This window comes from Somniosus microcephalus, chromosome 24 (genome assembly GCF_052327205.1).
Source record: "Somniosus microcephalus isolate GS21.2 chromosome 24, FLI_Smic_1.0, whole genome shotgun sequence".
NCBI lineage: Eukaryota > Metazoa > Chordata > Chondrichthyes > Squaliformes > Somniosidae > Somniosus > Somniosus microcephalus.
In genome coordinates, this window is record NC_141010.1 from 56639372 (window position 1) to 56711239 (window position 71868).

General features: G+C 47.9%; 1 protein-coding gene across 1 annotated transcript; it reads right to left on the minus strand.

Annotated features, from left to right (window-relative positions):
• Positions 1-4677: 4677 nt before the first annotated feature.
• Positions 4678-46307, minus strand: LOC147101487 (proline-rich protein 29-like). Its single transcript, XM_085966626.1, has 6 exons — positions 46152-46307; positions 29350-29440; positions 19468-19586; positions 16893-17113; positions 14071-14141; positions 4678-4940 (listed from the first exon to the last, which is right to left on the minus strand). Exons 1-6 carry the CDS (start codon positions 46230-46232, stop codon positions 4909-4911), a joined length of 615 nt encoding a protein of 204 aa, XP_085822752.1. The 5' UTR covers positions 46233-46307; the 3' UTR covers positions 4678-4908.
• Between the last annotated feature and the right edge of the window lie 25561 nt (positions 46308-71868).

Sequence of the window (71868 nt, forward strand, 5' to 3'; positions counted from 1 at the left end):
TGCCGGCGCGCAGTGCTCGTGTATCCCAGGGGCGCAGTTAGTTCGAAGCGTCCCCTGGGATCATGTGGGCCATGGAGAGCCAATGGTAGCAGGGAATCTCTATTCATAGATTTGACCAGAAGATCTGTCAAATCTATGAATAGAAATCGGCCCCAAAACATCACTAAAACTTTAAATAAAAAATTTTTTAAATCATATTTTTAAAATAACTATTTTAAACAATTTAAATTTTTGAAAAAATTAATTACTGTTTTTAATGGGGCTAAAAATAAACTCCTTTCTTTAAAGTATTTAAAAATAATAAACCTGTGGAAAAAATGTTTTAATTTTACTTAATTCACCATTTACCTTGTTAAAAGCAGGCCTTGCGGCTGCTTTTTAAAAGCGTAGCTGCTGGAGACTTACCCTCCCAGAGAAACCTGGAAAAAAAAACGGAAGTGCCAGGCGTACGCGCTGCCTCTCCGGCGCACGCGTTCAACCTGTGAACCCCTTCCTTTAAGGGAACGGAAGTTCCGGTTTCCCGCGCATGCGCAGTGCATGCACAAAACTGGCACTTTCGTTGAGCCTACACGAGAGTACCCCGTGCGTACTCACCCGTGAGGGCCCGAATTTCTGGCCCGTTATCTTGGATAGATTAGAAAAGCTCAAAAATTGATAGGGCTGTTTAAAGAGATGGGACAGGTGCTCTGTGATCAGAGCAAAACAGAGAGGAAGTAGCTGATGTGTGGCACCATGATCACATTGTGGTCAGTACTCTGCGTTGTGGCCTGCTAATATAACGCGGCAAAAAACTCAATCTTTACTGCAAGAAACAAACATTTTTTTGGCAGTGAAAACTAATTTACTCTTTCAAAACCCCGCGTTCTCACATGCCTGAGCTTGATGCTCCATAATTCAGCTGGCTCATGTAGTTCCTATTTTCAAAAACGGGGACAAATCCGAGCCAGGCCCATCAGTGCGACAGCGATCACAGGGGGAAGATGCTTGAAGGGATCCTTGGGAAAGAGAAGGGGCCATTAGAGATACTTGACACGGCTTCCGGAAATGAAGGCACACAATTTGCCAAATTATAACACAGAAATTCCTCCAATCATCATGGGTCCCGTTGTATAACTCAGCCCTGCTGTGTTGTCAACAGTACATTTCCTGGATGCCACATGGGACAATGGCAGCTGAGTGCATACCATGATCTCGACTCGATCCATTTAATCACGGGAACACCAATTGTATTCAGCAGCACATGCTTCATTCCCCAATGAATGTTGCGTGTCCTCCTGACGGTGCTGGCTGCTGATCGGGGCTGATGGTTCTAAAGATGTTGCTCGCTCAGGGGACCATCCCTGTGTAAGCTCAGTGGCGTTGGTCTTTGTAGGGGCCGTTGGAGCCAAGTCTGCTCCTCTTCTTACATTGCATCAGGACCAACGCACTTTCCAGCTGGGGCCACCGGACAATGACCAATGGGAACACTGGTCCTCCTTCACCCCCCCCCTCCCCCCACCGGCAACAATTAGCTTCTAATTGACCTCTGGATCTATTGGAAGCAAATAAAAAAACAAATTTACTTTTCTGTAGTGCATTTCACAACCTCAGGACGTTATGAATGGAGTAATGTTGAAGAGTAGTGACTGTTGTAATGTAGGAAACGCAGCAGCCAATTTTCGCACAGCAAGCTCCCACAAACAGCAGTGAGAAGGCAAGATAATCTGTTTGACGTAATAAAGACTCACTACGCACTTGGTTGAACATAAAGCAAGGCTTTAATCGACTTGTAACAAAACACGGAGGTCTAGTTAGTCACTAGCTTCCTGTTTCCAGATTGTCTCTGGCCAAGTTGGGCCCACGCCCGAGTATTTATACTGCTCGGACGGTGCCCTCAGCTGGCCGTCCAGTAGTACTTCCTGAGTTACTTCTTGTAGAAGTTGCGATTTATGACATTGTTTTTGGTTGCGGGATACATATTTGGCCCATGTCATCACAAGAAGCCACTTGGTTTCGCCCCTCCTGCGAAGCTAACTCAGATTTAGGATTTGAACACAAGGCCTCACTGGACTGTCCAGTTTATTGTCGCGCTGTACGGTGCCTACCCATTTCAACAGAACTGATTTTCAACTTGCATTTATATCGCCTTCCACAAATCTCAGGACATCCCAAATGGCTTTACGGCCAATGAAGTGTAGTCACTGTTATAATGTAAGAAACCTGGCAGCCAATTTGCGCACAGCAAGGTTCCACAAACCGCAGTGAGATAAATGACCAGGTAATCTATTTTAGTGACGTTGGTTGAGGGATCAATATTGGCCAGGACACCGGGGAAATCTCCCCCAGCGCCTCTTCGAATTAGTGCATTGGGATCTTTTATATCCACCTGAGAGGCTGAACATCTCATTTGAAAAATGTACCGCCTACAAATGTCGAGGCTATCGCACTCCTGACATCACACTTCGTTCAGTTGTGATTGGTTGGTGTTTTAAACAGACAGAGAGCCAGTTTGTCCTGACCTTGATATGAGGTAGCAATCTGGGGAAATGTTAACGATAATTAGCCTCTAATTGACTGCAAGATGTTTGGGCTGCCTTCCCCTGTGAAAGTGCCTGAGCAGCAGCTTTAAAGGGACAAGCCAGCTTTTCAACTAACCAGTGAAACCATGCGGCAGTCCCTCGATTTACCCATGTGTTATATATATATATGTGGGAGATTTTAAAAAATCTAACAATATCCTCAAGACGAGTGAGCAGGTGTCTGATTCTGAGTTACAAACTGAAAATATTGGGCCGCCCTAAAATAAATCTCGTCTTGTAGTGTCAGAGGACTGGCGGATAGCTAATGTTATACTGTGGCAGAACCACTGAATGACTCTGGCTAACTGTATATAATTCTCTTTAACGATGTTCTAACACCAGCCTAAACCTGTACCATTGTGTTAGGCATTACTGTGTTTTGTATATAGAGTTTGCATGTACGGGGCGTGGCCCCTTTAAGAGCGCGGGAAAACGCGGGCAAACGCGCTGACGTCACATCGCAAACCACGGGGCTGCCCAGGCAGTCCTCGTGGCATCTCCGTTGAGTAAAGACCTGTTTAATTGTTCTCGTGTGTCGATCTCCGTTATTCGTAGGAATTCGTTAATTCCTACAATACCTGTATTTAAGAAGGGGGATAGAACATGTCCAGGGAACTACAGACCAGTCAGCTTAACAGTGGTAGGAGGAAAAATAATGGAATTCCAATCAAGAAACATCTAGAAACCAAAAAATATGATAATAAATAGTCAACATGGCTTTCAAAAGGAAAAGTCTTGCTTGACCAACGTTATTGAATTTTTTTGAAGAGGTAAAAGAGAGAGTAGACAAGGGTAATTTTGTAGATGTAATTTATCTAGATTTCCAAAAGGCCTTCGATAAGGTGCCACACAATAGAGTAATGAACAAGGTCAGAGAAAGGGAGTCGGGGCAAGTAGCAGAATGGATAGCTAGCTGGCTTGAAGACAAAGCAGAGAGTATGGGTAAAGGGTAGCTATTCACAGTGGCAGGAGGTAGGAAGCGGGGTCCCACGAGGGTCAGTGCTGGGACCACTGTTAACAATTTATATTAACGATTTAGACTTTGGAAGCAAAAGCACAATTTATAAATTTGCGGACGCCGACAAATTGAGAGGGATAGTCAACACTGAGGAGGGCGGCAACAAATTACAAGAAGACATTGGTACACTTACAGAATGGGCATATAATTAGCAAATGAATTTAAACATAGATAAGTGTGAGGTATTTCATTTTGGTAAGAAAATAAGGAGGTCACAAATTACTTGGAAAATAAGAATCTATGGGTAGAGGAACAAAGGGATCTGGGAGTACAAGTACACAAATCACTACAAGTACACAAATCACTAAAAGTAGCGATACAGGTTAACAAGGCCATAAAAAAAGCAAACCAGGCAATAGGGTTTATTTCTAGAGGGATTGAATTGAGAAGTTATGCTAAACTTGTATCGAACCTTGGTTAGACCACACTTGGAGCACTGCGTACAGTTTTGGTTGCCATAATTTAAAAAGGATATAGAGGCACTGGAGAGGGTGCAGAGAAGATTTACAAGGATGATACCAGAATTGTGAGGGGATACATATCGGGAAAGGAAGAACAGGCTGGGTCTGTTCTCATGAAAAGAGAAGGCTGAGGGGTGACCTAATAGAGGTCTTTAAAATTTTGAAAGGTTTTGCTAGAGTAGACAGAGAGAGAGTGTTTCCACTTGTGGGGAAGAGCAAAACTAGAGGGCATCAATATAAGATAGTCACCAAGAAATCAAATAGGAAATTCAGAAGAAACCTCTTTACCCAGAGAGTGGTGAGAATGTGGAACTCGCTACCACAGGGAGTGGTTGAAGCGAATAGCAGTTAAGGGGAAGCTAGAAGGAAATGGAGGGTTAGATGAGGAACGATGGGAGGAGGTGCAAGTGGAGCATAAACGCTGGCATGGATGGTTGGGCCGAATGGTCTGTTTCTGTGCTGTATATTCTATGTAAATCCTCTTAAAATCCAAACAAGCAACAGTGAAATCAGGACATACCCAGCAGGTCAATCTGTTGTTCAGAAGACAGGATAATGTTCTGACTTAGGGGCTTGTTGGAAATGTTTACCATTTCCATCCTGTTCTGTTTTTTGATTTCCATCGCTAGTGCTCTTGGTGCTCTGCTGACCAACCCGATTTCCTTGTTGGTTAGACGGAAAAACCATGTACATGCCTGTGACCATCAGAGCAACTGCAAAAGTCTCGACCGGTCCAGCCAAGTGCACATTTATTACAACATTTACAGAGTCTCATTTCATTAGCTGCAGGCACCCAGGCTTTGAGGTCTCGCCAGTTAATGAGCCAGGCATGTGGTTTGAGGGAGGATCTCCACTGAGTAGATGGGGCTCATCACATCTGGCCATCAGCCATATCGTAATACTCTGCAGAATAAAAAACAGATCGTCTGTTATTGTCAAAGCAAGTAACTGTTGGAATGAAAACAGAAAATGCTGGAAACACTCAGCAGGTCAGGCAGCATCTGTGGAGAGAGAAACAGAGTTAACGTTTCAAGTCGCTGACCCTTCGTCAGAACTGGAAAAAGCTGGAGATGTAACAGATTTTAAACAAGTACAGGAAACTTTAGATTTACCGGCACCTAAATAACTGGAAATCTCAGTTAACCGGCAAAATTCAGGAGTAGGTTCAGGTAAGTTTTACTTCCGCCTTCCTCGATCTGTTGCTGTGCAAGGGTGTGGCTGCAGCTGTTGCTAAGCTACAGAGACGCTTGGAACTTGTGGCCATTGTTCTGAACCTGTTGCTAAGCAACAGGGTTTGTTCCTTTATACGGAGCTCTCCGCTCTCATCTTTTACTATAGCTTTCGGTTATCCGGAATTTTTGATGAATCGGCACCACGTCGGTCCCGGATTAAAAAAAAGATTCCTGTACAGAGGCAGGGAAAGGGGGGAGAGGAGGAAAGAACAAAAGGGAAGGTCTGTGATAGGGTGGAAGGCAGGAGAGATTAAATGACAAAAGAGATGATGGTGCAAGGCGAAAGGAGATGGTAATGGGACATGTTAAGAAACAAAAGATGATTCGAGATGAAGTGTAAATGGAATTATCAGAATGATCGACAGCTGTCGTCAGGAAAAAATGGGGGCAGAGGTTGTGATCTGTGTAGTGTATGTACCTTTAAGAGAGAACTACTTTTACAGCTCCTGTATACTGTAGTACCGGCAGTGACCACACCTGTATATAAGCCTTGAGCATGCCTCTGTACCCCAGTCTTGAGACTACCCTACTCCAGTAAATACCTGCTGATCGTTAAGTTACAGTATTCGTGTGGTTATTCAAAAACATCATACTCTCAGAATCACAGATCTAACAGTGGCGACGAGTGTCGATTCGAATCTGCCTGTAACTCTGCATTTCCCTTCGAGGATTCGCTCCGGGAGGACGGTGGAAGAAAGTCGAGGCCAGAAGCACGGGCGTCGACCACGAGCAACCGCCCAGTCGTCCGGCAGGGAGTGAACATCGCAGGGGAGGCTGTGGAGAGTCGGGCTTGGTTCCCCAGCCATGACTATCAGCAATAGACTGACGACAGGTACAGCGCAGACCCTTCCCGGACAGCGGCGGCTGGAGCCGACAGACGGCAGAGAGAAAGCCGAGCAGCGTCGACGGGGTATGACAGAGGGTGAAGCGCACAAGGCGCAGCCGGGGGTTGAAAACCGAGCAGCGTCGAGGAAAAACAAAATGGGGAGAGAGAGAGGGTAAAGCAACAGCCGGGTTCAGGACCGAGCCGCGGAGAAGAAGGAAGAGCGCGGGAGACGCCATTTTTAGAAGCCACAGCGGAGAAGAAGGGCAAGCGCGGGAAGGAAGGAAAGCGCGGGAGACGCCATTTTGTGCCAGCGGAGAAGAAGGGGAAGCGCGGGAGATGCCATTTTTGACAGTTAAATCACACCCAGGGATGCCGAAGAGTGGCAGTATCTCTACGTTCGACAATGAAGTCGAAGATTGGGCGACATATGTGGAACGTATTGAGGTGTACTGCAGGGCGAATGAAGTGCCAGATGCTAGGAAAGCACTGGTTTTGTTAAATTCCATGGGTGCAAAAACTTATGGGTTACTGCGAAACCTAATAACCCCAGAGAAGCCTGTGGACAAGAATTTTGAAAACATAGTAGAAATCCTACAGGACCACTTAAACCCCACACCGCTGCTGATAGCAGAACGATTTAAGTTCCATAAAAGGAACCAACACAAAGACGAAAGCAACGCTGAGTACTTAACGGAACTGCGCAAGCTATCGAAACACTGCCAGTTCGGAGTGGGACTAGCAGATACGTTAAGGGACAAGTTTGTGTGTGGGCTGCAAAGTGAAGGAACCCAGAAACGGCTTCTATCAGAAAAGGATCTTACGCTGGACGAGGCTTTCAGTATGGCAGTATCACACGAAGCAGCCGCAAGGGGCGCTGCAGAGATACAACGGAGACCGCAAGAATATGGCACCAATGAAATGTCCTATGGAACAGGGAAGTGCTATCGCTGCGGCAGAACAACACATGACCAGAAGGATTGTTGGTTCAAGGACCAAGTGTGCAGACAGTGTGGAAAAGCAGGACACATAGCAAGAGTCTGCAGGTCTGGGAAGAAAACCAACAGTAAGAAATCTCCACAGGAGAAGTACAAAAAGGTACACAAGGTGATGGACAGTAGTTCAGATGAACAGAAAAGTGACAGAGACTCCGGAAGCAAGGAGCTGGGTTGTCTGAAACTACATAAGGTAACCAAAATGGAGGATCACCAGACTATCTGGGTTACACTCAAGATAGATGGAGTCCAAGTGAAAATGGAATTGGACACAGGATCAGCCCTAACAGTCATAAACCAAAGGGACTACAAGCGGCTATTTTCACATATACCCTTGAAAGCTACAGAGATTGTCTTGAAGACGTACACGGGGCAAAAAGTCTACCCCAAAGGAAAAATAAGGGAGAAAGTGATCTATAACGGCCAGGAAATACCTAAAATGGACATCTATGTATTGCCAGATGGAAGACCACCACTACTAGGACGTGAATGGATCCGGACGATACAATTAGATTGGCATTCCATACAGGCACTGAAGGCTGAGGCCAAAAAGGATGACGACGTCACACCTGGACGACTGTCAAAAATGCTAACTGATGCAAAAGATGTGTTCCAGGAGGGACTCGGAACACTAAAAGGCATAACAGCAACTATTAAAATAGAGGAAAATGCAAGCCCAAAGTTTCTTAAGGCCAGACCAGTGCCTTATGCGATCAGACCAGCTGTCAAAGCAGAGCTGGAAGGGTTGGAACGTTCAGGAGTACTGTCCAAAGTAGACTGGAGCGAGTGGGCTACACCCACTCAATGAAGAGGTCATTGAGTAATACGCTTGGGGAACCAAAGAACGTCCGCATCTGTGGGGATTTTAAGGGGACAGTGAACCCAGTCCTTCACACGGTACAATATCCGCTTCCACGAATTGAGGATATTTTCGCCTCGCTATCTGGAGGTAAACGCTTCACCAAAATTGATCTAGCCCAGGCGTACTTGCAAATGGAGGTAGAAGAAGCCTCGAAACAATACCTTACGATTAACACTCATAAAGGTCTCTATCAATACAACCGGCTGGTGTTCGGGGTAGCATCGGCTCCGGCTATTTGGCAAAGGGCGATGGATCAAGTCCTGCAAGGGATTCCAGGGACCCAGTGTTATTTGGACGACATCCTGGTCACGGGCGAAAATGACAGTGATCACCTCGCCAACTTGGAGAAGGTGCTCACCAGATTAAAGGAATATGGGCTATGAGCTAATCGCCACAAGTGCGAGTTTTTCTAGAAGCAGATCTCGTATTGTGGCCATGTCATCGATGAAGAGGGGTTACTTAAGTCCCCTGAAAAGATTGAGGCAGTAGTCAAGGCTCCAGCATCGGAAAATGTGTCACAACTGAGGTCGTTCCTCGGGCTGGTAAACTACTACCATAAGTTCTTACCAAATTTGTCCACGGTGTTACACCCACTGAACACCCTACTGCAAACAGGGGTACCATGGAAGTGGAATGACGAACATAGACGAGCTTTCCAAAAGTGTAAAGAATTGATCACATCAAAAGAGGTGTTGGCCCATTTCAACCCAGCACTACCAATTCGTTTGGCATGTGATGCATCACCCTATGGTATTGGAGCGGTGCTGTGGCACAAATTCCCAGACGGGTTGGAGAGGCCAGTAGCCTTTGCGTCTCGGTCACTAACCTCAGCCAAGCACAACTACGCCCAGATTGACAGGGAGGCCCTCAGCCTAGTATGGGGAGTAAAAAAATTCAACCACTATCTGCATGGGCAGAAGTTCACCTTGCTGACTGACCACCAACCACTTGTCTCCATCTTTAATCCTAAGAAGGGCGTTCCAGTGATGACTGCACAACGGTTGCAAAGATGGTCCCTGTTTCTAGGGGCAAATCAATATGAAATAGAATATAAAGGCACGAAACAGCATGGAAACGCTGATGGGCTATCGCGCCTGCCACTGCCTACTGTGGAGGAAGCACCAGCAGTGGATCCTATCGAGATATTTTATTCGTCAATAATTGAACGATTGCCAGTAACGAACGCGGATATAGAGAAGGAGACCCGCAATGATCCGGCGCTGTCTCGGGTATATGATTTGACGGTGAGGGGATGGCCAACACATGGCGACTCACTGTTGCCAGCATTCTCATCCAGAAGAGAACAGCTGTCAGTATGCCAGGGGACAGTGATGTGTGGATCCAGAGTGGTAATTCCACCTAAGTTAAGGGAGAGAGTGCTAAATGAGCTTCATGAAGGTCATCTGGGGGGAGTGAAAATGAAAAGCCTTGCTAGGGCTTATGTGTGGTGGTCGGGAATTGATCAATAAATCGAAGACCTAACCAAGAGCTGCTCAGGATGCCAGAAGGTCCAAAATGCACCACCACATGCCCCTCTACACCCATGGGAGTGGCCCTCCTCTCCATGGCAACGGGTGCATATTGATTTCACTGGTCCATTCATGGACTCAATGTTCTTAATAGCAGTGGATGCTTATTCGAAATGGCCTGAGGTGATAAAAATGTCCTCAACCACGACAGAGAAGACGATTGTAGTCCTACGGACCATATTTGCCAGGAACGGCTTGCCAGAGCAGATTTGCTCTGATAATGGACCACAGTTTGTGTCCGAAGAGTTTCGAAAACTTATGAGAAGGAATGGGGTAAGGCATTACACATCCGCCCCATATCATCCAGCCACCAATGGATTGGCTGAGAGGTTCGTACAAACCTTTAAGAAGGCGATAAAGGCCATGTGCGACGAGGAAATTCCACTACAGCATAAGGTGGACAATTTCTTATTAGCCTACCGAAACACGACACATGCAGTTACCAACCAGACCCCAGCCATGATGTTCTTTAACCGAAGGTTGAGATCTCGTCTGGACTTGCTCAGGCCAAATGTGCGAAGAAATGTTGAAGATAAACAATTCCAGCACATCAATGAGAAGCCGACAAGGAGCTTCAACGTAGGACAACCAGTCTTGGCCCGTGACTACCGAACAGAGAAATGGCAACCCGGAACGATATGCACAAGGCAGGGGCCGTTAATGTACACAGTGGATGTCGGGGAGAACATTGTGAGATGCCACGACGATCAGATCTTAGCGACACAGGAATGAGTCAACCCCATGTCTCGCGTCCCTGGAGATGAACCCAACATACCGGTAGCATCTACCTCAGAAACAGTAGCAGTGGAAACGGATGAAATAACCGACGAAAAGAGGCCAGAATCGCCTCCGCACCAAGAACAAGAACCTCAGGAAAGGCGCTATCCCGAAAGGATCAGGAAGCCGCCCCAAGACTGAATCTATAAATGGACTATTGTTGTTAATGTACATGTTGACATGTTAATTGTTATTTGAATATTATGGGTACTACTAATCTAAAAGGGGAGGAATTGTAGTGTATGTACCTTTAAGAGAGAACTACTTTTACAGCTCCTGTATACTGTAGTACCGGCAGTGACCACACCTGTATATAAGCATTGAGCATGCCTCTGTACCCCAGTCTTGAGACTACCCTACTCCAGTAAATACCTCTTGATCGTTAAGTTACAGTATTCGTGTGGTTATTGAAAAACATCATACTCTCAGAATCACGGATCTAACAATCTGAAATTGTTGAACTCGATGTTGAGTCCGAAACTCTTGGAAATTGGGAAGTGTTGGATAAGCCTGATTGGAAAATACACTGCACTGTCTATCGCTCCTTTCACTGGAGATTTACAACAACTCGCATTTACGTAGCGCCTTTAACATAGTAAAGCATTCCAAGGTGCTTCACAGCAGCGTTAACCGACAAAAATTGACACTGAGCCAGAGAAGGAGACGTTAGGACAGGTGACCGAAAGCTTGGTCAAAGAGCGGAGTTTTCAGGAGGGTCTTAAAGGAGAAGAGGTTTAGGGAGGGAATTTCAGAGCACAGCTGCCAAGGTGTGATGAGGTGAGTGGGAGATGCACAAGAGGCCAGAGTTTGAGGAGCGTAGTTCTCGGAGGGTTGTAGAGCTGTAAGCCCCTGTGTATTGTACAGTCATATCTGTCCTATCATTTAAATATAAACTCAAATTAATGTGACTGTCCTGCATAATCGGTGTAAACAATAAGACTGAATAAAGCAGAGCGATTGAACCTGCTCTCCCTGCACCCCACCACTTCAGAGAAACGATTTCCTCTGCTGGGGAATCCAGAACAAGGGGCCACAATCTTAAAGTTAGAGCTAGGCCATTCAGGGATGATGTCAGAACATATCGTAAGAATTAGGAGCAGGATTAGGCCATATGGCTGATCTTCCACCTCAACTCCACTTTCCCGCCCGATCCCCATATCCCCTGATTCCCCTAGAGTCCAAAAATCTATCGATCTCAGCCTTGAATATACTCAACGACTCAGCATCCACAGTCCTTTGAGAGAATTCCAAAAATTCACAACCCTCAATGAAGAAATGTCTTCTCATCTCAGTCTGAGATGGCCGACCCATTATCCTGAGACTATGCCCCCTAGTTCGAGACTCTCCAGCCAGGGGGAAACAACCTCTCAACATCTACCCTGTCAATCCCTCGCAGCATCTTATGTTTCAATAAGATCACCTCTCATTCTTCTAAACTCCAGAGAGTATAGGCCCAATCTACTCAATCTCTCCTCATAGGACAGCCCTCTCATCCCAGAAATCAACCCAGTGAACTTTTGTTGCACCGTCTCTAAGGCATGTATGGCCTTTCTCAGATAAGGAGACCAAAACTGTGCCCAGTACTCCAGGTGTGGTCTCACCAAAGCCCTGTACAATTGTAGTGAGACTTCCTTATTCTTATACTCCAACCCCCTTGCAATAAAGGCCAACATGCCATTTGCCTTCCTTATTGCTTGCTGTACCTGCATGCTAGCTTTCTGTGTTTCTTGTACGAGGACACCTAAACCTCTTTGAACACCAACACATTTTTTAAATGATGAGAAACTATTTTCTGTTTTTCTATTCCTACCAAAGTGAATAACCTCACATTTCCCTACATTATACTCTATCTGCCACCTTACTGCCCACTCACTCAGTCTATCTCTATCCCTTTGCAGACTGTGTCCTCCTCACAGCTTACTGTCCCACCTAGCTTTGTATCATCAGCAAACTTGGATACATTACACTCGGTCCCTTCATCTAAGTCATTGTTATAGATTGTAAATAGCTGAGGCCCGAGCACTGATCCTTGCGGCACCCCACTAGTTACAGCCTGCCAACTGGAAAATGGCTGGTTTATCTCTACTCTCTGTTATCTGTCCATTAACCAATCCTCTATCCATGCTAATATATTACCCCCAACCCCATGGGCCCGAATCTTGCGTAGCTCCCAGTCAGGAAACACTTCACACAAAGAGTAGTGGAAATCTGGAACTCGCTTCCACCAAACAGTTGTGGATTCTTGGGGTCAATTGAAATTTTCAAGACTGAGAACTTTTTGTTGGTTATCAAGGGATTATGGATCATAGGCGAGTAAATGGAGTTGTACAGATCAGCCATGAACTAATTGAATGGCGGAGCAGACTCGAGGGGTAGAATGGCCTCCTAATCCTATGTTCACCTCCCCCCAGCCAGTCTTTCCCAATAGCTGACTGACCCCTATTCACACATTGTTGGTCAGCGGCACTCAATGTAACTCTGGGTATGCTTGCAGGCTGCCTCCTCCTTACTTCTGACCCTCAGCTCCACAAGCCTTTGTTCCTCAATCCACAGCTCATCACTGCTGTGTGGGGGCCATGCCCAGGACCCCCAGTCATACGAGGCCCCCACTAAGCATCCTGTGCAAATGTGATTCATTTGACATATGATTCGTCTTATTATTGACATAGTGTGAAATGTGCTATGGCCTGATCTCATCATGCATTTTACTACGTGATTGTACTTTAATGGATCTTGGGGCACCAGGAATTATTACCCCGGCTCTGCTCTTTGGGATGTTTGAGACAGGATTTAGGGAACGGAGAATAGGAGGGAGCAAGAGAATTAAAAAGAACAAGTTACTGCTCAGATATGTAGCCCTTGGAAAAACCAAAGGAATTTTTTTTTAATATTTGTTCCTAGGATGTGGGCGTCGCTGGCAAGACCGGCATTTATTGCCCATCCCTAATTGCCCTTGAGAAGGTGGCGGTGAGCTGCCGCCTTGAACCGCTGCAGTCCATGTGGTGAAGGTACTCCCACAGTGCTGTTCGGCAGGGAGTTCCAGGATTTTGACCCAGTGACGATGAAGGATCGGCGATATACTTCTAAGTGAGGATGGTGAGTAATTTGGAGAGGAACTTGGAGGTGGTGGTGTTCCCATGCACCTGCTGCCCTTGTCCTTCTAGGTGGAAGAGGTCGCGGATTTGGGAGGTGCTGCCGAAGAAGCCTTGGCGAGTTGCTGCAGTGCATCTTGTAGATGGTACACACTGCAGCCACGGTGCGCCGGTGGTGGAGGGAGTGAATGTTTAAGGTGGTGGATGGGGTGCCAATCAAGCGGGCTGCTTTGTCCTGGATGATGTCGAGCTTCTTGTGTGTTGTTGGAGCTGCGCTCATCCAGGCAAGTGGAGAGTATTCCATCACACTCCTTACTTGTGCCTTGTAGATGGTGGAAAGGCTTTGGGGAGTCAGGAGGTGAGACACTCGCCGCAGAATTCCCAGCCTCTGGCCTGCTCTTGTTGCCACAGTACTTATGTGGAATTGGACGTGTTATACTTAAAATCGGAACAATCAAGGTGAAGGGAAAGCCCCACAGTGCAGGAGACCCCAGAGTGAAAGAAGACGGGATAAATTATGTAGTAGTATTTAGGCAATGCCAAGCTTGGGATTTTAGAGGCCCAAAGATCTTTTAAAGACCTGTGAATGTTGGGGGAGGAAGATGGAGTTAAAGGAGGCGATAGTCTTTTTCAACACAGTGAGAGCAAGGAAGAGTACGTCGGACAAGGCGGTTAGGAGGGACTGGGCAGGAACACGAGATAATTCCTGCCGTTGCAGCTTACCTGAGGCTGGACGAACGTCGGCTCCGACTGTCCCTGTGGCGCTTGGCGGTGGGGGTGGTGGCACAGCTTTACTAGGAGGCAAAAAACCAACAGCGTCCAGTTAAAGGCGACAAGTTTTAGCGACTAAAGCACCTGACTGGAGTTTGCTGACTGCGGCCTGCTGGCCTTTTATTCATTGCCCGGTTTAACCAGCTCTATCTAATGGGGCCAGAGCCGGTTTAACCAGCTCTCTCTCAAGGGACCATGGCCCGGTTTAACCAGCTCCATCTCATGGGGCCACGGCCCGGTTTAACCAGCTCTATCTCATGGGGCCAGAGCCAGTTTAACCAGCTCTCTCTCAAGGGGCCATGGCCCGGTTTAACCAGCTCCATCTCATGGGGCCACGGCCCGGTTTAACCAGCTCTCTCAAAAGGGGCCAGAGCCAGTTTAACCAGCTCTCTCTCAAGGGGCCATGGCCCGGTTTAACCAGTTCCATCTCATGGGGCCACGGCCCGGTTTAACCAGCTCTATCTCATGGGGCCATGAAGTATATCCACTGCTGAGGGTCTAGGGAAGACGGGTTGGGTGGAATTTAAAGTACAGAGTGAGGGGGGTGGGTGGGGGTTTGCCTCGGTGTAGGTACGTTTGAACAGTTGCTATTGGCCAAGTGGGGAGCTCGAGTTTGCAGGCCCAAGACCCAGTTACTGGTTTTACTTGATGTCTTATCATTGAATTGAAATGGAAACGTTTTATATTTTAGGATCTAATTATTTTGTTTGAGGGTGAAGCAGTCTAAAGTATGTCGTTTTGGAGTGTGGAAAGATGTACAATTGATGATGGGAGCAGATTAAAATAGTGTTTTTGCCCAGTGTCCATATTTAAGACTGTTCCCATGGTTACAGAGAGAGATGTATCTGGGCTGACATTCTCCCATGGTGCTATTCAAAGAACAGGGAGCTGTACCGGTGTCCTGAGAAAATGGATCGATTAGTCGTTCCATTCGTGGCACGTTGCTGATGCAGAACGCCTGTCGTGTTTGAGGACAGAACAGGCCCTGTACATCGGAGTAGATTCCAGGATACACTCCTGGCGGGCAGGGAATGAGCGTGGCCTGAGGGAGTGGTCGCTCGGGCTGCCTGCCTCTCTTCCACGGTCTTGTCCGTGCCCGGGCGGCCCCGGAGAGGTAGCGCACGCGGTGTCTACTGGTACGGCTTGAGCCCTCCTGCGACTGGTGGGCACCGCAATGAAGAGTGTCAGATAGACACTGAACCTGCAATAATATTGTGATTTAGTTGTGTAAGGCTCCTTTGCTTTTGTCAAAATGAGACTTTATTGCTTTATTTTAAGCCTCTAGGTTTAATTGGACCAGGTTTTAGATTGTATTAATGGTGCCTTCGAAAGGGGCACGTGTGGTGCTGACTTCTGTCAGGTGATACCTGGGCAACTCAGTGCCACTGCTATTGGTCCGATTAAAATAGGCCCAACCGGGAGCACGGAGTTAGGAAACTGCCCTTCACCAGCCGACAATAGGACATGAATGATGGGATAAAGCACGGCAGGGATGAGATTGAATGCCTTGGCTGACCAGAAATTGAATGGGTTGTCACATGGTACTCAAGTGACTGGCGGGTCAAACAGAATGTGATATTCCACTGGAAGTGGCTTCACTCAGACTCGTTATAGATTCAGAGAGCAACAGCAGCTGAAAACCTGGGACACAAACGGTGAACGGGTCTGGCCGATTCTGCCTGCAGACCCCTTGCCTATGTTGGGGCGTGAGGAGGAGGGTACCCCTTGCCCATGTTGTGGTGGGGGGGGGGGGGGCGATGTCCGTGCAGGCTGTCCTTCTGAAGGCTGCGCTGCTGCACGCCTCAACCTGGAGCAGTCCCCCTGTTTGCAGCCAGAAGAGAATAGTGGCCCCGGGAGGCAGGCACCAGGGAGGGCAGCTATTTTCCCCAAGTCCCAGCAGCCTAGCTGGCAGGCCCCGGGCTGGACCTGGAAGGAGAGGTTCCGGCCGTCGTCCTCCGTTAACAATCTGGACATGTGCCGGAAACAGGAAGACCTGGCCCCTAGTTTTGTGGTGATGACCTCACGTATAAACAAAGCAATGCAATGACGTTTTCCCAAATGCAGTGACGGGTTTAGGATTGAGCAGCAGCATCTCAATATCTGACAAACCAACAGAAACAGCTCAGCAAATACATAAACACTTCAAACATCTTCCTTTTGCTTCCCTCTGCCCTCTGCATTCTCCCCTTGTCTCCTTTGTGACTCGCACTAGTGTATATTCCACACTCTTGACAGTCCTAAGGTGCCTTATCCAAGTGGCTATTCTTATCCATGTCTAGACAGTGATTGCTGATGGGCTATCTATCCACTTGCCTTGGAATTCTTCAGCAAAGAGCTGGTACAGGCATAATGGGCTGAATGGCCTCCTTCAGTGCTGTAAGCATTTATGGTTCTACAGACTGGACACCTTTCCTTCTCCCTCCCTCCCTCGTATGCTCCCCCTCACCCCCAGACACACTCCCACATCACACATGGGAGTGCTGACACATTTCTCCTTCCTATCCCACAGGTCAATGGTAGCACCCAAGCTGAGGTCAGCTAATGTAGCACAGAGCAGGGATCCAACCTGGGACCTTCCTGGCCAGGTGGCACTTGCCCACGAAGCTGCTGATGGACTGTCTTACTGAAGCCACTGATCCCAAATCCCAAAGTTATCCCTGGAACCCCCAAGCCTCCGGATTTGGGATACTCTATGATCTCCAGCTTCTCCTACTGATGGTTGGTTGCAGCAAGTGAGATCGCTATGCAGCCCCTTGTACACTCAAAGTGCTTACATCTCTCTCCGGGAACTCGGAGGGACGTCTCCATTGATGTGCCGTACCATTGGCTGCAGATTCTCTTGCAGTAGTCTCATCGTGTGATGTGTCTGAGGTTGGGGCTGGGCCTGGGGTGGCAGTGTAGGCCATGAGGGGTACGCAGGATACGGCCAAGGCTCGTAGTGATGGTGATAAACTGTATCCGGCTCACTCTCTTCCAATCTGATGGACACTGGGTTCTAAGCACAGTGAAAGACGACACACTCTCAGGCTGGTTTCTTAAACCCAAGGTCTTTTTTTTACAACACGTGTAGGTTCCAAAGCACTAGATTAAAAAAAACAATTGTAATAGTGGGAATTTTAAACCCAGGTGTTTCCAATGGCTGCTGGTGTTGGCCACAAAAATAACATGGAATGTGCCGTCATCAGACTAATTCAACAACAAAGGAAAATGTCCAAAGGCACTTCACAAGAGGGCAATAAAAACTGACACCGAGCCACATGATCTATTGGGACAGGTTATCAAATGCTTGGGTCAAAAGGGTAGGTTTTAAGGATGGTCACGAAGGAGGAGAGAGTGGTGGCGAGGTTTAGGGAGCGAATCCCATAGCTTCGGGCCTAGCTGGCTGAAGGCACGGCTGCCAATGATGGGGCGAATGTAGTGGGAGATGCACAAGCGGCCAGAATAGGAGGAATGCAGAGATCACAGAGGGTTGTAGGGCTGGAGGAGGCGAGGCCATGGATGGATTTGAACATGAGGATGAGATTTTTTAAATGGAGATGTTGGTGGACTGGGATCAATGGAGGTCAGTGGGAATTCCAGAGCTCAAGGCCCAGATGGCTGAAGCCCTTAGTCAGGGGTCACACCCTCCATTAACTCAAACAGCAGACGGCGGGGATTAGAAGATTAGATTTTTTAGATGCCTCGCCCGTGGTGAAGGACCAGCCAAAGGCACGGATTAGAAAATCGCAGGCCTGCTCGTGAACCGTGCTCTGGGGGTCAGATACCTCATCGTGGGCAAGGACTTGGTTTGAGTTGTCAAATTTGTTTTGGTGATCGTCAAAAATCACTGACCCTTTATAACTAAACGCCTCTTCACCGTGAAACCCAGGCGTGAACTAAAACCGGACCTTTTAATTTTTTTCTATTCAAACGTACTTTTTGCGTTCAGTTTATGTTTTAGAAAGTTCCAGACTCTCATTGCCAAATATCTGGGCGCTTTGCACTGGTAGTCTAAAATCCTCCATGATGAACATTTCTCCCAACAACCCACTTCATTCTCCCAAGCTTTCACCTTCCTGCGATATAAGTGAGCTCAGCTCTCCAGTCTGACTGTTCCTGCTGACTGACCCCAGCTGGCTAGACTTTCCTCTGTTGATGGGTTTTACTGCTGGACATGCACTGGCCTGCTCTCCTTCTGTGTGCCAGAGTGACCGAGCGTGACTTCGTCTCACTTGCTGGGTCAACTTTTTTTTAAAATTCTCCCTGTATGAGTGTCGCTGACAAGGCTGGCATTTATTGCCCATCCCTTGTTACGCTTAAATGGTGCTGGGCCTCCTTCTTGGACCGCTGTAGTTGCAGCGATTTTTAATACAACTGAGTGTCTTGCTGGGTCACTTCAGGGGGGCAGTTAAGAGTTCACCACGTTGGTGAGGGACGGGAGTCACCTATAGGCCAGACCGGGTAAGGACGGCAGATTTCCTTCCCCAAAGGACATGAGTGAACCAGGTGGGTTTCTATGACAATCCGACAGTTTCATGGTGACTTTCAATGATACCAGCTTTTTAGTTCCTTTATTTTTAATTGAATTCGAATTCTCAGACTGCATTGGTGGGATTTGAACTCTTGTGCTCTGGATTATTAGTCCAGTAATATTGTGGGAAGGGGGGCTCCCAGCACGCTGTGCCTGCTGTGGCTCAGTCGTAGCAGCCTCGCCTCCGAGTCAGAAGGTCGTGAGTTCAAGCCCTACTCCATAATCCAGGCTGACACTCCAGTGCAGTGCTGAGGGAGTGCTGCACTGTCAGAGGTGCTGTCTTTTGGATGAGATGCTAAACTGAGGCCCTGTCTGCTCCCTCAGGTGGACATAAAAGATCACTAAAACAGATTATCTGGTCATTATTCTATTGCAGCCATGGTGGCAGCCAGCTTGCAACAGCAAGATCCCGCAAACAGCAATGTGATAATGACCAGATAATCTGTTTTTAAGTGATGTTGGTTGAGGGATAAATATTGGTCAGGACACCGGGGAGAACTCCCCTGCTCTTCGAATTAGTGACATGGGATCTTTTACATCTGCCCAAGACGGGGCCTCGCATTAACGTCTAAGCCAAAAGACGGCACCTCCCTCAGTGCAGCACTGCAGTGTCAGCCTAGATTATGTGCTCCGGTCTGGAGTGGGACAACCTGGCTCAGAGGCGCCAGAGTGCTACCCACCGAGCCACGACTGCAGTATGGGTCACGACTGGGACACGGGACACTTGCCGCGTTTCAGACCATCTTGCTGCCCCAATACCCGTTGCAAAAAGCAATGACCCCTGACCTCCAGCGCACACTGGATTTTCAGCTTGAGCTTGAAAGTGATTGACCACTGACCTGCATGGCGGGCTTTGGCTGCGCGCTGTAACCGAAGCTCGTGAGTGCTGCCATGGTGATGTTGTTCATGATCACTTGGTGCATCTGTGCGTTCTGTATCATCATCAGCTCCACCAGGTCTGGGGGAAGAAGCACATCAACTAACTTGTTCTACTGCTCTAATGTTTTACCCACACATTTCTTATTTCTCTCTCCTGATTTAATTACTTCTCATCTTTTAGTTTTTCCTTTACCTGTAGTGTCTAAAGCACAATTATTGACGATTACTCTACTCTCTTCCCTTTCATTTGTTTTAGAACTATTATTTATACTACCATGTCCACCTGAGCCCGCCCCCCAGTTACTAGTTTAAAGTACTCGTGACCGCCCTATTTATCCTTTCCGCTAGGACCCTGGTCCCAGCCCGTCCCACACCACTCCTTCAGTCACGTCTTTACTTCTCTAATCAGCTTATCTCTACACCAATTTGCACGTGGCTCGGGTAATAATCTAGAGACTATAACCCTTGAGGTCCTGTTCTTTAATTTAGCTCCTAGCTCCTGGTACTTCCAAACAAGACCTCTTGGTGACACTTTCCTATGTTGTTGGTCCCAACTTGGACAACAATGATTGGATCCTCCCCCTCCCTCTCCAATATCCTTTCAAGCCGGACTGAGATGTCCCTCAGGGGCACCAGGGAGGCAACATACCATGTGGGACTCTCAATCCTGCTGACAAAGGATGCTAGCTGCCCCCCTAATTATTGAATCCCCTACAGCTACCATATTACGTTTCCCCTCCTCCTCCTCCCCCCTTAGGACAGCCGCCTGCTCCAAAGTGCCATGGTTCACATTCTGGCTGTCCTTCCGACAGTCTTTATTCTTATCCTCATCAGTAGCAAGTACATTGTAACTGTTGGATAGGATCAGTTTCTATGGATCCTCATTCTCTATCTCACCTGGGTTCCCCTTACTCTGTACACAATCAGTCACACCAACCCCATTCTGATCTTGCACCTCCCTACGAGGTGTGACCAAGGTCTGGAGCAAACTGTCCAGATACTCCTCCCCCTCTCGTGTCTCCAACTCGCACTCCAGCTCAATGACTCTGAGCCGGAGAGATTAGAGATGGAGATAGCTAGCTACTATGTACGTGGTCATTCGGGACAGCCTCGCTGTCCACAAACTCCAACATACTGCAGTCCAGACACACAATCGGCTCTGCCATATCCTAGTCTGTATTATTTATATCTACTTTTCATTCTGTTGTAAGCACTATGCAATAAAACACTGGACAACATTTTAAATACTTAGGGGGGAAAATTCAATACCTTTAGCACCTCCTGTTAGTGCCAGCAGATGGTGCTAATGGGGCGCTAGAGTATTATCGCCGGGGCGCGGCGAATCCCGCGCCGCATGTCAAATCCCGCGCAGCATGTCAAATCCCGCAGCGCCGCCTCTAACAGTTATCGCCGGGAGCCTCAATGCCAGGTGGAGCATGAAGTCAATGAGTGTGCAACGCTCACTGGCCGCCCGATCTGCGAAATTGATTGTCGCCACCTAACTTAGCACCTGGAGTAAACAGCGACAAGGAGGGCTGGCATGAAGCAACAGGAAGCCGGCTCCAGGGATGTTATTTAAAGGGATCATGAGTAATGAGTTGCAGCTATAAGTTAGTGAAGTTTCAGTGCTTTCTTGTCAGTTTCACATAGTGCAACAGTCTCATTCGGTAATTTCAAAATTATTTAGTATCAGGGTGTTGTGGCAACTAAAAAGTAGTTACATTTATTCTTAAAAAAATCAAACTGCTACACTTGATTACATTAATGGGCTGTGCTGGCAGTTGACCTCGCCCTCCAGGATCTACGGCAGAGGCAGCGAAAAAGATTGGAACATGTGGCGGAGGAGGGCCATCAGGGCTCTCAACAGGAGGCCTTACCTTCTGAGGGCACTTCTACCTTCAATTAAGTGAGGTGCAGCGTATTAGAAGGCTCTGCTGTACCAAGGAGGTGGTTACAGAACACTGCCATTTCCTGCAACCAGACCTCCAGCCTCAGATCCAAGGTGACCACGGCTCTCTCAGTGACAGTCAAGGTCACCGTCGCCCTCAATTTCTTCGCCAGCGGATCCTTCCAGTCTGCAACAGGAGACATAGCTAACATATCGCAGTTCTCCATCCATTGCTGCATCCGGGAGGTCAGAGGCTCTCTACAGCAGGAGAAGGGATTATATTTCCTTCCCCACTACCAGAGAGAAGCAGGAAGTGCATGCACGTGGCTTTGCCAGGATAGCAGGATTCCCCATGCTTCAGGGCACCATTGACTGCACCCATGTGGTTTTGCAGGCACCGCATAACAATCCTGATATCTTCCATAACTGCAAAGGCTACCGCTCACTTAATTTGCAGTTGGTGTGCGACCACAGACAGCGAATCCTCAATGTGAATGCCCGCTATCCTGGCAGCAGCCACGCTGCCTACATCCTACGCCAGCACTCTTCCAGCCACCACGTCAAGCTTACGGCTGGCTGGTCGGAGACAAGGGCTATCCGCTCTCCACCCTGACTCCCCTCCGCAACCCCAACACTCCTGCCCAGCACTCATATGACAGCCATGCTGCCACCAGGAACATCATTGAGCAGACCATCAGAGTGCTCAAGCAACAGTTCCGCTGCCTTGACCACTCGGGAGGAGCCCTCCAGTACTCGGCTGAGTGGGTGTCCCATTTCGTGGTGGTCTGCTGCATGCTCCACAACTTGGCCATCATGAGGGCGCAGCCCTTGCCACCAGGGATCGTGGGACCACCTGAGGAGGAGGAAGAGGGAGAGGAGGAGGAGAAACGGGAGCGAGGGAGGAGGCAGCCACTCAATCGGCCTTCCGGAGGGGCGGTCCGTGACCACCTCATCAGACTGCGGATCCAATGAATTAAACCCCAGATCCCCGTTGCTCTCCACATCCCCATCATTCCATCCCTGTCACAGACCATATCACAGCACAAAGCGGAAATGAGACACGCCACAAAAGAATCCAAACTGAATTAATAAATTTATCAAAAATCAGTGAACGCATTTGCAACAAAAATGTTAACTATAATAATAATAATTCAACTTTATTGTCATTGAACAACAAAATGTGATCTTGCAAGCTCCCATGAGTCCAGTACAAATAACATTAAACGTAAATAGCACTGTCCTGGGAGAAGCAAAGCCGCTGCGTCTGTGCACGCCGCCATTCCATTTCCACCATTCCTCCTGTCCGATAATCTTCAGCCCAACGCCCGGGCCTGCTCACCAGCTACCCCTCCTTCCGTAACCTTCTCACCAACCACCCCTTCTTCCGTGACCTTCTCACCAACCACCCCTCTTCATGACCTTCTGCACCTGGTCTTCCCTGATGGTCACCCCCTCCAGGTACTAACCAGGCCTGGCTCTGCTTAGCTTCCAAGCCTTGCCAGTGACCCTGTCCCTAATCCCAGGAACTATACACCCTTGTGCAATCCCTTAGTGCCTGGTGTTACTGTGCCTTTGCCTACTCTAGTGCTCCTACAAAGTGTTGGTCCAGTGGCTGCAGCAGGGCTGGTGGAAGGCTGCTGAGTGTCCGTGCGGGGGACTTCAGATGGCCTTGCAGGACGCCCTCGACCAGCTCTGGGCCTGGAAGGCCTGGCTGTAGACTGCACCACCTCAGCATGGGTGGCAGCAGTCTGGGCTGGTTGAATGATAGGCCGCGACAAGGGCAATGGCGGAGTGGCAGTGGTGGAGCAGGAATGCTGTCATCCTGAGAGAGGACAGCAGGTTCCTGCTCCACTGACCCACTGCCACTCCCCTGGGGCAGCAGCTCAGCATCCCTAGCAACCTGCTGGAACACAGATTGCTGGCCTGCTGCAACACCGTGAAAGCCCCGGTCGATGGTGGTAGACCCAGCTACAATGGCAGCAGTCAGAGGTTGCATGGCATCAAGCTGAGACTGCATGAGAGCAGTCTGAGATTGGATGCCACCAAGCATAGACTGTATTACAGCACTAAGTCATTGCGTCGCTTCCGCCTGTGCTACAATGGAAGCTGCCAGATCGCCCATCACACGCAGCATCAGGTCTGGGTCGCCACGGTCTCTCAGGGAGTCTATTATCCTTTGCAGACTGGAAATGATGGGCTCCATGGTGTGTGCAGAGCCTTGTGCAATGTTGGAGGCAGACTCCTCCACGCTCCTTACCATTGCCAAGAGGCTCTCGGGCACCCTTGCCATTGCACCTATCATCACCCTTCTTCTAAAGGCTTCCCCATCGAGGTCCTCATCTGAGTCCTGTGCAGCAGAACTCGCTCTCCGGGGAGCTGACCCCCCCCGAGCTACCCTTTCCCTCTGGCCTTGCTGCAGCCCGCTCGTCCCTGGTGCATCACCCTGTGTAGATCCCGCTACTATACTAGCCTCTACAGAACGCATAGTGCCAGTATCTGAGTTGGTGCCTGCGGGTGAGACATGCAGTGACGCGGTGTGTTCTTCCTCTTCCTCTTCTCCCGCTTCCCTCTCTGCGGTGCCCTCAGTGACAGGCTGAATCATAGAATCATAGAAAGTTGAGGAAACGGAAGGAGGCCATTTCAGTCCATTGTGTCTGCGCCGGCCAACAAAGAGCTATCCAGCCTAATCCCACTTCCCAGCTCTTGGTCCGTAGCCCTGCAGGTTAGAGCATCCCAAGTGCACATCCAAGTACTTTTTAAATGTGGTTAGGGTTCCTGCCTCGACCACCCTTTCAGACAGTGAGTTCCAGACCCCCACAACCCTCTGGGTGAAGAAATGTCCCCTCCAATCCCCTCTAAACCTTCCCCCAATTACTTTAAATCTGTGCCCCCTGGTTTTTGACCCCTCTGCTAAGGGAAATAGGTCCTTTCTATCCACTTTATCTATGCCCCTCATAATTTTATACACTCCCCTCAGCCTCCTCTGTTCCAAGGAAAACAGACCCAGCCTATCCAGTCTTTCCTCATAGCTAAGATTCTCTACTCCCAGCAATATCCTTGTAAATCTCCTCTGTACCCTCTCCAGTGCAATCACATCTTTCCTGTAATGTGGTGACCAGAACTGCACGCAGTACTCTAGCTGAGGCCTAACTAGTGTTTTATATAGTTGAAGCATAACCCCCCTGCTCTTGTATTCTATGCCACGGCTAATAAAGGCAAGCATTCCGTATGCCTTCTTAACCACCTTACCTACTTGGCCTGCTACCTCAGGGATCTGTGGACATGCACTCCAAGGTCCCTTTGTTCCTCTACACTACTCAGTGTCCTACCATTTACTGTGTATTCCCTTTCCTTGTTAGCCTTCCCCAAATGCATTACCTCACACTTCTCCGGATTGAATTCCATTTGCCACTGCTCTGCCCACCTGACCAATTTATTGATATCTTCCTGCAGTCTACAGCTTCCTTCTTCAGTTTCAACCGCACAGCCAATTTTAGTATCAGCTGCAAACTTCTTAATCATACCCCCTATATTCAAGTCAAGATCGTTGATATATGTAATGATATCAGCAAATAGAGATGGTATTTGCCTGTTTGATTATGATGCCTACCAGCATGTTTGCATGTATTGATTGCTTGTGCCTGACCAGCAGAGGGCATGTGACCGAGACAAGCAAGGCAGTTTAGTTTGGTTTCAGTTTCATTCTAGATGGATCACTAGCATCATGTCTCCTGTAAAGCTGTATAAAGAGTTGAAAAAGCTTTAGATTAAAACTCATTCTCTTTCATAAATGTCTCGTCATTGAACCCACAAAGAAATCAATACATGGTGTCAGAAGTGACTGAAAGAGATGAAGAGAAAAAATCTGAAGTTAAATCAGCTCTCCACAAATTAGCAAGCCAAAAGAGAACATCGTTGCTTACCATTGGAGAATAGCTAACGAAGTGAAAAAATGGAAGGTTTACACCCACCGGCGACGCTTCAGTTGGCAGGTAATGTGGCTGAAAATTGGAGGAGGTTCAAACAACGTGTGGGGTTGTATTTATCAGCAATCGGAGCTGACGAGAAAAGTAATAAAAGGAAATCGTCACTGTTCTTTCATGTCGTGGGTGATGAAGCGCTGGAGGTGTATAATAATTTCACATTCGCTGCTAATGGAGACAAAATGAAGCTAGATAAAATAATGGAACAGTTTGAGGCCTACTGCATACCTAAATGTAACGTGACGTTTGAGAGGCACAGATTTTTCACGTGTACAGAAAACGGGAGAGACTATTGATCAGTATGTGACTGAACTGAGAAACCGAAGCAAAACATGTGAATTTGGGGGACTGACAGACTCGCTGATAAAAGACAGACTGGTGTGTGGTATTCTGAATAATGGTCTAAGGGAAAGACTGCTAAGAGAGCAAGATCTAGACCTGGGAAAAGCCATAGCACTGTGTAGGGCTACAGAGACTGTGAAGTCGCAGGCCAAGGAGCTGTTCAGTGACAATAGCTACAACGTGGATGCAGTGAGAGAACGGATACAAACCGTTTAACAAAAAGAGCGCCAATGTGAAAAAAGAGGCGTGGCCAGCGAACGAAAATGAAAGGGACAATCGAAAGACATGTAGTCGATGCGGTACACAGCATCCACCAAAAAAGTGTCCAGCATATGGTAAAAAATGCAATAGTTGCAACAAAAACAACCATTGTGCCCGTTGCTGTAAGAACCAAGCGCAACAAAGCAAGGTCCATACAGTAGATGAAAGCGAGATAGAGGAGTTCTATGTAGATGTTGTGTCTGAAAACAAAAAAGAAGAAAGAGACTGGATGTTGACACTAAAAGTGAATGACATACACATTCCATTTAAATTGGATACTGGAGCACAAGTTAATGTGATATCAGAGGCTGATTTTAAGAAAATTAGACCCAGACCAAAGATACATGGAATCAAAGTGAAAGTAACAGGACACTCAGGTACTGAAATACCAGTGAAAGGAAGATGCATTGTCAAAGTAACACACAAGGACAGAGAGCACACGCTAGCATTAATCGTGGTGCCAAAAGCCTGTGAGAGACTGAACCTGGTAAAGAGAGTCCTCGTTGTGGAAAGCGAAGGAGAGACAGTCTATGATGAACTGAATGTTGCGTACACACTGGGTAAGCTGATGTATACAGCAGACACGTTGTCCAGAGCTGTTGACCCAGGAGAGCCCGCAAACACAGTGAAAAGACTGATGTACAAGGCAAAAGACAGTGGAACTGACTTCTACCAAAACATGCTTGTATACCGCACAACGCCGCTCGAGTGTGGTAAGTCACCAGCCCAACTCCTGATGGGACGTCGGCTAAGGTCAAACCTACCCATCCCGGAGAACCTCCTGAAAACAAGAGGGGGAGAAAGTGAGGAATTTCAAAGAACAACAAAGAAAAGCAAAAGTACTACTATGACAGAGGAACACAAAACCTACCTGAACTCCACACTGGTGACCAAGTAAGGTTCAAAGACAAAACAAACATATGGACTCAGAAGGGAACTGTCCTGAGTGAAGTTCAACCAAGATCATACACCATTCAGACGGATGAGGGTGCTGTTCTGAGAAGAAATCGTCGAGATCTTCTCATGGGACCAGCCACAGCAGGTCAAGAGACTGATACTGTTGAACAACCTGATCACACAGCTGAGAACCAATCATCTAAGGCAACAACTCAGATTCAAGGACAATCAATCCGAAAATCCTCAAGACACGTGAAGCCTCCTGAGAGACTCATTGAGCAAATTTAAGGACTATTGTTATAGAAGGAAGTAATGTTATCTTATTCTTTCTTCAAGTTCTAGTGTATTGACATATTTCATGTGAACACACAAAGCAAGGTTAAAAAACCTTGATCATGATAATGATAATGTAAGTTCATTAAGTGTTACAGTTAAAATGCAGATTAATACAAAGAAAACATGTTGTTAGTTAAAAGTAAAATACTTTTGTTTTAAGAAAAGGAGATGTAATGATATCAGCAAATAGAGATGGTATTTGCCTGTTTGATTATGATGCCTACCAGCATGTTTGCATGTATTGATTGCTTGTGCCTAACCAGCAGAGGGCATGTGACCGAGACAAGCAAGGCAGTTTAGTTTGGTTTCAGTTTCATTCTAGATGGATCACTAGCATCGTGTCTCCTGTAAAGCTGTATAAAGAGTTGAACAAGCTTTAGATTAAAAGTCATTCTCTTTCATAAATGTCTCGTCATTGAACCCACAAAGAAATCAATACAATATATACCACAAGAAGTAAGGGACCTAGTACTGAGCCCTGCGGAACCCCACTGGAAACAGCCTTCCAGTCACAAAAACACGCAGCAACCATTACCCTCTGCTTCCTGTCTCCGAGCCAGTTTTGAATCCAACTTGACACTTTGCCCTGGATCCCATGGGCTTTTAACTTCGTGACCAGTCTGCCATGTGGAACCTAATCAAAAGCCTTGCTAAAGTCTATATACACTGCATCAAATGCACTACCCTCATCTACCCTCCTTGTTACCTCCTCAGGTGTTTGCTCATTCTCTGAAAGCATTAAGGTGAGGGGAGGGGGGCAGGAAGGGAGAAATGCTTGCATGCAGCATGATTAGCTGGAAAGTGCGAAACACTTGTGGGGGGAGGTGGGATGTGAGAAGAAGGATTAGGGATGAACATACCGTTGTCCCCAAGGGGGTCAACGTCGCTGGTGGCCACGATGCCCACCACCTGGCGCCCAATAATCTCCACTCGATTCTCCAGCGCAGACAATGGTTGGGTGTCAGCTTGTCCCCCGCCTGTGCGCCCCTGCTCTCTCCTGTTGTGAGCCACCTTGGCCTGCAAGAGAGAGGAAAATGTCTGAGTGAGTGTGGAGCAATGTGTTTGGGTGATGTGCCTGCCATAGTTGAATAGCTGTCATTGTGTGCAAGGTGTGAGATGTGGGTGTGAGTGTTGGTAGGTAGAGATTGTTGGTGGGTGAGTGCTGGGGGTGTGGTGCTTTGGGCAGTGTGTGACGATTATAGCTCAGATGGTGCTATGCAACATTTGTTGAAGTATTCACTCAGCCTGACCACCCAGGTGAGGTCGTTAAATTTCTTCCTGCACTGTGTGAGGGTCCTGGGGATCACAGTGCTGCCCGAGATGTGCTGCGCTACCTCCCTCCACATGGAAGACTTGCGGTGAGGGCCTCCTGCCACTTGTCGGGTAGAGCACCGCCCTCTGTCTATCCACAGTGAACACCAACTCCTCCAATGCTTGATCGCTGAATCTGCGGGCTCTCTCCCTGGGTATGGATCTGCCATGAGTACAGCTGCTTCAGTCCTCCAGCTCCTTCTCCTTGTTCTGCTGCTGCTTGCTGAGTTAGCTTCACAGCCAGCAATGCTGAGAATGAGATGCTGCAGCATCAATGAACCTCCCCTTTACGAACTGGAAAAAGCCTGTGGCAATCATGACTTGCGATTAGACTGCACCTGATATTGGTCCACCCTTTGCATGTAACGCCAATGAGTTTGGGCTTAAAGACTTGAGTTAACACTCCAATCATTTCTTTGAGCAGTGAGCATGAATTTTGCATGCAGTCTAAAGCATTAGCGCCTGGCGCTAATTCTCCAACTTTTCTAATTATACCGTCCATTCCTGGGCTATAATGAATTTCTAGCCCTTACTGTCTTAAGCTTACACAAACCACTACAATATTGGAGGCAAAAGCAACACCGAATTCCCACTCTCACCAAATTCCCAACTTTACACTCTGTTTACGATGCACTTCATTTATGACAACTCTGTGCATTATTACTGCGATTGTGAGTTAGTCCCTGGTTATTACTGCGAGTGTGAGTTAGTCCCTGGTTATTACTGAGAGTGAGAGTTAGTCCCTGGTTATTACTGAGAGTGTGAGTTAGTCCCTGGTTATTACTGCGAGTGTGAGTTAGTCCCTGCAGGAAAGGGGATCTTACCTTCCTTCACGTGCCCATTCCTGATTGGTGGAACTTGAGGTTGCTGCAGTCCGGAGAATTGCTGGATTATAGTTGTCGGCTGTTGGGGAACCTGCAGGAACGGAGAAAGTTTACAATCACGTTGAGGGGGATGTGAATGAAGCCAGGGATTGCGGGAAAGGAGCCTTCAGAGTCAAGGCTTGTCGTGGACTTCCAGCTCGGTCATGCAGCGTGGCTTTGCAATTGAGGTGACACTATGTCAAACGTCTATCAGAAGCTTGTTGGCACAGGGAATGTTTATGAATTGGGAAAAGACCATTTAGCCCAAGGCACCTACTGACCTTCCCTCTCCAGCAACATACCTGACAGCTGAACCCGATTTTGCTGTCCACTACAATGACTATTCCACATCTCTTGCTGTTTCAGGCTAATGCACTTGGATTCCTGTATCTGTGGTTGGATAAACGAATGCTCTCTCGACGAACCACTGACAGATTTCTCTCCCAGGTGTCAGACTTGGCTCAGTGGATAGTAGTTCATCTCTGGGGCAGCAGGTTGTGGGTTCAGGTCCCACTCCAGCGGTTTGAGCTCATTATCCAGGCTGACATAAGAACATAAGAAATAGGAGCAGGAGTAGGCCAATCGGCCCCTCGAGCCTGCTCTGCCATTCAATAAGATCATGGCTGATCTGATCCTAACCGCCAATCCACTATCACAGAACCATCTCCTGAATCTAACAGAATTAGACACACGAAATAGGAGCAGGATCAGGCTACATGGCCCCTGGGCCCGCTCCGCTACCCACAGGGCCATGACTGATCCGAACCTAGACTCATGTCCAAATTCCTGCCCGCTCCCCGTAACCCTTAATTCCCTTTACTTCTAGGAAACTGTCTGATATACCTATCAATTCATCCAATAAAAAGCGACGAGTTAGGAACGTAACTAAAGGTTTTTATTGACTAAATAACAGAGCCCACCCTCGTGGGTGATCGGGTCCAACAAGGAGGAATACCAGCCAGTCGACTACCTTTATACCTGGGCAGGTAGGTGGAGCCATGGGCGGAGTCGGAGGTGGTCAGCCCAGGTATAACAGCGCGACAAGAGGCGACCTCGTATTGTGATACAACAGTGATAACGGTGATAACAATACAACTATAGTGTAACGATAAAAGTGGTTTACCACATTCACCCCTTGTTTAGATTTGAGTCCGGCGGGGTGAAGTGTACTACCAGTTCTGGTATGTCAGTCTGTCCGGAGGCCTCGTAAGCCTCTCCGATCGTCGCAGCAGCAGTGCTGCATTATCCGGTGTTAATGCTGGTGTCTGCGTGGTCGGCGAAGGCTCGTGGGGTTCCGGCATGCCGTCTACCTGGGCTGGAATTGGGGGAGTGGTGGGGGGGGTAAAGGTGGTGTCTCCGGAGTGCCCGAGGGTGCGAGGTCTCGTAAGGAGACAGTGTCCTCCCGCCCGTCTGGGTAAGCCACGTAGGCGTACTGGGGGTTGGCGTGCAGGAGGTTCACCCTCTCGACCAGGGGGTCTGTTTTATGGGCCCTCACGTGCTTTCGCAGCAAGACGGGCCCCGGAGAGGTCAGCCAGGTTGGTAGAGTGGTTCCCGTAGTCGACTTCCTGGGGAAAACAAACATTCGTTCATGGGGGGTGGCGTTAACGGCAGTGCAAAGTAGTGACCGGATGGAGTGCAGCGCTGTCGGGAGGACTTCCTGCCAGCGGGAGGTTGGGAGGCCCTTAGACTTTAAGGCTAAGAGGACGGCCTTCCATACCGTCGCGTTCTCTCTTTCCACCTGGCCGTTCCCTCGGGGGTTGTAGCTGGTGGTCCTACTTGCTGCAATACCTCTCGCTAGTAGGAACTGACGGAGTTCCTCGCTCATGAAAGAGGAGCCCCGGTCACTATGTATATAGTTTGGGAACCCGAACAAGGCGAAGAGGTCGTTCAGGCATTTAATGACCGTGGTACTGGTCATGTCTGGGCAGGGGAAGGCAAAGGGGAAACGGGAGTACTCATCAACAATGTTGAGGAAGTACACATTACGGTCAGAGGACGGGAGGGGCCCCTTAAAGTCGATGCTCAGGCGCTCGAAGGGGCGGGTGGCCTTGATCAGGCTTGCTCTGTCCGGCCTAAAGAAGTGCGGTTTGCACTCGGCACAGGTCTGGCAGTTCCTGGTTATGGTCCTGACCTCCTCGATGGAGTAGGGCAGGTTGCGGGCCTTAATGAAGTGGTAAAGTCTGGTGACCCCGGGGTGGCAGAGGTCGTTGTGGAGGGTCTGAAGTCTATCACTTTGCGCGCTGGCGCATGTAATTCGTGACAGAGCATCGGGGGGTTCGTTCAGCTTACCTGGCCGGTACAAGATATCATAATCGTAGGTGGAGAGCTCGATTCTCCACCTCAAGATCTTGTCATTCTTGATTTTGCCCCTCAGCTTGTTATTAAACATAAAAGCGACCGAACGTTGGTCGGTAAGGAGGGTAAATCGTTTGCCTGCCAGGTAGTGCCTCCAGCGTCGTACCGCCTCCACAATCGCCTGGGCCTCCTTCTCGACCGACGAGTGTCGGATCTCAGGGCCCTGTAGGGTCCTTGAGAAGAAGGCCACCGGTCTCCCCTCCTGGTTAAGGGTGGCGGCTAGGGCGAAGTCGGATGCATCGCTCTCGACTTGGAAGGGGATGGACTCATCCACTGCGTGCATAGTGGCCTTGGCAATGTCTCCCTTAATGAGGGAGAAGGCTGCGCACGCTTCCTCCGTAAGGGGGAAGGATGTGGACTTCATGAGGGGTCTGGCTTTGTCCGCATAATTGGGCACCCATTGGGCATAGTAGGCGAAGAGCCCCAGGGTTCTCTTAAGTGCCTTAGGGCAGTGGGGGAGGGGTAGCTCCATGAGGGGGCGCATTCTTTCGGGGTCGGGGCCGATGAGTCCGTTCTCTACTACACAGCCAAGGATGGCAAGGCGCGAGGTGTTAAACACACATTTCTCCTTATTGTAGGTGAGGTTCAGCCGTTGGGCTGTACGGAGGAATTTCTCCAGATTCACGTCGTGGTCCTGCCGGTCGCGGCCGCAGATGGTGACGTTATCTAGGTAGGGGAATGTGGCCTGCAGTCCGTTCTGGTCAACCATCCGGTCCATCTCCCTTTGGAAGACCGAGACCCCGTTGGTGACACCGAAGGGGACCCTAAGGAAGTGGTATAGGCGCCCATTCGCCTCGAAGGCGGTGTACTGGCGGTCCTCGGGGTGGATAGGGAGTTGGTGGTAGGCCGACTTAAGGTCGATGGTCGAGAATACGCGGTATTGTGCAATCTGATTGACCATGTCAGATATGCGGGGAAGGGGGTATGCGTCCAGCTGGGTGTATCTGTTTATGGTCTGGCTGTAGTCGATGACCAGGCGATTTTTATCGCCGGTCTTAACGACCACGACCTGGGCACGCCAGGGGCTGTTGCTCCCCTCGATGATGCCCTCCTTCAGGAGCCGCTGCACCTCAGAGCTAATGAAAGCTCTGTCCCCAGCGCTGTACCGCCTGCTCTTGGTAGCGACGGGTTTGCAGTCGGGGGTGAGGTTAGCGAACAGGGAAGGTGGCGGCACCTTGAGGGTGGATAGGCTGCAGGTGTTACGCGGTGGGCGGTTTAGCCTTCGCTGGTTGTCGACTGTGAGTGGGGGGAGGGGTCCACCGTATGCTAGGGTTACACTTTGGAGGTGGGATTGGAAGTCCAGCCCTAGTAGGACGGCAGCGCAGAGCTGGGGGAGGACGAGGAGTTTAAAGTTTTTATACTCTGTACCCTTAACCGACAAGGTCACAGCACAGTAGCCGCTAATGTCCGTGGCGTGGGACCTCGATGCCATCGAGATTCGGTTGCACGTTGGCAGGACAGGGAGGGAGTAGTGGCTCACCGTGTCTGGGTGGATGAAGCTCTCCGTGCTTCCGCTGTCGAACAGGCAGGTCGTGGCGTGGCCGTTTACTTTGATGTCCATCATCGACTTGGACAGGTGGTGTGGGCGGGCTTGATCCAGAGTGACAGAGGCTAGTGTGTAGGTAAGCGAGTCGTTGTCGTCTGCGGGCGAGGCGGTCGTCGGGTCCGGGGGCCCGGTGGCAGTCGGGCGTGGTGGGTAAAATGGCGTCTCCCACGAGGTAGGACAAAATGGCGGAGAAGATGGCTGCCCCCATAACTCACATGAGGCACTATTGGGGTTGGTTGCCTTGATCAAAGATGGCCGCCCCCATGACTCACATGTGGGGATACTGGCCTCAGTTGCCGTGAAAGAAGATGGCCGCCCCCACAGTTCGCATGAGGCACTGCTGGCCTCTGAAGATCCGCTCCTGCAGGCCTTAGAGAAGTGGCCTTTCTTCCTGCAGGTTGAGCAGGTAGAGTTCCTGGCTGGGCAGCGCGACCTCGGGTGCTTCTCCTGGCCGCAAAAGAAGCAGCCGGCGGCCCGATCGCGGGTGCCTGATGTCGGAGCCGGTACCGGGGGTGGCGGGCCCGGTCGGGTCCGGGACGCCGACGCTGAGGTAGGTCCCGGGGGCGGCGCTGTGAAGGGTATTGCGGTAGGGGTCGGGCCCGAGTCCCAGGGTCGCGAGCAGTACCTGGAAAACGCCTCCTGGTCCTGATGGGCCACCTCCAGGGAGAGAGCGAGGGCTTCAGCTTTGTCCAGGTCGAGGTCTTTAGCTTCAAGCAGTCTTTGCCGTGAGTAGTCGGACCGTAGGCCTTTCACAAAGGCATCGCGGATATTATCTTCCGTATTTTCAACAGCCGTCACCGCTTTAAAGTCACAGTTCCTGCCGAGTGCTCTTAGCGCCCGTAAAAATTCAGCTACAGACTCTCCTGGCTGTTGCGGGCGGGATCTTAGGAGGTGCCTGGTGTACATGTAATTTACCGGGCTGCGGTACTGCTGTTTCAGTAGGTTGATAGCGGCCTCGTATGTAGTCGTATCCTGGATGAGTGCGTATACTCTCGGGCTCGCTTGGGCGTTCAGAAGTCTTAGTTTGGATCTCTGCGGGGTGCCGGATTCTTCCAGGTAGGATTCGAAGCAGTCCAGCCAGTGTTTGAAGTTGAGGGCTGAGTTTGCTGCCTGTGGGTTTAGATCCAGGTACGGTGGTTTGAGGGCTTGCAGCCAAGCCGGCTGGTGTGGCTGGTGTAGCCCGGTGTCTGAAAGCTGCTGTGGCTGTGCTTCTGGGAGGGCTCCTGGCTGGTCAGTAGTAGACATCTTTAAAATTTAGTCAATAAAATTGATATACCTATCAATTCATCCAATAAAAAGCGACGAGTTAGGAACGTAACTAAAGGTTTTTATTGACTAAATAACAGAGCCCACCCTCGTGGGTGATCGGGTCCAACAAGGAGGAATACCAGCCAGTCGACTACCTTTATACCTGGGCAGGTAGGTGGAGCCATGGGCGGAGTCGGAGGTGGTCAGCCCAGGTATAACAGCGCGACAAGAGGCGACCTCGTATTGTGATACAACAGTGATAACGGTGATAACAATACAACAGTGATAACTATAGTGTAACGATAAAAGTGGTTTACCACACTGTCTATTTCTGTTTTAAATTTATGTAATGATGTAGCTTCTACAGCTTTTTGGGGCAGCATATTCCATGGACCTACCACCCTCTGAGTGAAGTAGTTCCTCCTCATCTCAGTTTTGAAAGAGCAGCCCCTTATTCTAAGACTATGCCCCCTAGTTCTAGTTTCACCCATCATCGGGAACATCTTCCCTGCATCCACCCGATCCAACCCCTTCACAATCTTATGTTTCAATAAGATCGCCTCTCATTCTTCTGAACTCCAATGAGTAGAGTCCCAATCTACTCAACCTCTCCTCATATGACCACCCCCTCATCCCCGGGATTAACCGAGTGAACCTTCCTTGTACTGACTCGAGAGCAAGTATGTCCTTTCTTAAGTATGGACACCAAAACTGTACGCAGTATTCCAGGTGCGGTCTCACCAATATCTTGTACAACTGAAGCAATACCTCCCTATTTTTATATTCTATCCCCCTAGCAATGAAAGCTAACATTCCAATTGCCTTCTTAATCACTTGCTGCACCTGCATACTAACCTTTTGAGTTTCGTGCACCAGGACCCCCAGATCCCTTTGTACTTCAGTACTTTCCAGTTTCTTGCCATTAAGATAATAACTTGCTCTACGATTTTTCCTGCCAAAGTGCATAACCTCACACTTTCCAGTATTGTATTCCATCTGTCAAATCTCTGCCCACTTACTTTGCCTGTCTATGTCCCCTTGCAGGTTTTTTATGTCCTCCTCACTCACTACTTTCCCTCCCATCTTAGTATCATCTGCAAACTTTGATATGTTACACTCGGTCCCCTCCTCCAAATCGTTAATATAGATTGTGAAGAGTTGGGGACCCAGCACTGACCCCTGCGGAAGACCACTAGTTACTGATTGCCAGTCTGAGAATGAACCATTTATCCCAACTCTCTGCCTTCTGTTAGATAGCCAATCCTCTATCCATGCCAGAATATTACCCCCAATCCCGTGATTTTTTATCTTGAGCAATAATCTTTTGTGTGGCACCTTATCAAATGCCTTTTGGAAGTCTAAATACACTACGTCCACTGGTTCCCCTTTATCCACCCTATATGTTACTTCCTCAAAGAACTCCAGTAAATTTGTCAAACATGACTTCCCCTTCATAAAACCATGCTGACTTTGTCCTATTAAATTATGATTATCCAAATGTCCTGTTACTGTCTCCTTAATAATGGACTCCAAAATTTTACCTACCACAGATGTTAGGCTAACCGGTCTATAGTTTCCAGCCTTCTGTCTACTGCCCTTTTTAAATAAGGGTGTTACATTAGCAGTTTTCCAGTCTGCCGGGACCTTTGCCGAGTCCAGGGAGTTTTGGAAAATTATTACCAATGCATCCACAATCCCTACCGTCACTTCCCTCAAGACCCTAGGATGTAAGCCATCAGGTCCAGGTGATTTATCCGCCTTGAGTCCCATTATTTTACCGAGTACCACTTCCTTAGTGATTTTGATCGTGTTTAGCTCCTCCCCCCCCCTTTAGCCCCCTGTTTGTCCAGTGTTGAGATATTCTTAGTGTCTTCTACTGTAAAGACTGATATAAAATATTCCTTCAGTGTTTTTGTCATCTCCATATTTCCCACCATTAATTTCCCGGTCTCATCCTCTAAGGGATCAACATTTACTTTAGCCACCCTTTTTCTTTTTATATAACTATAAAAACTCTTACTATCTGTTTTTATATTTTTTGCTAATTTACTTTCATAATCTATCTTCCCTTTCTTAATCAATCTTTTTGTTATTTTTTGCTGTCTTTTAAAGTTTTCCCAATCCTCTATCCTCCCACTAGATTTGGCTACCTTATATGCCCTTGTTTTTAGTCGAATACTATCCTTAATTTCTTTACTTAGCCACGGATGGCTGTCTTTTCTTTTACACCCTTTTCTTCTCAGTGGAATATATATTTTTTGGAAGTTGTAAAATAACTCCTTAAATGTACACCCTTTAATCTATTTTCCCAATCCACTCTACTCAATTCCGCTCTCATACCTTCATAGTCTCCTTTATTCAAGCTTAGCACGCTTGTTTGAGATCCAACCTTCTCACCCTCTAATTGAATATGGAATTCAACCATGTTATGGTCACTCATTCCAAGGGGATCCTTTACTAGGACATTTTTAATTAATCCTGTCTCGTTACACAGGACCAGATCTACGGTTGCTTGCCCCCTGGTCGGTTCAGTTACATACTGCTCAAGAAACCCATCCCTAATACACTCAATGAACTCATCCTCAAGGCAGCCCTGCCCAATTTGATTTGTCCAATTAATATGATAGTTAAAATCCCCCATAATTATAGATGTTCCCTTATTACAAGCCTCAACTATTTCCTGATTGATACTCCGTCCAACAGAGTTGCAACTGTTCAGAGGCCTATAGACTACGCCCACTAGTGTTTTTTTTCCCCTTATTATTCCTTACCTCCACCCAAACTGTTTCATTATCCTGATCTTTTGACCCAATATCATTTCTCTGTATTACAGTGATTCCTTCCTTTATTAACGTAGCCACCCCACCTCCCCTTCCTTCCTGCCTGTCCTTCCTGATCGTTAAATAACCTGGTATGTTTAATTCCCAGGCATTGTCACCCTGCAGCCATGTTTCTGTAATGGCCACAAGATCATACGCAGATGTAGTTATTTGTGCCATTAACTCATCTATTTTGTTACGAATGCTACGTGCATTCAGACAGAGAACTCCAGTGCAGTACTGAGGAAGTGCCGCACTGTCGGAGGTGCTGTCTTTTGGATAAGACGGTAAGCCGAGGTCCCGTTTGCAGGGGATCATAGAAATTTACAGCACAGAAGGAGGCCATTCAGCCCATCGTATCTGTGCTGGCCGAAAAAGAGCTATCCAGCCTAATCCCACTTTCCAGCTCTTAGTCCATAGCCCTGTAGGTTATGGTCCTTCAAGTGCATATCCAAGTACTTATTAAATGTAATGAGGGTTTCAGCCTCTACCACCCTTTCAGACAGTGAGTTCCAGACCCCCACCACCCTCTGGGTGAAATGATTTCTCCTCAGCTCCCCTCTAATCCTTCTACCAATTACTTTAAATCTAGTTATTGACCTCCCTGCTAAGGGAAATTGGTCCTTCCTATCCACTCGATCTATGCCCCTCAAAATGTTATACACCTCAGTTAAGTCTCCCCTCAGCCTCCTCTGTTCCAAAGAAAACAACCCCAGTCTTATCCAATCTTCCCTCACGCTTAAAATTCCCCAGTCCTGGCAACATCCTTGTAAATCTCCTCCTCTACCCTCTCTAGTGCAATCACATCTTTCTTGTAATGTGGTGACCAGAACTGCACGCAGTACTCTAGCTGAGGCCTAACTAGTGTTTTATGCAATTCAAGCATAACCTCCCTGCTCTTGTATTCTGTGCCTCAGCTAATAAAGGCAAGTATCCCGTATGCATTCTTAACCACCTTCTCTACCTGTCCTGCTACCTTCAGGGATCAGTGGACATGCAATCCAAGGTCCCTCTGTTCCTGTACACTTTTTAGTGTCCTACCATTTATTGTGTATTCCCTTGCCTTGTTAGCTCTCCCCAAATGCATTACCTCACACTTCTCCAGATTGAATTCCATTTGCCACGTTTCTGCCCACCTGACCAGTCCATTGATATCTTCCAGCAGTCTACAGCTTTCGTCCTCTCTATCAACCACACGGCCAATTTTTGTATCATCTACAAACTTCTTAATCATGCCCCCTACATTGAAGTCTAAATCATTGATATACGCCACAAAAATACTGTCCCTTAGACGTTTTTCCAATAATTTGCCAACCACCGAGGTTAGGCTGACTGGCCTGTAATTACTCGGTCTATCCCTTTCTCCCTTTTTAAACAATGGCACAACGTTGACAGTCCTCTGGCACCACACCTGTAGCCAGAGAGGATTGAAAAATGATGGTCAGAGCCTCCGCTATTTCCTCCCTTGCCTCTATTAGCCTGGGATACATTTCAGCCAGGCCTGGCGATTTATCTACTTTCAAAGATGCTGAACCCCTCAATATTTCCCCTCTCACTGTTTATCTCCTCCAATATTTTAGGCTCCTCCTCCTTAACTACAATATCTGCATCGTCCTCTCTTTTGTGAAGACAGATGCAAAGTATTCATTAAGGACCATACCCACGTCTTCCGCCTCCACACACAAGCTTCCTTTTTGGTCTCTAATAGGCCTTGCTCTTTCTTTAGTTATCCTCTTGCTCTTTATGTATTTATAAAACATCTTTGAGTTTTCCTTGATTTTACTTGCCAATATTTTTTCATGTCCTCTCTTTGCTTTCCTAATTTCCTTTTTAATTTCACCCCTGCACTTTCTATACTCCTGTAGGCTTTCTGCAGTATTGAGTCCTTGGTATCTGTCATAAGCTTCCCTTTTTTCCCTTATCCTACCCTGTATGTCCCTTGACATCCAGGGGGCTCTAGATTTGTTAGTCCCATCCTTTTTCTTTAAGGGAACATATTTGCTCTGAACCCTCACTATCTCCTCCTTGAATGCTTCCCACTGCTCTGATACTGATTTACCTTCAAGTAGCTGTTTCCAGTCCACTTTTGCTAAATCACATCTTGGCTTAGTAAAATCGGCCTTTCCCCAACTGAGAACCTTTACTCCCCGGTGCCCTGGCGAATCATTATCCCTCAGCCAGCATCGCTAAAAATAGATTATCTGGTCTTTATCTCATTTGTAGGATCTTGCTGTGTGCCTATTGGCTGCTGCTGCTTCCTGCATGGCAACAGTTGCCACGCTTCAGAAGTACTTCATTGGCTATAAATCACCTTGGGACATCCTGAGGTCGTGAAAGATGCTATTTAAATGCAAGTCTTCCTTTAGGTGTGACTGACACATTGTACAATATCATGTTGGGCATGAAACACGGATATGATGCCGAGTGGCATTCTAGGATTATGACCAACACAATCACAAAACGACCCGGTGCTGAAAATAATCTTGTTTATACAAATGACTGCACCGAGACCACGGCCTCCATGACCCCAGTGTGTCGCCTGTACGCAGTGTGCGTGCTGACATCACCGCCTGAGCATCACACCTCACTGCCTCTGGTCTTAGGGTGGAAAATAACAAGGAATTCGGGCAGGTTTTTTTTGTCGGGCGATGGTGTATGTTACAGAATTTTGGGTGGAAATTGGTCTTGGGCGATAGCCAATCGAGAGCCTGTGTTACACTCCGCCCGATGGGCGATAGCCAATCGAGAGCCTGTGTTACACTCTGCCCGATGGGCGATAGCCAATCGACAGCCTGTTTCACACTCTGCCCAAAGGGCGATAGCCAATCGACAGCCTGTTTCACACTCTGCCCAAAGGGCGATAGCCAATCGAGAGCCTGTGTTACACTCCGCCCGATGGGCGATAGCCAATCGAGAGCCTGTGTTACACTCTGCCCGATGGGCGATAGCCAATCGACAGCCTGTTTCACACTCTGCCCAAAGGGCGATAGCCAATCGACAGCCTGTTTCACACTCTGCCCAAAGGGCGATAGCCAATCGAGAGCCTGTGTTACACTCCGCCCGACGGGCGATAGCCAATCGAGAGCCTGTTTTACACTCTGCCCGACGGGCGATAGCCAATCGAGAGCCTGTGTTACACTCTGCCCGATGGGCGATAGCCAATCGACAGCCTGTTTCACACTCTGCCCGAAGGGCGATAGCCAATCGACAGCCTGTTTCACACTCTGCCCAAAGGGCGATAGCCAATCGAGAGCCTGTGTTACACTCCGCCCGACGGGCGATAGCCAATCGAGAGCCTGTTTTACACTCTGCCCGACGGGCGATAGCCAATCGAGAGCCTGTGTTACACTCTGCCCGACGGGCGATAGCCAATCGAGAGCCTGTGTTACACTCTGCCTGACGGGCGATAGCCAATCGAGAGCCTGTGTTACACTCCGCCCGACGGGCGATAGCCAATCGAGAGCCTGTGTTACACTCCGCCCGACGGGCGATAGCCAATCGAGAGCCTGTTTTACACTCTACCCGATGGGCGATAGCCAATCAACAGCCTGTTTCACACTCTGCCCGACGGGCGATAGCCAATCGACGGCCTGTTTCACACTCTGCCCGACGGGCGATAGCCAATCGACAGCCTGTTTTACACTCTGCCCGACGGGCGATAGCCAATCGCCAGCCTGTTTTACACTCTGCCCAAAGGGCGATAGCCAATCGACAGCCTGTGTTGCACACCGCCCGACGGGTGATAGCCAATCGACAGCCTGTTTCACACTGATTTTATTTTCTATTGAGCTCAAGGAGTGCCAATTGAGCTGCCGATTCTCTATTGTCTGCTTTGTGTTGCTGTCCAAGATGAATTCTACCTCTTTGTGTGAACGATTTGATAATTCTGCTGCCTGCAACACACAATCCATCCACTTGGTGGAGGCGATGAGCCAGTGTTGGGCCAATGTGTGATTTGACTGATTTTATAATCTCCATTCATGAAAAGGAAAGAATGTTTTTTATACTCTAAGATTAAGCAATCCAAAGCACCAATTACAGTAATTATTAAAAGTGAGCGGAAAAAAAGAACTATTTAAAATTCTAAAAAGCAGTATGAGACAGTGGGGAGCAGCGATCCATCCCATCATATCTCAAACTGCGAACTGAACAAAAAAAACGCGGTGGAAATCAGTTAAAAATGTTTTGTTTAATGAATATTTTTTCTGAAAATTGCTACCTGTGTCCACAGTCACTACTTCAGTGTCTTCTATAAATTTAAAGTTTACAATTAGCTTCCCAAGTAGGACAGAAGAAGAGACGAGTAAAGGAGAGGGGCTGGAGATGGTCAAGATGGGTGGGACACTATGGGTGGAGAGGAAGTTGATAAAATTGTCTCCCTGGGCAGTCTATACTCAGAAGATAAACAGAAAACAGCAACTGCAAAAGATAGGTTTCATCACAGAGTTTCAGGGCGATTGAAGTGGCTCTGAGCTGAAAGGCCCAGTGCTCCGTGTGAGGGTGGTGGCAGCAGGTGGACACGAAATGGCTCCTTGGAGGACAGAAGTAGGATAACTGGACATAGCTAGGTTCCAGAGCCACAGAAACATTAAGTTATCTGTGAGGCAAAATTCTACAGATTCCCCCAAACCAAGAAGAGAAGAGATTTCTGGACTGTTTAAAAGAATATTGGGCCAAAAAGGGGCTTAAAGTTAAAACCCCAGGATTTTGGTTATTTTAAAAAGGACATGTCCAGGCCTGTGGAAGGCTGCAACAAAGGAGTTGAGTATTGGCATAGGCCAGATTGTCTGGGAATGTTCTGGGCCATCTCAGTCATTCATACATAATGACAATAGGCCTACAGAAGGACAGTTCCCGCCAAAGTTACAGAGCCATCAAGAATATGAATAATACAGTACATGCCACTGATCAACAAAAGGGACCCTGACCCCAGCAGGAAAAGACAAAACTCACTAATCGGACCAAAGATTAAACAGCCATTAAAAGCCAATTTAAGTTTCGACGGACCATCCCGAAACTAGTTTACACCAACTTAAGTCAATTAAAACAGATGGGACCAGCTCGAAACTCGTTAAAGAATTTTAAAACTATTAAAGTTAACGAGCCTGCCAAAATTGACAATGGGCCAGAGGAGATTTGGCGGGCAGATAAGCAAAGCCTCAAACGGTATAACTGAGGCCTGATTTTACAGTTAAGACAGTCACAGTCTCCTCACCACCATCATCAAGACACATCAGCCTCAGGACAATCAATCGACGGAAGGACAACAGAAGGAGATCGAAAGGAATCGCGGCAACCAAGGGCCCCAAGAAACAAACAACCAACAATATTACCAACAACTCGGTAATATTGGGCCATCGCGACCAACAAGAAACCAACCTGGAAGAAACCGAAGATTCGCAAGTTTGTTTCCACTCTAGAAGCTATCCTGACTTACCCCTGGGTAAGATGTGATGAAAAAGACTCTAAACACTATACCTAACCAAAGGAAATTGGGTGCTTACCCGATAGATCCAATACGCACCCGACCACATCAGCGGACACGCGAAGACTGAAAAACCAACGCAGGTGCAGTCTTCCACCACATCTGGGGTACGGCAGGCCCCAACCGCCACAACTAAAGAGAACCCCGAAATCGCGAACCTCTACAACTGTCAAGAAAGTCATTTGGTGAGCATTTCCCTGGTCCTCTGGAATCCAACCTAGTTAGTGCAGTGGGATTGGGAGGGGTGAAGTATTTTGTCTATTGTTATTCTCCCTCGTATATTCCGAAGTGTTCCCCCTTTTAGAGTGATAAGGTTATTGTGTTGTGTATATTTTCCTGTCTCAAATAAAAATCCAAGTTCTTTTCACCAACTCAGTGTCTGTTGCAATTTCATTACAACCCCCAAATAAGTCCAAAGTCTAGAACCAAGGGAGTGGGAGCGATTCGAACCGCTCAGGGAGTCAGAGGCAAAGCTGACCACACACACCACCCCTTACAGGCACAAGGAAGGTTGTTGAGGACCTTACTCTCTGGGAACTGGCTGGAGGAGGTGATGGAATGGGCAGGGGCAAAAGCAACATCGGGGGCAGGCACACTCCACCTGCACAGAGTCCAGAAGGTATGGATAGCCCTGATGAGCAACCTCCAGAGCAGAGAAGCCGCATATAGAGGAACAAGGGTAGAAAGAAGGTGTAAGGTGTAAACTATAAAAGAAGCAGAGTCCTTACATGTGATGTGAACTTTTACTCTGTTATAGACAAAGCGAAGTAGAGATGGGAGAATTGAGGAGAAAAAAGGGGGCATAGGAAACGTGAGTTAATTCTGTCCCGAAGCTCCATCCTGTCGTCTTTATACTGGGAAAGGAGTCGGCCCTGAGCTATCCCATCTTCAGTTTCACTTTAGCTCAGTGGCGCATCATAGTGGGCTGAGGCTTTAGGAACCTTCCTATGTTGTTGGTACTTCACACAAAAGTGAAAACCTGAAACCTTTTCAGGTGTTGTTCCACAAGTGATAGAAGGGGCCAAACGAATAACATATGGCCAAGTGGAGCTGTGATTGAGCAGAACCCGTATTTAAAACGTGGAAATGCTATCAAGCTGCACTCGATACTTGGATGCGTGAATTCTAAGCTGCATCTGTCATAGAGTCATAGAGTTTTACAGCACAGAAAGAGGCCCTTCGGCCCATCGTGTCTGCGCCGTCCATCAATCCCTGTCCAGTCTAATCCCATTTTCCAGCATTTGGTCCATAGCCTTGTATGCAATGGCATTTCAAGTGCTCATCCAAATGCTTCTTGAATGTTGTGAGGGTTCCTGCCTCTACCACCCTTTCAGGCAGAGAGTTCCAGATTCCAACCACCCTCTGGGTGAAAAAGTTCCTCCTCAAATCCCCTCTAAATCTCCTGCCCCTTACCTTGAATCTATGCCCCCTTGTTATTGACCCCCCTACTAAGGGGAAAAGTTCCTCTTTATCTACCCTATCTATGCCCCTCATCATTTTGTACACCTCAATCAGGTCCCCCCTCAGCCTTCTTTGCTCCAATGAAAACAACCCCAGCCTGTTTAGTCTTTCTTCATAGCTGAGGCGCTCCATCCCAGGTAACAACCTGGTGAATCTTTTCTGCACCCTCTCTAAAGCAATCACATCCTTCCTATAGTGAGGCGACCAGAACTGCACACAGTACTCCAGCTGTGGCCTTCCCAGCGTTTTGTACAGCTCCATCATAACCTCCCTGCTCTTATATTCTATGCCTCGGCTAATGAAGGCAAGTATCCCATATGCCTTTTTAACCACCTTATCTACCTGTTCCGCTGCCTTCAGGGATCTATGTACATGTACACCAAGGTCCCTCTGTACTTCCTAGGGTCCTACCACTCATTGTGTACTCCCTTGCCTTATTTGTCCGTCCAAAATGCATCACCTCGCACTTTTCAGGGTTAAATTCCATTTGCCACTTTTCCGCCCATCTGACCAACTCGTTTATATCGTCCTGTAGCCTGAGGCTTTCCTCCTCGCAATTTACCACCCCACCAATTTTCGTGGGTGGAGGGTGCAGAATATCGCCCTGCCTCTGAGACATGCTAGGCGAAATGGAGCGACCCCTGATGGATGGCACCATGGGGAGGCAGGACACAGGCAACTCCCCTACCCCACTGCCGATTTTCCAATCTCGACCCAGGATAGAGGGAAAGTTAGCTCCGGGCCTCGGGCCCACTGTTACCCGAGCCCCAGGTTACTTTAGTGGGAGGCCATAACTGGTTTGTGGCCTGGAGAGAACAAGTTATTAAAAATAGCGACCCCACTATGATGGCTCATTGCTCAGTGTGGAGTCAAACAGAAGGTCCCGGGGTTCAATCCCAGTTCCGCGCTGACTTAGCGGAGCTCACCCAGAGTGCAGGAAGGATGCTATAACTTTCTGTAGTGGCCCTTGGCTTAGGGAGGGGGAGAAAATCGGCCAGGGTTCCGGCCCAGAGGAGTGACTGGAAACGGTTCATGTATGTGGAGATCGAGTGATGACCGGATTGTGTTCGGCTCGTGCCTTCCCTCCCCCCATGGCTGAATAGGCCGGCGACTAGCCTTACGCATGAAGAATGGCCATTTGGGAGAGGCAGCAGGCTACCTGTGGGATGGTCCCCAGCGAGAGTTGGTGTTATCAGGAGGTGGGAAATTGAAAGGCAGAAACATTTTAGAATTGTTAATAACTATAAAGAATGTGATGTATAAAATCAAAAGAAAGACTTGCGTTAATAGCGTGCCTTTCACGGCCTCATGACGTTGAAGTGTAGTCACTGTTGTAATGTAGGAAATGCGGCAGCCAATTTGCGCACAGCAAGCTCCCACAAATAGCAATGTGATAAATGGCCAGATAATCTGTTTCTGCGATGTTGGTTAAAGGGTAAATATTGGGCAGGATACCGGGGATAACTCCCCTGCTCTTCTTCAAAATAGTGCCATAGCATCTTGTATGTCAACCTGAGTGGGCAGACAGGGCCTCGCTTTAAGGTCTCGGCTGAAAAACAGCACCTCCGGCAGTGCAACACTCCCTGGGGCAAGACTTGAACCCACGACCTTCTGACTCGGAGGCGAGAGTGTGACCCACTGAGCCAGGGCTTGATCGTCTTTGCTATTGTAAAGAATTATTAACTCGCATTAAGCAAGATCGCCAGTTTAAGAGAGAAGTTGTCAAGTGCCCTGTAAGTGTAATTAGCATTGTATACATAACGTCCTTCTTCCTTGAGGTTTGCCTCAGAAGGGAAGAACGCTACAGGTACTCCTCCCAGCACAGCCTGGGGCCGTAGGCCTCACTTACCTGCTGTTGAATTATCTGCACTCTCTGAGGGTCCTGCTTCTGTGCTTGAGGAGAAAAGACATCGTTCTCCGCAAAATACATGTTCCTCCCACGCAGACTCTACACTCTGAGCCGGGGAGTGCTGCTGTAGATCAGTCAGCTAGTAAACAGCATGAGAAGCCATACAATTGGTCGCCATGTGAACCAGCTATAAACACTGACGTGCTTGAGGTGAACATGGCACTCTCTGTAAATAACCATTAACCTCAGCCTTTGTTTGGTTGTATCAAGCGAGAAACAATGCTTTGCGCTGTGAGAATGCACAACAGTTAATGTAAACACAGAAAATGCTGGAAAAACTCAGGCCAGGCAACATCCGTGGAGAGAGAAACAGAGTCAATGTTTCAGGTCGAAACCCTTCGTCTGCCCCACCTGTGACAGAGACTGTAGGTCCCACATAGGACTCATCAGTCACCTGAGAACTCGTTCCGAGGGACTGCCTAAGAAGAAAACGTAGCTCGCCCAGGGTTCACAGGTTAAACAACGGAGCCTCCTCAGCAGATCAGAGTCGGATTTGGGTCCAGGGTGAGCTGTATCACTTGGTTCTCCTGCGATGGTCGTTTTTCAATCAGTAAATAAACCAAATCACACGCCACAGACAGGACAACCGCTTATATCGTACACAGCAACTGAAATCTCCTGTCAGTGTTAAATGCGGCAGTGACTTTGAGATGTGTCTGCTTGTAATGTTGGCAGCTCAAGTAGTGACTTTAATGGCAGGCTTGTCCGTGATGTGTGAATGGGGTTTTGTTCTTCTGGTTGAAAGCAGCCATTTTGAGGGGCACAATATCCACTTTCTTGCAAGAAACTCCAGTTTATCCGCACCAGTTTAGAACATAAGAAATAGGAGCAGGAGTCGGCCATTCGGCCCCTCGAGCCTGCTCCGCCATTCAATAAGATCATGGCTGATCTTCTACCTCAACTCCACTTTCCTGCACTATCCCCATATCCCTTGATTCCCTTAATATCCAAACATCTATCGATCTCTGTCTTGAATATACTCAACGACTGAGCCTCCACAGCCCTCTGGGGGAGAGAATTCCAAAGATTCACCGCCCTCTGAGTGAAGAAATTTATCCTCATCTCAATCCTAAATAGCCGACCCCTCATTCTGAGGCTGTGACCCCTGGTTCTAGACTCTCCAGCCAGGGGAAACATCCTCCCTGCATCTACCCTGTCAAGCCCTGTAAGAATTTTGTATGTTTCAATGAGATCACCTCTCATTCTTCTAAACTCTAGTGAATACAGGCCTAGTCTACTCAATCTCTCCTCATAGGACAATCCCCCCATCCCAGGAACCAGTCTGGTGAACCTTCGTTGCACTCCCTCTACGGCAAGTATATCCTTCCTTAGGTAAGGAGACCAAAACTGTACAAAATACTCCAGGTGTGGTCTCTTCAATGCCCTATATAATGGCAGTAAGACTTTTTGGCCTAGAAATTGGCTTGAGGCGCCCAAGCGGCGCAAAGTTCGCCTGGGCGCTCGAATTTGTGCCACGATCGCCGCATTAACAATCGCCGCAAATTCAGTTGAAGTGCCCCTAGAGGGAGACGGGGCGAGGCTCGAGGCGCTCCGCGTCCCTCTTAGGGCGCTGAAAGTGAATTGCGCAGCGCTACGTGCTGCAGCGCCACACGCTGCGGCACGGCACGCTGCGGTACTGCAGGCCTTCCTCCCATTGTTAAGGGGGAGGGGCCTGCAACAGCGCGAGCCCCGATCGCGAGTGCCGGCAAAAGAGCCCAGCACTGAGGAGAAGTGCCGGGCTCTCGGGAAACAGCCGGCAATGTCGCGGGGGGGGGGGGGGACCAGGAGGCCGGGGACGGAGGTGCTGGCAGGCGGCCGCCCCGCACCTCCACCTTAACTTGCGCCTCTGCCGGTGCAGCAAGGCCCCGTGAACCGGGCGCGGGTAGCGAACGGCGCTACAGCACCGTTCGCTACCAAATATCGCGATCGGGGCGCGAATGGGGCGCTGCGCACACCGATGACGTCATCGGTGGCGGCGCAGCGCAAATGGCTAACGCCACCATTAGTACCCCTGCTGAATATCGCGGGAGGCGCAGCCAGTGGCGCTACAGCCACTGACTGCCCTCTTTAGGCGCTAACAGGTGGCGCTACTCACCCAATTTCTCCCCCTTTAACTCTTATGTTATCCTTTTTTACAAAAGGATAACAAACCATTTGCTTTCCTAATTGCTTGCTGTACCTGCATGTTCACTTTCAGTGATTCATGTACAAGGACACCCAGGTCCCTCTGAACACCAACATTTCCCAATCGCTCACCATTTTAAAAAACGCTCTGCTTTTCTATTTTTCTTACCAAAGTGGATAACTTCACTTTTCTCCACATTATATTCCATCTGCCATGTCCTTGCCCACTCAATTAACCTGTCAATATCCCTTTGCAGCCTCGTCACGACTTACTTTCCTACCTAGCTTTGTAGGTAAGCGGTAGCAACACCTGAGGAGGCGGCACCTCCGACAATTTCAGCAACAAAAACCAAGCAGTGACGTCTCAGGACAGCAGGGAGGTGATTGGTTGGTGAGTATTAACGTTTTTTCTCTAAGCTAGGGGAGTGGGAAACTATAACGTACTTTATTAAATTTATAACTTAACTAGTTAAACTAATTAATATAACTATAAATAGTAATTGAATAAAGACTTTAATTAAATAAATAAAATAAGTCTAGACTAAGACATGGCAGAGCAGATTGTGTGTCTAGACTGCAGTATGTGGGAGTTTGTGGGTAGCGAGACTATCCCGAGCGAACACGTCTGCAGGAGATGTCTCCATCTCGAATCTCTCCGGCTCAGAGTCATTGAGCTGGAGTGCGAGTTGGAGAGACTCCGATGCATAAGGGAGAGGGAGGAATATCTGGACAGTTTGCTCCAGGCTTCGGTCACGCCTCGTAGAGAGATGCAGGTTCAGAACGGGGTTGGTGTGCAGAGTAAGAAAGAGAAACTTGCATTTATATAGCGCCTCTCACGACCACCAGACATCTCAAAGCGCTTTTTCCAGGGGAACTCAGGTAAGGTAGGGAATGAGGATCCACAGAAACTGATCCTATCCAACAGGTACAATGTACTTGCTGCCTGTGAGGATAAGGATAAAGACTGTCGGAAGGACAGCCAGAATGTGAACCATGGCACTTTGGAGCAGGAGGCTGTCCTGAGGAGGAGAGGAGGCGTAATGTGGTAGTTGTAGGGGATTCTATAATTAGGGGGACAGATAACATCCTTTGTAAGCAAGATCGAGAGTCTCACATGGTATGTTGCCTACCTGGTGCCAGGGTAAGGGATATCTTGAACTGACTTGAAAGGATATTGGAGAGGGAGGGGGAGGGGAAGGATCCAGTTGTTGTGGTCCATGTTGGGACCAACAACATAGGGAAGATTAGGCAAGAGGTCCTGTTTGGGGAGTACTGGGAACTAGGAGCGAAATTAAAGAACAGGCCCTCAAAGGTTATAATCTCTGGATTATTACCCGAGCCATGTGCAAATTGATGTAGAGATAAGCTGATTAGGGAAGTGAACACGTGATGAAAGGAGTGGTGTGGGAAAGAGGGGTTCCATTTCATGGGGCACTGGCACCAGTATTGGGACAGGAAGGAACTGGACCATTCGGACAGGCTTCACCTGAACAGGTCTGGCACCAGGGTCCTAGCGCAAAGGATAAATAGGGCGGCCCCAAGGACTTTAAACTAGTAAATGGTGGGGGGGGGGTGGAGGGCTATGGGGAAATTACAGTACAAATAATAGTTCGAAAACAAACTAAAGGTAAGAGAGTAGAGTAACAGTCAGAAATTGTGCTTTAGGCACTATAGGTAAGTAAAGCGATTAAACCAGGAGAGAGAAATAAGAAACATGTGAGTAAAACATCAGAGCTGAAGGACAGGCCAGGGTGTGTGGCCCAAATAAGCGTTCTTTATACAAACGCACGGAGTATAAGGAATAAATTGAATGACCTGCAGGCGCGAATTCATATTGGAGGGTATGACATGGTAGCCATTACTGAGACATGGCTGCAAGACAGTCAGGACTGGGAACTAAATATACCAGTTTATAAGGTCTACAGGGCAAATAGGGAAAATGGCAGAGGGGGAGGAGTAGCCTTAGTGATCAAGGATGAAATCACTTCAATGATGAGAGAGGATTTAAAGAGAAGTAAGCAGGCAGTGGAGAAAGAGGGTGGTCAGGAGCAATGTTGGCTCCTTAAAACTGAAAGTGGTGATATTATCAGTTGTTGTGTCGGTACCTTTCTACCTAGACACAATTTAGGACTCAGAACTCAGAGATTCAAACATGACGGGGGAGAAATTGGGTGAGTAGCGCCACCGGCTGCGTCTGCGGCGATATTCAGTAGGGGCGCTAATGGTGGCGTTAGGCATTTGCGCTGCGCCGCCACCGATGACGTCATCGGTGTGCGCAGCGCCCCATTCGTGCCCCGTTCGCGATATTTGGTAGCGAACGCTGCAGTTGCGCCGCTCGCTACCCGCGCCCGGTTCACGGGGCCTTACTGTGCCGGCAGCGGCGCAAGTTAAGGTGGAGGTGAGGGGCGGCCGCTTTTTCGGCGGCCGCCTGCCAGCACCTCCGTCCCTGGCCTCCTAACCCCACCCCCCCGCGGCATTGCCGGCACTTCTCCTTGGTGCCAGGCTCATTTGCCGGCACTCGCGATCGGGGCTCGCGCTGTTGCAGGCACCTCCCCCTTAACAGTGGGAGGAAGACCTGCAGTACTGCAGCGTGCCGTAGCATGTGGCGCTGCGGCACGGTGCGCTGAGATAATCAGTTTCAGCGCCCTAAGAGGGACGCGGAGCGCCTCGAGCCTCGGCCCGTGTCCCTCGAGCGGCACTGAAACTGAATTTCTGATGATCGGTATCACTCCGATCGCTGCGCTAAATCCTGCGCTCCGCCGACCTTTGCGCCACTTTGGCGCCCCAACCCAATTTCTAGGCCGAAGTGCTTTATTGGAAGGAAAGGAAGTTCTGGAAAGTTCCGAACAAAGAGAGCTAAACTTAACAGAGAACACCCAACCATTTATCTCCTGTGACAGCGCCACCACAGGTGGGAGGAGAACACACAATAGAACACACAATACATAACATTTCCTCCCCTCTTAAATGGAAGGTCCACATTATTCCTCAACAAGTAAGTTACTTTCAATGCACTCAACGAACCTAGGGTAGAGGTAGACTGCCTCAACCCCTGACTTTACCCTGGGGTTTATTCTGCCCCAGTCTTGTGGGTAAGTCACTAAGCCTACAGATCCAAGCGCCTTGGAGGCCGCCGCTCTCTGACAGGATACCGGCGGTCATCGCTGGCTTCCACAGCAGTAGGCATTGACACAGGCCTAGATAGAGAAGGTGCCTGTGTCAGTCGAAAGTCAGGAGTTTGCACAGGTGGAACAGCCTCTATGACTTCCTGTGTTGGAGAAGAGCACTGTGGCAAGGGATGCTGGTTTGCGGTATCATCCGGAAACAGTTCAGGCCAACCAGCCGTTGGAGCCTCTGTGGCTGTCTCTGCTCCTAGCAACAGTTGATCTGTGTGTCTTCTCCAGATGACGTCCTCAGCAGTCTCAACCGTGTAAGACACAGGGCCCGTCTGCGCGATCACCGTAGCAGGAACCCATTTCGGTCCAGTGTTGTAGTTTCAAGCTAGGACATGCTCTCCCGGATGAAACCGTCTCTCCTTGGCTCTTTTCTCTCTCTTTTCAACTTGAGCTTGTTGTTGACAATGGACAACCTGTTCTGCCCTTGGAGGTTTGAGTAAGTCAAAACTTGTCCGCAACTGCCTCTTCATCATGAGCGAAGCGGGGGAAGTTTTTGTTGTGGCATGCGGCTCGTTCCTGCAGGACACCAGGAAGCTGTTCAGACGTTGGTGGATTGAGCCCTGACCTTGTGATGCCTTCAAGGCGTGCTTCAAAGTTTGCACAAACCTTTCTGCCTGGCCGTTAGTAGAGGGATGATAGGGAACAGACCTGATGTGTTGGACACCATTCACATGCAGGAAGGTTGCAAACTCCTGTGATACAAATTGTGGACCGTTGTCACTTACGAGTTGTTCTGGTGAGCCATAACAGCTGAACATCTCACCAAGTTTCTCAATTGTTTTTCTGCCGTGGTAGACCTCATCACAGCGACCTCCGGCCACTTGCTACGAGCGTCCACAACCACCATAAACATCTTCTCTTCGAAAGGACCGGCGAAGTCCACATGTACTCGCTGCCATACTTCTGCAGGCCAATCCCAGGGGTGTAGGGTTGCCAGCTGTGGAACATTCCGGACCCTTTGACATGGGGAACATGTTTTGGCTTTCTCCTCAATATTCCCATCGAGACCTGGCCACCAGAAGTAGCTTCTTGCCATTTCCTTCATCCGAACCATCCCACTGTGGCCTGTATGAAGTTGTTGCAGTATAGGTTCCCTCAGAGGTGGCGGAATGATGACAGGGCGTCCCCAAAGAAGACAACCTGCCTGGACGGAGAGCTCATTTCTTTTTGAAACGTAAGGTTTCAAACTAGGAGAATCTCCTATAGCGCTCCCTCGAATGACATTGTCCATTACCTCAGACAGGACTGGATCGTTGCGGGTGTAACTTCGCATCTGAACTGCAGTGACAGGTGCTCCCTCCACTTGTCTAAAGTAGAAGATGCCTATCTGACGAGGCTCTGGGGAAGTAACAGGCAAGGGTAGCCTCGAGAGACCGTCTGCGTTGCCGTGCAAGTCTGATTTGCGATATTTGATGTCGTATGTGTGTCCCAACAACAGTAAAGCCCACCTTTGCATCCTGCTTGCAGCGAGAGACGGAATTCCGGTGCAGGGCCCGAAGATTGAAGTCAATGGACGGTGGTCCGTCAGGAGTGTGAACCTTCTCCCAAACAGGTACTGATGAAATTTTCAAATTCCAAAAACGATTCCCAAGGCCTCGCGCTCGATCTGCGCATAGTTACTCTCGGCCTTGTTCAAGGTGCGTGATGCGAAGGTGATAGGTTTCTCTTCACCCGAAGGCATGATGTGGGATATGACTGCTCCCACACCATATGGTGATGCATCACATGCTAGCTGCACGGGTAGCTTTGGGTCGAAGTGTGTCAGGACCTCCGATTTCAGCAGTGCTTTCTTTGCTTGGGCGAAAGCTTCGTTGCACAGTTCAGTCCATTTCCATGTTTTGCCTTGACATAGCAACTGATGTAACGGCTTCAGCAATGTTGCTAAGTCTGGAATAAACTTCCCATAGTAGTTAAGTAGCCCCAGAAATTAACGTAACTGGCTCACATTCTGGGGTGCTGGGGCCTCCACGATCGCCTTGACCTTTGACGGCGCCTTATACAGGCCAGTAGCGTCGATCACATGCCCCAGGTACTCAACTGAAGACTGAAAGAATTCACAATTGTCTTTACGAACTCTGAGTCTGTACTCTTTCAGTCGTTGTAGTGTCGCATCCAAGTTCAGAAGATGATCCTCCTCATTTGTCCCAGTGACAAGGATGTCGTCCAGGTAGCACTGGACTCCTGGCAGTCCACTCAAAATCTGATCCATTGCAGCTCCTTTGATTTGTCATCGACATGCATTTGTAGATAAGCCTGGCATAAGCCTATTTTGCTGAACTTTTGCCCTCCGGCCAGGCCCGTAAAAAGATCATCAATGAGGGGAAGAGGGTACTGTTCCGCAGACAGCACCGGGTTAATAGTCACTTTAAAATCCCCGCAGGTCGGGCTTTGTGAAACTTCGGCTTGCTGTCAGGTTTAATGTCCAGTCTCACGTTGATCTTTTTCATGCTCCCAAGTTCCCCATTGAAGAGTTCTGCATGTTTGTTTAACACTGCAGTCAGACCTGTCTCCCCTTTTGACATCATGCGGACTGCAGGCCAGTCCAGCGTGATTTTCTCTAGCCACGCACGTCCCAGTAGTGATGGGTAATTTCCCTTTACCACATATAGTGGCAGTTTTGCAGTCTGTCCGTTCAATTTAACTGCCACCTCAATGACGCCTCTCATGGCCACAGGTTCGCCGGTATACGTCTTTAGTACAATGTTTGTTGGCTGAAGACAGTGTCTGAAACAAGGGACACAGCCGCGCCTGTGACCACCTCCATCCGCACTGATTGTCCCTCCACCAGTGGTGACACCCAGTAGCCATTTGAATCACCTGCAACCGTCAGTATGTGCACCTCTTCCTCCTCAGAGGTGTCGCTCCCCTCTGTTTTGCTTGTTCCATCATACTGCACTGAATGAACACTCTTTTTCCTCTCTTGTCCAAATACAGACATTTTGCTTCCATGCTTCCCAGCTCTGTCTGTTTTTTTACCTCTACAGGCGCGTTCAATGTGACCCTTTTTGCCACAATTTCAGCATTCCAGCTCCGTACACCAGCAGTCATTAGCGTGATGGCCCGTTTTCCCACAACGGTAACATGTGCCGTTCCGAGCACCTTTAGGCTCAGACGACACCTTGTGAACTCTCCCTGTTGAACTCAACTGGTGAGCCTCCTTTTCCGCCATCTCCATGGAGACACTAACTTCAATGGCTTTTTCAAGAGTAAGGTTGTCCTCAGTAAGAAGGCGCTTCTGTGTGGCTGCATTTTGCAGACCACACACAAGCCTGTCTCTAATGGTGTCATTCAGCACCTCCTTGAACTGGCAGTGTTCCGACAACCTTTTTAAAGCAGCAATAAACATCGTCACTGATTCCCCCTCCTCTTGATTCCTTTGTGAAATCTAAATCTCTCAGTAATAACCAGAGGTTTTGGTGAAAAATGTGCTCCAAGAATTTCCACTAGTTGCTTATATGTTTTAGTTCCTGGCTTATCTGGCTGCACGAGGCTGCGAAGTAAACTGAATGTCTTCGGCCCGATTACACTCAAAAAGGTAGGCACGACCTTTTCATTTGCCACCGCATTCGCCAATACAAAATAGTCAAAACGTTCCGTATAAGCGCTCCACATTTTCATCAAAATCACCAATGTTTCCTAATATAGTAGCCATCTCACGTTTCAAATTAAATTTTCTGTTTACTCACTGCACCCGTAACGTACGCAGATTCATCCGCTCCTCGTTGCCACTTGTTGTGTCGGCGGTACCTTTCTACCTAGACACAATTTAGGACTCAGAACTCAGAGATTCAAACATGAAGTGCTTTATTGGAAGGAAAGGAAGTTCTTGAAAGTTCCGAACAAAGAGAGCTAAACTTAACAGAGAACACCCAACCATTTATCTCCTGTGACAGCGCCACCACAGGTGGGAGGAGAACACACAATAGAACACACAATACATAACATCAGTGACAATGGGAAAATGGTGGACATGTTGAATAATTACTTTGCGTCAGTATTTACAGTAGAAGAGGAGGATAGCATGCCGGAAATCCCCCAAAAACTAATTGCATCAGGGACAGGGACTCAATAAAATTAACTTAAGTAAAATAACAGTAATGAAGAAAATAATGGTGTGGAGATGCCGGTGTTGGACTGGGGTGGACAAATGTAAGAAGTCACACAACACCAGGTTATAGTCCAACAGTTTTATTTGAAATCACCAAGCTTTCGGAGCGCTGCTCCTTCGTCAGGTGAAGTGGAGAGATGCGTAAAGACACAGCTTATATAGTCAGAGAATAATGCCAGATGATTACAGGTAATCTTTCTAACTGCCATTTATCACACCTCGGCAGAGAGATAATCACAGCAATCAAAGGTGCAAATTACCCAGCTTTCAGGAGAACAGCGACCACAACACCACACAACCCTGCCATGGCAACCTCTGCAAGACATGCCAGATCATCAACACAGATGCCATCATCACACGTGAGGACACCACCCACCAGGTACATGGTACATACTCATGTGACTCGGCCAATGTTGTCTACCTCATACATTGCAGGAAAGGATGCCCCGGAGCATGGTACATCGGCGAGACCATGCAGACACTGCGACAACGGATGAACGGACACCGCGCAACAATCGCCAGGCAGGAGTGTTCCCTCCCAGTCGGGGAACACTTCAGCAGTCAAAGACATTCAGCCTCCGATCTTCGGGTAAGCATTCTCCAAGGCGGCCTTCGAGACACACGACAACGCAAAATCGTAGAGCAGAAACTGATAGCCAAATTCCGCACTCATGAGGATGGCCTCAACCGGGATCTTGGGTTCATGTAACCGCACCTGACGTAGGGTCATCCAGACTCGAGTCGTCGTTGGTTTGTTCTCTCTACACAGATGCGGCCGGACCTGCTGTGATTTCCAGCAAAAAAAATGTTTTTTTGTCTTTTTTGTTTTTCATACAGACCCCAGCATCTGCAACATTTGACCCCTTGTGACCCCACCTCATTGTTCTTTGATGTAATGTTTTCCTGACTGACCTGTTTGGACACCATTCACACCTTTGATTGCTGTGATTATCTCTCTGCCGAGGTGTGATAAATGGCAGTTAGAAAGATTACCTGTAATCATCTGGCATTATTCTCTGACTATATAAGCTGTGTCTATAGGCATCTCTCCACTTCACCTGATGCAGGAGCAGCGCTCCGAAAGCTTGTGATTTCAAATAAAACTGTTGGACTATAACCTGGTGTTGTGTGACTTCTTACAGAAGAAAATAATGGCACTAAAGAGTGACAAATTCCCAGGGTCAGATGGTTTCCACCCCAGGGTTTTAAAGGAAGTAAGTGAGCACATTGCAGATGCCCTAACTATAATCTTCCAAAGTTCTCTAGATTCAGGAACCGTCCCATTAGATTGGGAAATTGTGCATGTCACTCCGCTTTTTTAGAATGGCAAGAGAGGGAAACCAGGGAATTATAGACCAGTTAGCCTAACATCTGTTGCTAGAGTCTATAATTAAGGATAGGGTGACTGAACACCTCAAAAATTTTCAGTTGATCAGAGAGAGCCAGCATGGATTTGTAAAAGGTAGGTCATGCCTGACAAACCTGATTGAATTTTTTGAAGAGGTGACTAAAGTAGTGGACAGGGGAATGTCTATGCATGTTATTTATATGGACTTCCAGAAGGCATTTGATAAAGTCCCACATAAGAGATTGTTATCTAAGGTAGAAGCCCACGGAATTGAGTACAAATTATTGACCTGGTTAGGGGATTGGCTGTGCGGCAAGTGACAGAGAGTACGGATAATGGGTAGGTACTCAAATTGGCAGGATGTGACTAGTGGTGTCCCGCAGGGATCTGTGTTGGGGCCTCAACTATTCACAATATTTATTAATGACTTAGATGATGGCATAGAAAGTCATATATCAAATGTGCCGATGACACAAAAATAGGCGGCATTGTAGGCAGTGTAGATGGAAGCATAAAATTACAGAGGGATATTGACAGATTAAGTGAATGGGCAAAACTGTGGCAAATGGATTTCAATGTAAGCAAATGTGAGGTCATCCACTGTGGGAGAAAACGTATTAAACATTAAGGCATGCTGGGATACTTGACCACTTTACTAATTGCACAAAGGACACTAAACTAGTTAAAACTAAAAGAACTGCTGACTGCCATAATAAAGTCAAGCTGACCTTTTGGCTTAGGACATCTGGTGATAAGAAACAGACTAACATGTTCACATTTTGAGAACAATGGAACCTATGAAACCATATGTTGAAATGTAATGTAAGCTAATCACATGAAGTTGTTTACCTTGCTGTATAACTATGAGCGCTGTACAATAGTAATTTAGAGTGCTGGTGGGCAGTAGGGACTGCTGCAGACTCTCCGTGATATCACGTAATAAATTCCTAAAGCGAACATCGAAGTCTCCGTCTGATAGTTAATTTCCTCAACAGAATTTGGTGTAGTCTGGCAGGATCCCTAACAACGGGATCTAAAAGAACTAAGAAGGTCTAAGTTGGGTATAGCGTCGACCTTGTATATCACTTGGCCCGCTTAGGCTCCAATTAGACAAAGGAAATTTTAAAAGGGACTCTCCTAAAAATAAAAGGAAAGTGCCCGGTGCCTCCCAGCTGAAAGGGGGAGAGCACCTAGCGCGTCCCAGCTGAAAGGGGGACGGCGCACGGTTGCCTAGTTATCCAGCCGGTGACTCATGCTGAGCCAAGAAGCCCGTCAGGCTGAGGCAAGACTGCTGAGAAGAGAGAAAAGACTATGGCACCGAATTAAGTAGCTACAAAGAGAATAAAGGGTTGACTTCAGGATTCGCAGCAAGACAGGACTTAAATGGGTCGAACTTTTACCCTTGGCATTGATGGTAAGGCGATCAGCAACAAACAGAATGACGGGATTGTCACCACGTGACGTCGTCATGGGACGACCTCAGAGACTGCCATTTTCTGCACCCTTCACTGACAAGCAGATGGACATTCACAAGATGGATGAACATATGTTGAATTATTGCACTGCCTTAACTAAGTGTATTTCCAGTTTCCACCAACAGGTCAAGCAAGCCCAGGTTGAACCAGTTGAAGGAAGGTGCCATAACCTAGAACCAGGAGACAACGTATACGTGAAAGTATTCAAGAGAAAGAACGGTCTCCAACCCAGATTCGAAGGTCCGTGCCAAGTACTCCTAGCAACGAATACTGCTGTAAAGGTGAAAGAGAGACCAACATGGATCCACGCCTCCCACTGCAAAAGAGCTCCAGAAAACAAGGAAAAGGAATCACCAACCCCATCAGTAAACGGAACTGGACATTAGGACTATGTTTCCTTGGGACACTTAATACCTGCAATGCCCGAATTGTATATAAACACATTTTTGTATATGGCATACACGTACGCAACAACAGTAAACGCTTCCAGCTGTTGGGTTTGTGCCCATGTTCCCATACATAGTAAAGGGGGAATTCCATTAAGACCTATCACCTTCAATGAGTCAGAGACGATGGAATGGATTTTACGCCAAAATGGGAGTATTACCAAGTATGAGTTAAATGGCCCCAAAAAGATTATAGTAGATGAAGACTGGCAAAGGCATTGGACCTCGGCAGGGTACGATTTGGACACCCTCAAAGGATGGTATCAGCCTAAGTATGACCATGCTAGACAGCTCCCCTCCCTGGTCCTCACCAATACATCTGGGATAGGGAGACCAGTAAGCTCATGGTGCCTGGATAAGAGTAAGAGTAGAGGACCAAGCGTTGGCCACAGTTATTATGCAGAACCAGTTAAAGTAATGATGCAGGTACAGCTCAAGGACCTATTTGATGGAGAAGGAAAGATTAAATGCAATCTTGCTAGACTAGGTTGTCCTTGATAAGGACAAAAGGAGGGAATGTGGAAATATGATTTTGCCCTTACTAGTGCATGATGGGATACTTGACATCTAATGTATTTTTGTACCATTGCCTGTGAACTAAAACCGAGTTAGCAGCAACTAACGTAATCTTCTGACCTATTGCAATTAAGTTAATCACAACCTGCCAGAACAATACATTGCAGAACTATTGGGTAACCGCACTGCTAATGACATCTGGCCAAAGAATGAAAACAATTCTGTAAAAGGTCAATCTCGTTTCTCTTTATACATGATCATATTGAACTTGTGTTCTTCACTGTATAAATATGATAATCAGACATGAGTGAGCAAATCATTTTTTTGGTAACAAGATTCAAACAAAACCTTCTGACAGAATATAATTAACTAACTTTGTCTGAAGACATTCCTGTCCTGCTGACCTTTTGATTGTCCTTGTTTAAACTCTTAATGTGTTTAAAGGATGGTCACCTAAAGCATCCGCAGTGTTGGAATTGTTTGTTCACCCGATGGTTATAATGTGTGTAGTGACAGGAGTTTTATTTATATTAATTTGTATAATGTGGATAAGAGTGAGATATCTGTTAGCGCAAACAGTAGAATCGGTAGCATCTGTAATAAGAGCTACAAAAGTACTAGAGAGAAAGGAAAGAAAGAGCAAACCAGGATGACTATGATGAAGAAGATTGTCTAAAAATGCATCCTTTTCCAAAGGGATATTATCCTCCCTATGAAAACGAACTGAATACAATGCCGTAAAGCAGTGTTGATCAGTAAAGATCAACAAGGAGGGAATTGTGGGAGAAAACGTATTAAACATTAAGGCATGCTGGGATACTTGACCACTTTACTAATTGCACAAAGGACACTAAACTAGTTAAAACTAAAAGAACTGCTGACTGCCATAATAAAGTCAAGCTGACCTTTTGGCTTAGGACATCTGGTGATAAGAAACAGACTAACATGTTCACATTTTGAGAACAATGGAACCTATGAAACCATATGTTGAAATGTAATGTAAGCTAATCACATGAAGTTGTTTACCTTGCTGTATAACTATGAGCGCTCTACAATAGTAATTTAGAGTGCTGGTGGGCAGTAGGGACTGCTGCAGACTCGCCGTGATATCACGTAATAAATTCCTAAAGCGAACCTCGAAGTCTCCGTCTGATAGTTAATTTCCTCGGCATCCACTTTGGACCTAAAAAGGATAGAACAGGGTACTTTCTAAATGGTGAAAGGCTAAAAACAGCGGAGGTCCAAAGAGACTTGGGGGGTCCAGGTACATAGATCACTAAAATGTCATGAACAAGGTACAGAAAATAATCAAAAAGGCTAATGGAATGCTGGCCTTTATATCTAGAGGACTAGAATACAAGGGGGTAGAAGTTATGCTGCAGCTGTACAAAACCCTGGTTAGACCACACCTGGAGCACTGTGAGCAGTTCTGGGCACCACACCCTCGGAAGGATAGATTGACCGTGGAGGGAGTGCAGGGTAGGTTTACTAGAATGATACCCGGACTTCAAGGGTTAAGTTACGAGGAGCGATTACATAGGTTAGGTTTGTATTCCCTAGAATTTAGAAGGTTAAGGGGTGATCTGATAGAAATTTTTAGGATATTAAGGGGAACAGATAGGGTCGATAGAGAAAAACTATTTCCGCTTTTTTAAAATTCGCTTATGGGATCTGGGCATCGCTGGCAAAGCCAGCATTTATTGCCTATCCCTAGTTGCCCTGGAGAAGGTGGTGGTGAGCCGCCACCTTGAACCACTGCAGTCCGTGTGGTGAAGGTACTCCCACAGTGCTGTTAGGGAGGGAGTTCCAGGATTTTGACCCAGCGACGATGAAGGATCGGCGATATACTTCTAAGCCAGGATGGTGTGTGACTTGGAGGTGAACTTGGAGGTGGTGGTGTTCCCAGGCGCCTGCTGCCCTTGTCCTTCTAGGTGGAAGAGGTTGTGGGTTTGGGAGGTGCTGCCGAAGAAGCCTTGGCGAGTTGCTGCAGTGCATCTTGTAGATGGTCCACACTGCAGCCACGGTGCGCCGGTGGTGGAGGGAGTGAATGTTTAAGGTGGTGGAGGGAGTGAATGTTTAAGGTGGTGGATGGAGTGAGTGTTTAAGGTGGTGGATGGAGTGAGTGTTTAAGGTGGTGGAGGGAGTGAATGTTTAAGGTGGTGGATGGAGTGAGTGTTTAAGGTGGTGGAGGGAGTGAATGTTTAAGGTGGTGGATGGAGTGAGTGTTTAAGGTGGTGGAGGGAGTGAATGTTTAAGGTGGTGGAGGGAGTGAATGTTTAAGGTGGTGGATGGAGTGAATGTTTAAGGTGGTGGAGGGAGTGAATGTTTAAGGCGGTGGAGGGGGTGAATGTTTAAGGTGGTGGAGGGGGTGAATGTTTAAGGTGGTGGATGGGGTGAGTGTTTAAGGTGGTGGAGGGAGTGAGTGTTTAAGGTGGTGGAGGGAGTGAATGTTTAAGGTGGTGGATGGAGTGAGTGTTTAAGGTGGTGGATGGAGTGAGTGTTTAAGGTGGTGGATGGAGTGAGTGTTTAAGGTGGTGGATGGGGTGAGTGTTTAAGGTGGTGGATGGAGTGAATGTTTAAGGTGGTGGATGGAGTGAGTGTTTAAGGTGGTGGATGGGGTGAGTGTTTAAGGTGGTGGATGGAGTGAATGTTTAAGGTGGTGGATGGAGTGAATGTTTAAGGTGGTGGAGGGAGTGAATGTTTAAGGTGGTGGATGGAGTGAATGTTTAAGGTGGTGGATGGAGTGAGTGTTTAAGGTGGTGGATGGAGTGAGTGTTTAAGGTGGTGGATGGAGTGAATGTTTAAGGTGGTGGATGGAGTGAGTGTTTAAGGTGGTGGATGGAGTGAATGTTTAAGGTGGTGGATGGAGTGAATGTTTAAGGTGGTGGATGGAGTGAATGTTTAAGGTGGTGGAGGGAGTGAGTGTTTAAGGTGGTGGATGGAGTGAATGTTTAAGGTGGTGGAGGGGGTGAATGTTTAAGGTGGTGGATGGAGTGAGTGTTTAAGGTGGTGGATGGAGTGAATGTTTAAGGTGGGGGATGGAGTGAGTGTTTAAGGTGGTGGATGGAGTGAATGTTTAAGGTGGGGGATGGAGTGAGTGTTTAAGGTGGTGGATGGAGTGAATGTTTAAGGTGGTGGAGGGGGTGAATGTTTAAGGTGGGGGAGGGGGTGAATGTTTAAGGTGGTGGATGGAGTGAGTGTTTAAGGTGGTGGATGGAGTGAATGTTTAAGGTGGTGGATGGAGTGAGTGTTTAAGGTGGTGGAGGGGGTGAATGTTTAAGGTGGTGGATGGAGTGAGTGTTTAAGGTGGTGGATGGAGTGAATGTTTAAGGTGGGGGATGGAGTGAGTGTTTAAGGTGGTGGATGGAGTGAATGTTTAAGGTGGTGGATGGAGTGAGTGTTTAAGGTGGTGGATGGAGTGAATGTTTAAGGTGGGGGATGGAGTGAGTGTTTAAGGTGGTGGATGGAGTGAATGTTTAAGGTGGTGGAGGGGGTGAATGTTTAAGGTGGTGGAGGGGGTGAGTGTTTAAGGTGGTGGATGGAGTGAGTGTTTAAGGTGGGGGAGGGAGTGAATGTTTAAGGTGGTGGAGGGAGTGAGTGTTTAAGGTGGTGGAGGGGGTGAATGTTTAAGGTGGTGGATGGAGTGAGTGTTTAAGGTGGTGGAGGGAGTGAATGTTTAAGGTGGGGGAGGGAGTGAATGTTTAAGGTGGTGGAGGGAGTGAGTGTTTAAGGTGGTGGAGGGGGTGAATGTTTAAGGTGGTGGATGGAGTGAGTGTTTAAGGTGGTGGAGGGAGTGAATGTTTAAGGTGGTGGAGGGGGTGAATGTTTAAGGTGGTGGATGGAGTGAGTGTTTAAGGTGGTGGAGGGAGTGAGTGTTTAAGGTGGTGGAGGGGGTGAATGTTTAAGGTGGGGGAGGGAGTGAATGTTTAAGGTGGGGGATGGAGTGAGTGTTTAAGGTGGGGGATGGAGTGAGTGTTTAAGGTGGTGGAGGGGGTGAATGTTTAAGGTGGGGGATGGAGTGAATGTTTAAGGTGTTGGAGGGGGTGAATGTTTAAGGTGGGGGATGGAGTGAGTGTTTAAGGTGGTGGATGGAGTGAGTGTTTAAGGTGGTGGATGGAGTGAATGTTTAAGGTGGTGGATGGAGTGAGTGTTTAAGGTGGTGGATGGAGTGAATGTTTAAGGTGGTGGAGGGGGTGAATGTTTAAGGTGGTGGATGGAGTGAGTGTTTAAGGTGGTGGAGGGAGTGAATGTTTAAGGTGGTGGAGGGGGTGAATGTTTAAGGTGGTGGATGGAGTGAGTGTTTAAGGTGGTGGAGGGAGTGAATGTTTAAGGTGGTGGATGGAGTGAGTGTTTAAGGTGGTGGAGGGGGTGAATGTTTAAGGTGGTGGATGGAGTGAGTGTTTAAGGTGGTGGAGGGGGTGAATGTTTAAGGTGGTGGAGGGAGTGAGTGTTTAAGGTGGTGGAGGGAGTGAGTGTTTAAGGTGGTGGATGGAGTGAGTGTTTAAGGTGGTGGAGGGAGTGAGTGTTTAAGGTGGTGGAGGGAGTGAGTGTTTAAGGTGGTGGAGGGGGTGAATGTTTAAGGTGGTGGATGGAGTAAATGTTTAAGGTGGTGGAGGGGGTGAATGTTTAAGGTGGTGGATGGAGTGAATGTTTAAGGTGGGGGATGGAGTGAGTGTTTAAGGTGGTGGATGGAGTGAGTGTTTAAGGTGGTGGATGGAGTGAATGTTTAAGGTGGGGGATGGAGTGAATGTTTAAGGTGGGGGATGGAGTGAGTGTTTAAGGTGGTGGATGGAGTGAGTGTTTAAGGTGGTGGATGGAGTGAATGTTTAAGGTGGTGGATGGAGTGAATGTTTAAGGTGGTGGAGGGGGTGAATGTTTAAGGTGGTGGATGGAGTGAGTGTTTAAGGTGGTGGAGGGGGTGAGTGTTTAAGGTGGTGGATGGACTGAGTGTTTAAGGTGGTGGATGGAGTGAGTGTTTAATGTGGTGGAGGGGGTGAATGTTTAAGGTGGTGGATGGAGTGAGTGTTTAAGGTGGTGGAGGGGGTGAGTGTTTAAGGTGGTGGATGGAGTGAGTGTTTAAGGTGGTGGATGGAGTGAGTGTTTAAGGTGGTGGAGGGGGTGAATGTTTAAGGTGGTGGAGGGGGTGAATGTTTAAGGTGGTGGATGGAGTGAGTGTTTAAGGTGGTGGAGGGGGTGAGTGTTTAAGGTGGTGGATGGAGTGAGTGTTTAAGGTGGTGGATGGAGTGAGTGTTTAAGGTGGTGGAGGGGGTGAATGTTTAAGGTGGTGGATGGAGTGAGTGTTTAAGGTGGTGGATGGAGTGAATGTTTAAGGTGGTGGATGGAGTGAATGTTTAAGGTGGTGGAGGGGGTGAATGTTTAAGGTGGGGGATGGAGTGAATGTTTAAGGTGGTGGATGGAGTGAATGTTTAAGGTGGTGGATGGAGTGAATGTTTAAGGTGGTGGAGGGGGTGAATGTTTAAGGTGGTGGAGGGGGTGAATGTTTAAGGTGGTGGATGGAGTGAGTGTTTAAGGTGGTGGATGGAGTGAATGTTTAAGGTGGTGGATGGAGTGAATGTTTAAGGTGGTGGAGGGGGTGAATGTTTAAGGTGGGGGATGGAGTGAATGTTTAAGGTGGTGGATGGAGTGAATGTTTAAGGTGGTGGAGGGGGTGAATGTTTAAGGTGGTGGATGGAGTGAGTGTTTAAGGTGGTGGAGGGGGTGAGTGTTTAAGGTGGTGGATGGAGTGAGTGTTTAAGGTGGTGGAGGGAGTGAGTGTTTAAGGTGGTGGAGGGGGTGAGTGTTTAAGGTGGTGGATGGAGTGAGTGTTTAAGGTGGTGGAGGGGGTGAATGTTTAAGGTGGTGGAGGGAGTGAGTGTTTAAGGTGGTGGAGGGAGTGAATGTTTAAGGTGGTGGATGGAGTGAGTGTTTAAGGTGGTGGAGGGGGTGAGTGTTTAAGGTGGTGGAGGGGGTGAGTGTTTAAGGTGGTGGATGGAGTGAGTGTTTAAGGTGGTGGATGGAGTGAGTGTTTAAGGTGGTGGATGGAGTGAGTGTTTAAGGTGGTGGATGGAGTGAGTGTTTAAGGTGGTGGATGGAGTGAGTGTTTAAGGTGGTGGATGGAGTGAGTGTTTAAGGTGGTGGATGGAGTGAGTGTTTAAGGTGGTGGAGGGGGTGAATGTTTAAGGTGGTGGAGGGGGTGAATGTTTAAGGTGGGGGAGGGGGTGAATGTTTAAGGTGGTGGATGGAGTGAGTGTTTAAGGTGGTGGATGGAGTGAGTGTTTAAGGTGGTGGATGGAGTGAGTGTTTAAGGTGGTGGATGGAGTGAATGTTTAAGGTGGTGGAGGGGGTGAATGTTTAAGGTGGTGGATGGAGTGAATGTTTAAGGTGGTGGAGGGGGTGAATGTTTAAGGTGGTGGATGGAGTGAATGTTTAAGGTGGTGGAGGGGGTGAGTGTTTAAGGTGGGGGTGTGAAGGAATAGGCCATAAAACCTATTCAGAAAAATCCACCATTCTATGAAAGAATTCTGGCTTTATTAAAACATGACAAACTGGGTCTGGAAATCTAGAAACCTAACGATGAAAAAGCTGTGAACGCATTCTGGCTATTGAGATAAGATAAGTTGTTGACACTGAATCAATAACCTTATTGAAACAGAAGGTTAAAGGCTCCGGCAGGCAGAACCTTTCAGAATGAAACAATGGTTCACCCTGGATAAGGTGTTCTAATTTACACTTCGTAAAGAAGCACATAAAAGTAAGAAACATCAACCTTCGTAAAAATGACATCACGTAAAAAACACACCTGCCGTCACACTGTTTTTTTATGGTAAACTTAGAACACCTAGAGAGGAGACATGATTCTATAGTGCTACCAGCTGATCTGGCAGCAAGAATTGCAGAGGTCAGCAGAAAAATGACTAGAGATAATTAGCTTGCATTAGCAGAAAACTTTAAAGGAAATACCATTGGAAAAGGGTATAAATAATGAACTCTGAAATGGGATAAGTAGACTTGCTTTAAAGGGGCAAAGCAATTCTCGGCTTCAGAGGCAGCTCTGTAAGTCTCCAACTCTTTGTACCTCGGGGATCAAAGGTATTTGATTTTGGAGGATATCCTGAATAGAACTTTAAGAACTGTAAAACTGAAACAAAGTTAAGATTTGAGAGTAAGGTTCTCTGATAAGATTGTAAGCTTTCTCTTTTTGGAACTGTTAATGTTGCGAATGACTCACCAACTGTAAATTACATGTCAGTTCTTAATAAATCTCTTTATTTTTAGAATTGTCTCAAGACTTCTGTATCAAACTCGCAAACTCAATCTCTGTACACTCTTTGGTGAGGAGTTGCAGAATTCTGGGGGAGTTTTCCGGACCCTCATAATACCCGGAACGTTACAGTCTAGCTAAACTTATTAAAAGTGCTAGCTGGAGGATGGTAACATTTTCAGGTTGTTCCTTTCCTTTAAGGGAGAGATAGTTTGGATCTTTAGGATTCGGCTACCTCAAACTTTAGTTGAAGGTGAACGTCTGAGAAATATGCCTGATCCAGAGTAGCTCTAAAGGGGCTAGGACTAGTAATAATCCCTTCAGTGGATGGGGTGCCAATCAAATGGTTGGGGAGTCTAGGACCAGGGGGCAGAGTCTAAAAATTAGAGCCAGACCTTTCAGGAGTGAAATTAGGAAACACTTCTACGCACAAAGAGTGGTAGAAGTTTGGAACTCTCTTCTGCAAATTTTAAATCGGAGATTGATAGCTTTTGTTAACCAAAGGTATTAAGGGATATGGGCCAAAGGCGGGTATATGGAGTTAGATTGCAGATCAGCCACGATCTCACTGAATGGCAGGACAGGCTCAAGGGCCTGAATGGCCTACTCCTGTTCCTGTGTATCATCAACAAACTTGGATACGTAACACTCAGTCCTCTCATCTAAGTAATTGATATAGATTGTAAATAGCTGAGGCCTAAGCACTGATTCTTGTGGTACCCCACTAGTTACAGCCTGCCAATCCAACAATGATCCATTACTTCCTACTCTCTGTAAAGGTTATCGACCTGAAACGTTAACTCTGTTTCTCTCTCCAGGGATGCTACCTGACCTGCTGAGTGTTCCCAGCATTTTCTGTTTTTATTTCAGATTTCCAGTGTTAGAATATTTTACGAATATGGTTTAAACCAAAGAGAATAGTAAGTATTCCATCTCGCTTTGCTCCAGGCATTTTAGAAAGAGGGCAAAGGTCAGTGGGGGGTGGGGGGCGGTGTCTTGTCCGTGTGTGTGTGAGCAAAGACAATTTGTAAAGCTAAAAGACAGAGAATGCTGAGGTTTCCGGATTATAACACCCAAAGTCAAGAGGTGACCATTTCCCGAGATAAGGGAGGCGGTTGCTAACCTGATAAGATTGGAAACTGCTTGAGCAAGAAGACTAGGCAAGGCCATAAGTGAATGGGTTCTCAGATAACAGGGTCTTGCGCACTCCTGAGAGAGACAACACTGCTTGTACAGCCAGTATAAAAGGATGAGAAACAACAACAGAAAATGCTGGAAAAACTCAGCAGGTCAAGCAACATCCGTGGAGAGAAATTTGAGTTGACGTTTCGGGTCGAACCCTTCTTCAAAACTGGAAAGAAAAGCAGATAGATCGGAGGCAGGGCTGCGATCGGACAAAAGAATAAAAGAAACAAAAGAAGTAAAAGAGACAATAATAGGTATTAGAATCTAGACGAGATGGTAATAGGCTGAGATTCGGTGTAAAGTGTACTGGCAGGGCAAGAGATAGCTGCCAGGTGTGACAGAGAAACAAAAGGAAAGGGGGGGGGGGAAAGGAGTGGAAAAATTACAAGAAAAAATGAAATAGGGGCCGAGGTTATGATCTGAAATTGTTGAACTCGATATTGAGTCCGGAAGGCTCATGAGAGAGTCACAAGTACACGGTTGGGCTCATCTGAAGTGTTCAACGCAGAGTCAGCAGAGAGGCGAGATGATTAATAAGAGATGAGGACAGAGCTGCATAGGGCAGCTCAATAGTATAGAGATAGAGCCGGTTCTCTCCAAAAGTTAGGGGCCTCGAAGGCAGCCCGCGGAGCTCAAGCCTGATCACCTTGGGGTCCACGGGGAGCCCAGGTTGTGTTGATTGCTTCTCATTTAGTGCAATACTGTAGAGCAGTTGTATAAGAACAATATTGTTATTGGTCAATAGATTCAATCTTGTTGAAAACCACTCAGACCCGAAACATGCAGAAGTTATTGTTGCGAGACCCCAACAACCGAGCGTTGCGACAGTAACTATGGGAAGAAATCCGCTCACATCCAGCATCTGCCATATTTTTACCTTTTTTTTGTAAAGAATCTGCAGACAGACCGCACTTTAATCCACTTAAATAACTTTGGAAAAAGAAAAAGAAAATAGACGTGATGAAATATGACCATTCAGCCACTTTCTGAAACATCATTTGACGTTAATACGCAACCACAATTCAGATCGAACGTACAGCGATAAATCTCATGTAAACAATTCCTCACTCAGAATTAAATGGCCAGGACCTCAACTCAAAATCACAGGGTCTGACATTTATACCGCCTCAGACTGACAAACTAAGGCAAATTCTCAAGAACGAAGACAACCTTCTCTTAACAGTCACTGCTTTTTGTTCAAGGATGCTGGAAGTCTGAAATGGGACACAAAGGATGTCTGGAATTCTTCCCCCAGCAATCTATGGATGCTGGGGGACAATTGGACCTTTCAAGACTGAGATCAAGATTGTTATTAGGTAAGGGTATCAAGGGACGTAGAGCTAATGCGGGTAATTTTGGTGTAGATCAGCCATGATCTAATTGAATGACGGCACAGGCTCGAGGGACTGAATGGCCTCCTCCTGTTCTTAATGTCTAATGGGTCAATGCTCAACACAGTGGGGATGAAGCTGGTCTCGCAAAATGGATGATAGCAAATGGCAGCCCATTTATACACTGCCCCAAATTACACCCCATCCTCATTTAAGTGGGGCAGGTGACTAGGTAAGTGGGGACATCGGAAAGGTATGTGGGGTCGGGTGGATGGGTAAGTCTGGGGGTGGGGTGGGCAGGTAGAAAGGGGAACCACAAAAAACTGGCGAGGGGAGTCGGCTGCAGTGGCTCGGGAGTCTGGTGGAAGCAAAAACCAGGTGGACACCAAGGGGATTGACCCCGTAACCCTCCCCCCCCACCCGCCCAAACATCGCTCTGATGGGGAATCCCATCCGCAAGCCCACCCACCCCACTCTGCCAGCACCTCCTGCCAGAGAGCAAGTGGGGAGTTACAGTTAAGGTCTGAAGTTGTTAATGTCCATATTAAGGACTGAGCACTGCAATGTGCTGAGTAGAAAGATAAGATGCTGTTTAAGATGTTGGGATCATCAGAGAAGGTGGGATGGAGAAACTGGGAAAAGGGAATGGAGTGCTTACAGGAAGTTTTTTTTAATTCTTTCATGGGATGTGGGCGTCACTGGCAACGCCAGCATTTATTGCCCATCCCTAATTGCCCTTGAGAAGGTGGTGGTGCGCCGCCGCCTTGAACCGCTGCAGTCCGTGTGGTGAAGGTACTCCCACAGTGCTGTTACGGAGGGAGTTCCAGGATTTTGACCCAGCGACGAAGGAACGGTGATATATTTCCAAGTCAGAATGGTGTGTAACTTGGAGGGGAACTTGCAGGTTGTGGTATTCCCATATGTCTGCTGCTCTTGTCCATCTAGGTGATAAAGGTCACGGGTTTGGGAAGTGCTGCTGAAGAAGCTTTGGCAAATTGCTGCAGTGCATCATGTAGATGGTACATACTGCAGCCACAGTGCGCCAGTGGTGGAGGGAGTGAATGTTTAAGGTGGTAGATGGGGTGCCAATCAAGCAGGCTGCTTTGTCCTGGATGGTGTCGAGCTTCTTGAGTGTTGTTGGAGCTGCACTCATCCAGAGAAGTGGAGGGTATTCCATCACACTCCTGACTTGTGCCTTGTAGATGGTGGAAAGGCTTTGGGGAGTCAGGAGGTGAGACACTCGCCACAGAATGACCAGCCTCTGACCTGCTCTTGTTGCCACAGTATTTATGTAGCTGGTCCAGTTAAGTTTCTGGTCAATTGTTACCCCCAGGATGTTGATGGTGGGGGAGTCGGTGATGGTAATGCGTTGAATGTCATGGGGCTGTGGTTAAACACTCGCTTATTGGAGATGTTCATTGCCTGGCACTTGTGTGGCGCGAATGTTACTTGCCACTTATCAACCCAAACCTGAATGTAGTCCAGGTCTTGTTGCATGCGGGCATGGACTGCTTCATTATCTGAGGAGTTGCGAATGGAACTGAACACTGTGCAATCATCAGCGAACTTCCCCATTTCTGACCTTATGATGGACGGAAGGTCATTGATGAAGCAGCTGAAGATGGTTGGGCCTAGGACACTGTCCTGAGGAACTCCTGCAGTGATGTCCTGGGGCTGAGATGATTGACCAGCAACAACCACAACCATCTTCCTTTGTGCTAGGTATGACTCCAGCCAGTGGAGAGTCTTTCCCCTGATTCCCATTGACTTCAATTTTACTAGGGCTCCTTGATGCCACACTCGGTCAAATGCTGCCTTGATGTCAAGGGCAGTCACTCTCGCCTCACCTCTGGAATTCAGCTCTTTTGTCCATGTTTGAACCAAGGCTGTAATGAGTCTGGAGCCGAGTGGTATTGGCGGAACCCAAACTGGGCATCGGTGAGTAAGTGCTGCTTGATAGCACTGTCGACAAAACCTTCCATCGCTTTGCTGAAGATTGCAAGTAGACTGATGGGGCGGTAATTGGCCGGGTTGGATTTGTCCTGCTTTTTATGGACAGGACATACCTGGGCAGTTTTCTACATTGTCGGGTAAATGCCAGTGTTGTAGCTGTACTGGAACAGCTTGGCTAGAGGCCCAGCTAGTTCTGGAGCACAAGTCTTCAGCACGACAGCCGGAATGTTGTCGGGGCCACAGCCTTTGCTGTATCCAGTGCGCTCAGCCATTTCTTGATATCACGTGGTGTGAATCGAATTGGCTTCTGTGATGGTGGAGACCTCAGGAGGAGGCCAATATGGATCATCCACTCGGCATTTCTGGCTGAAGATGGTTGCAAACGCTTCAGCCATGCCTTTTGCACTCATGTGCTGGGCTCCACCATCATTGAGGATGGGGATATTCATGGAGCCTCCTCCTCTCGTTAGTTGTCTAATGGCCCACCACCATTCACGACTGGATGTGGCAGGACTGCAGAACTTTGATCTGATCAGTTGGTTGTGGGATCACTTAGCTCTGTCTATAGCATGCTGCTTCCGCTGTTTAGCATTCATGTAGTCCTGTGTTGCAGCTTCCCCAGGTTGGCACCTCATTTTTAGGTGCTCCTGGCATGCTCTTCTACACTCCTCATTGAACCAGGGTTGGTCCCCTGGCTTGATGGTAATGGTAGAGTGAGGAATATACCGGGCAAT

Excerpts from the sequence above, each read along its gene's own strand:
- LOC147101487 (XM_085966626.1), bottom strand. The coding sequence starts at position 46,232 with ATGTATTTTGCGGAGAACGATGTCTTTTCTCCTCAAGCACAGAAGCAG. Across the intron at positions 29,441-46,151 it reads TGCAGATAATTCAACAGCAG|GTTCCCCAACAGCCGACAAC; the intron begins GTAAGTGAGGCC and ends CCGTTCCTGCAG. Across the intron at positions 4,941-14,070 it reads CGACGTTCGTCCAGCCTCAG|AGTATTACGATATGGCTGAT; the intron begins GTAAGCTGCAAC and ends TTTATTCTGCAG.